This window comes from Gossypium raimondii, chromosome 5 (assembly GCF_025698545.1).
Source record: "Gossypium raimondii isolate GPD5lz chromosome 5, ASM2569854v1, whole genome shotgun sequence".
NCBI lineage: Eukaryota > Viridiplantae > Streptophyta > Magnoliopsida > Malvales > Malvaceae > Gossypium > Gossypium raimondii.
In genome coordinates, this window is record NC_068569.1 from 15,209,033 (window position 1) to 15,280,065 (window position 71,033).

Genomic DNA, 71,033 nt, shown 5'->3' on the forward strand with positions numbered 1-71,033 from the left:
ATAGTATAGACGGATTGACAATTTGAGCTACAATATTATGAATATTAACTACAATACATAATTTGAGCTACATATTACGATAATACATTAATATGTATTATTAGGGCAAAATACCAAAAAAGGAAATTACATAAAGCCTATTTTTTAAAATTTACGAAATAGGCCCGGTATTTTATTATTTACCGGAATGAGACATTTTCCCCAAAATCGCGTCCACGCCAAAGACGATGTCAAGGGGACGACGACAAATCGCGTGGACGTCGGCAAGATTTTGTGATGTGTTAGAAAATCACGCCCTCGTAGGTGCGATTTGTGTCCACGTAAGCAAAGCGAGCTGACGTGGACGCGATTTTGGAGAAAATAGCCAATTCCGGTAAATAATAAATTACCGGGCCCATTTCGGTAAATTTTAAAAAAAATAGGACTTTTTTTTTATATTTTACCCGTCAATATATATATTTTATATAAACTGCTATGGAGAGTGAGAGGGTCGACGTAAAATATACTTTTTACCAAAATACGTGATTCACTGCATGTTTTTAACGTGTAATTCATATTTCATAGTATGAGCCTAAATTTTTGTTGTTGTTGCATTGTATGAACTCTATTTGAGATTATATAGAAAGGACAAAATCATAATAATGGCTTTTTCAAAATTTAGTGCAAATAATATATTAAAATAGAAAAGAAAAAGATTGGTGAGGACAATCATTCCAAGTCGTAAGTGATTAGTGTAGGCGTGCGGTGCCACCGATTTCAGCTTCACGCTTGCGCTGTCCATCATATTCCCCATCCACATACATATATGAATCTGCTTTCCATATTTATCATATGATCATTAGGTGCCGCCAAAAGAGAAACTATAATGAAAAGAAAATCTAACAAGAAACATTTTAATAATTTCATTAGATACTTAATAGCATAAAGACAAAATTTTTGTCAAATACTTTCTACCATCAAAGCTTAAAAATGAATATTTAGTGACCCACCGCGTATAAAGTTGTGCCCCGGCATTTTCCCTAGACCTTTTTTCCCCATGCCATGCGCATTCAGTAGTAGCCCGCAAACCTATCTCCAGTCTTCTTTGCAGGTTTTTTTGACCTTTTTGATTTTGAACTTTGCTGCTGCTACTGGTGTGGTTGGTGAGGGAGAGGGAAGGGACGGGGTAAAAAGGCCTAAAAGATTCTTTTTTCCTGACCAATCGGTATTTGTTTGTTTTTTGTTTTAGCGTCTCATGAAACCCAGTTTTCCTTTGATAATTTCTCTATCCTGTATGTAAGTTGCTGAGGGGAGACTCAAGTGGAGCCATGGGATGGGATATTTGTTTCTCATCATTTTTCAAGCTGAGGTTTTTACAAGTGAACATGTAAACGTGGAGTCTTTGCTTTGTGTTATTCTGGTCCGTGTTGATTGTAAGGCATCATTAAAAGGAACAAGTCTTTTAGAAGACACACCAGTCCGCGTAATGGGTTCCTTTGTTGAAGAGAAGATGAAAACAGGAGTGTTCGGTAATGGATGGGCAGAGGCTACTTTGCTCGAGGAGATGAAGTTACTGAAAGAAATGCAACATCAGTCTGGTTTGTTTTTCTTCATCACAACCTGAACTGATATATATGTGTGTGTGTGTGTGTTTAGTTATTGAATTTTTTTCCTTTGCTCCTGTGCTAAAAGATGAGACAGTTAAACGTCGAGCTTTTAAACCATATGGTCTATACGGGCAACTACTTAGTTTCCTTGTCCATATTATATGTTTTTGTATTCTTTATGAAGGTTCGTTCTGTGGTTTGCGAATAAGTTGAATGAACTTTTGACCTTGCTATCTTCACAATAAAAACAAGGGTGATAATTATTAGTCGGTCTTAATAGAGATCCTTTCAAGTCTTCAACCTTATAATGTCCTCCAATCTGTATCCAAGCATGGTGTCTTATGGGAATTTTCTTTTTCTTGACTAAAGGGAGCAGGAAGGCAATAAATTCGGAGTTATGGCATGCCTGCGCAGGTCCACTTGTTTCGTTGCCTCAGGTGGGGAGTCTAGTTTACTACTTCCCTCAAGGACACAGTGAACAGGTTTGCATTTATTTCTCACATTTGGATATTCGCCTCCTGCAGGAGAAGGCCGCCTCTATTTTCCCCTAGCATTTCTATCTGCGGGCTTCCTTTTGTTACCTTTTTCTTCTTTGTTTATCTTGTAACACTGAAATAGTATAGTAGAAACAGAAAAATGAATAAGTTGACCTGGGGAAAGAAGTCTCTAATATTTGGGTTGTTGAAATAGGATTAACATAATCAACTCCTTTAACCTGGTTTCCAAACTAATAAGCGTTGTTCGATGTGGTAATATTGCTTGAGCTGTGTGTCATGGCTGCCGTAGTCGTCCACTTCAATTGCAACATCCTAATAATAATACTAGAAATGCTACAACATGATGGGATAAAATCATTTAAGTTGATTGACAAAATTCTGTGTGTATGTGTGGAAACTGTACTATAATAACAAAAACGAATGACAGCGTTGTGGTAAATTTTGTCATTTACTTGATCATGAACCACAAGAAAATAACGGCTTTATCATTTGAGCAGGTATCAGTGTCCACAAAAAGAATGATGACCTCTCAAGTTCCCAACTACCCGAATCTTCAATCTCAGTTGATGTGCCAAGTTCACAATGTTACACTACATGTATGCGATTTATTTATTAATTTTTGCATCACAAAGGGTCTCGTATGTCAATTACGCCTGAAAATGCTACTTGCTATGTCTATCTTCATCTTTGTACTCTTTGACAGGCAGACACAGAAACAGATGAAGTTTATGCTCAAATGAGTCTTCAACCAGTGAACTCTGTAAGCTTCTCTATTGTGATATATATATATATATATATCTGAAACTCTTACTAATTTCCTACATGTTTAAATGTTAAAAACATACATATTATAGAACAACTAGCCTTAAATATTTGACACTGTTCTCAACCATAAATTTTCAATTGATTAGGAAAAAGATGTGTTTAATATACCAGACTTCGGAGTGAACCCGAACAAGCATCCAAATGAAATTTTCTGCAAAACTTTGACTGCAAGTGATACAAGTACACACGGTGGCTTTTCAGTGCCACGTAGGGCAGCAGAGAAGCTCTTTCCTCAGCTGGTGAGGTTCTAATAGGTTAATCGATGCATTGTAAGCATTCACGGACGTAAAGGAACATTGAGTGAAATCACATCACTAAGGTTTATCTGCTTTCAGGATTACACAATGCAGCCCCCATCTCAAGAGCTTGTTATGCGAGACATACATGATAATACTTGGACGTTTCGCCACATATACCGCGGTGAGTGCTGTTTTGATTATTTACATTCTGTTTCATCACATATACCGCAGTGAGTGCTGTTTTGACAACTTGAACTTGATTTTGAGTCTCATGCATGTTGTTTTATGCAGGGCAACCAAAGCGACATCTTCTTACAACTGGGTGGAGTTCGTTTGTTGGATCCAAAAGGCTTAGGGCAGGCGATTCCATTCTCTTTATCAGGCATGCTATAGTCACACACTGCATTGCTTTGAGCTGTAGACTTGCATTTGTTTGGTGCAACGCAGTTTTAATGCTAAAATTATGATTGTCTTATTGTTATAAGGGATGAGAAATCACAGTTATTGGTGGGAATTAGGCATGCCAATCGTCATCAAGCAACTTTGCCATCATCAGTTTTATCTGCAGATAGTATGCACATTGGTGTCCTTGCTGCTGCTGCTCAAGCTGCTGCAAATAGAACCCCATTCACAATCTTCTACAATCCAAGGTGCCCCCATAGCACATTTTTTGTTCCCTTCTCTTTCCCTTTCTCCTGTTAAGGTTCCTTTTTTCATTTCTTCATACAGCTCTCTCGTCTGTCTTTTGTAGATCCTGTCCTTCTGAATTTGTCATCCCCATGGCTAAATACTGTAAATCTGTTTACGCAACTCAAGTCTCAGCTGGTATGAGGTTTGGAATGATGTTTGAAACAGAAGAATCCGGAAAACGTAGGTAAGTTTCTATTAGTTTCACCCTCTCACCATATGTTTGCAACCAAAAGTTGTAACTGGAATTTTGGTTATAATGATCATTGTGGCGTCAAGACACTACTGATGATAGACATGCTTGGATTGTTAAAATATTTGCTGCACTTTTTTCACCAAGTGACAGAGATACTACAGGCATGGTTCATATTGTTTCTTGACAATTTATGATGATCTAGTTGTTGTAATATTCTTCACTGTGAAGAATAGTAACAAAATTGTTTGTTGTAATGTATGTTTCAAGCCTAGTATATATATTCAACATATCCAGCTACTGAGATATCTGTTAATGTTTCTCAATTTTCTGTAGATATATGGGTACAATAGTTGGCGTTAGTGACTTGGATCCTCTGAGATGGCCTGGCTCGAAGTGGCGAAACCTTCAGGTTTTTTTTCATTGAACTGAATACTGTTTGTTGCAACAGGATAGTTTTTTGCTTATTCCTTTTAAACAGTAGAGCACTGTCTACTTGTCAGTTTAATAATGGAACATGTATCCTTTCTCTAAACAGGTTGAGTGGGATGAACCTGGATGTCATGATAAACAGAATAGGGTCAGCCCATGGGAAGTTGAAACTCCTGAAAGCCTCTTTATTTTTCCTTCTATAAATTCAGGACTCAAGCGACCATATCCTTGGATTTTGGGTAAGCTGATGGTAGTTATATTGATTGGTTTGCACTTTGCAACCTTTTTTGATACTTGTATATTTCTGTTTTTTGTGCTCACAGGAGCAGAATCTGAATGGGGAAACTTGATCAATAGGCCTCTTCTCCAGTTTCCTGAAAATGGAAGTGGGAATCTTCCTTACCCAATCTCAAACTCATATTCCAAGCAACTGATGAAGATGATGCTGAAGCCTCATCTTGTTAACCATCCTGGAACTTTTTCATCCACTTCACAACAAATCTCTGCTGCAAAGGGATCTCCATTAAAGGAGATGAAGAATGTGCAATATACAAGCAATCAGGAACCTCAGCTTATGCAATCAGAAAATTTGTTGATAGAAAAACCAAATCCTTCCCAGTTAGCCCTTGACCAACCTGATCCCATCAACTCAAATTTGCTGAAAATAAATGCTAACGGGAATCCACATCCCGCAAACGAGTTTGAAGGCCAAACACAAGCCAGGTGTAATAACAAAAAATTAAAGTCGGAACCAGAACATTCAACTGATCAGTTAAGTCAGTTGAACTCGACATTGGAATGCACTGAGGATAAATTGGTGGCAAATACTATAAGTCCAACTATTTGCAACAAACTTTCTTTCCCTAACAACAACCAGACTCCATCCCAATTGCAAAACAATCCATGTCCAATTCAGTCACAGTTTGAACCATCACTCCTCCAAGCTCATCAGATGCAGGTTTCTCAAGCTGATATTAGTAGTTTAAGCAGCTATCTTCCTTTCTTCAACACCGATGAATGGGCAACAATCCTTCCTTCTTGCCAATCTATTGCCGGGGTTTATGGATCACCTGGTCCCATACCGCTAGTCGGGTTACAAGACTCCTCAGCTGCTTTTCCTGAGGCAACTAATCCTACTTTAACTACTAGGAGTGAAGTCACATGGGATAGTCAGCTGTACAATTGTAGGTCTTCATCCCAAGCCAACGAATTATGTTCATTCGCTCAGCAAGACCCATGTTCTTTTAATTCTGGTAGTATAAGAGATTTGTCCGATGACAGCAATAGTAAGAGTGGGATATACAGCTGTTTTAGTAATAATGGTAGTACTGTGATTGATCCTTCTGTTTCCAACGTCATTCTGGAAGAGTTGTGTTCATTGAAGGATGCTAAGTTTCAAAAACCTTCTGATAGCTTGGTTGGAAACTTTAGTTGTAGTCAGGATGTTCAGTCTCAGATTACCTCTGCTAGCCTTGCAGATTCTCGGGTTTTCTCTCGACAAGACATACCAGACAGCTCGGGTGTCACGTCTTCGAGCAATGTTGATTTTGATGAGAATGGCCTTCTGCAGAAGACTTCATGGCAGCAAATCACCCCGCGACTAAGAACATATACAAAGGTATGATATAAATATAGATTTTCAATACGACAATCTTGAGGAATCAACTGCGGTTAAGCGCAGGTTGCATGACACCATTATTTCCATTTCGTGTCTCATGGGACATTTAAACTTCTTTAAGTGGTGACTTTTCTTTATGGACTATTTATAACTCTTATTAGTTATGTCTGACAGGTTCAAAAGGCAGGATCCGTTGGAAGGTCAATTGATGTCACTAGTTATAAGAACTATGATAAATTACTCTCTGCAATTGAATGCATGTTTGGACTTAAGGGGCTGCTTAAGGATCCGAGAGGTTCAGGGTGGAAATTGGTATACGTGGATCATGAGAATGATGTTCTACTTGTTGGGGATGATCCTTGGGAGTAAGTACATAGATATTCATTTCTATTGTTAACTATGATTTTCAACACAAGTATACCTTTTAGAGTGTCAGAATCCAGGTTCTAATGGCTATGATTTGATGTGTATGCAGACAATTTGTTGGGTGTGTCCGCTGCATCAGAATTCTATCCCCTACAGAAGTACAGCAGATGAGTGAGGAAGGGATGATGCTTCTCAACCGTGTCGGTTCCACAGTGCAAGGCCCCATTTCTGAAGTTTGCAATGCTCCACCTAAGAATGAACCGTAGAGATTAGCCGACACCAAGAATGCTCCTTTGTTTATTTGGAGTTGAAAAAAGAGTCTCGGACTGCTGCAACAATATTCTTGGTTGTTCATACGGTTGCCATTAGTATACCGGCTTGTGATGCGGGTGCTCTTTTTCGTTTTCACTTGGGAGAGGTGGAAATATGATATAGGAATTTAAAATACATATTTTAGCAGGAAGTGAACTTGAGCATACAGTATTTTCCAAAATAAGAACTCAATGCATGCTGGTGATTGTTGACATAATATATTTCCAAGATCCATTACATTTGTTTAGGCTTCTAGGGCCAATGTCGATGGTTCAAACAGGAAAAAAAGAAAAAGAAAGAGAAATAGTTATTACGGGAAAGATGGATCAAAGCTCTCCGCTTTACAATGTCATTGTCTCAAACTCCGAATAACATCCCAAAAACATGCCGGGGCAAATCCGAATAAAATCACACCAAACACCATGTAACAAAACGCACGGGCAGACCTCCCAAACGGGAAGCTTAGAAACAAATAAGAGTGATAGTAATATCAATGGTTTGGGTATCAGTAATATACAATAAAATGTTACTCCTTTCTATATAGATCTACTCCCACGACAAACCATAGATGGCATGCATGAATCAACCTAAGTGGTGAAAATGCTGAGGCATAAAACTAGATAGTAAGACCAACAATCAGCCGTTCTCCATCAGAGAGGTTGAAAAGGTTCCATGGCATATTGTTGCTCCGAGTAACCCGTCACCTTTGCCATTTCTCTGAAATAGACAAGACTTGAACAGTTAAGCACAAGTTATTAATAGAAAACCTAGAATCATGGCAGCATGACATTATGTACTTTTAAGCTGGGAACAAATGACTCTGACCATATAGTGGGAAGGTCTGACAATTCAAGATAATGGTATAAGTTTAGAACATACCATGAATAGGATTGGTACTACCATTTTCTTTTGCACCCTGCTGGGCTTTAGCCACTGATCGCGTGATTCTTGGAGAACCCTGCCTCCCATTAGCAGCAGGTAAGGGATGTCTCTTCTTGATGTAAATGTCTCTGTCTTGCACATCTGGACTTGATCTTGGTGAGTTCTTTGCATTAACCTTAGCTCTTGCAGATTCCGTGGCTTGCATGAAATGGGGAAGAGAAGTACTGTTGTCACTATCTCTTGGCTCGTCATCTATGTTCTCAGGTCTTTTTGAACCAAGAGAATTGCGTATTTTTCCATTTTTCTGATCTTTGGGCAATTGTTCAGTGCTAGTTCTTGCTGCACTATCATGAGCTGGAGTTGACGGAGAACTCTTATCAGCAGACAAGGACTTGCGCTTTTGACTGCTCTTGTCCGTTCTTTTCTTTTTAGCTTTCACTGATACCTCACTAGAAGGTGTTCCTTGAGATGCTGGTACAATCATTTGGCTCCCAGGCGATGCTTCTGGGGATAACCCGTATGCTTGATTACCAGTCTCAGAATCAAGTTCTCTCTGCAGATCAGATGTGCCTTCCAGTGGCTCCTGCCCTATTTGAGGGGAGTCTGCAACAATTAAACTCACAGATTCACCTTTAGCATCATCAAGTTTCTTGGGCTGCTCAGCAATAGATAGAGAAGAATCAGGCATTGTGATTGCACTTGCATGGTTTTCTTTAACATCCAAATCATTAATACTGTTAGAACTGCAATTTTCTAGCTCAGAAACTTTGGCTCCATGTTCGTACTCTATGGTTCCAACTTCTGATTTATCAGGTGAATCAAGAGTGGAAGTAATAGAAACTGCAGTCCCACATTCAGAGTCACCATATTGACCCCTCCTATTATTGAGAACTGCATTTTCCGTGATGCTTGGTTCTTTCGACCTGCTCGTATCTGCCCCAGATGACACAGTATCCAAGTTTGATTCAACTCCAACATCTTGGTGGGATGAATCCACTGATCTACTTGAATAGGCTGTTGAACTCAACTCCTCAAATTTTGTTTGTGCAGCAATAAATGCAGGATTACTTCCCTTCCTAGATTTAAATACAAATTTCTTTGCCTCTGTTTCGAGTTGTTCAGACGCAAATCTTTTCGTAGTACGTTTGGGTTGCTCACTCTCTATTTCTGGCTTGCTAGAAAGACAACTGACCTCCGTTTCAGAATGTGCTTCTCTTTGCATCATTTGATCTTGCGAGTTTGTCTCCTGAGAGGTCTGTTTTAGGTCAGATGCACTGTTGTCAATCGGAGGTTGCTCCAAATCATCCATTAATGAAGAGGAAGTTGGCTGGCATGCCTCAAACTTAAAGTCGGCTGCATCGTAGGTAATCAGATTCTCCTCACCCTCTTTTATGTCAGATGTACTGTTGTCAATCTGAGGTTTCTCCAAATGATCCATTAAAGAGGATGTTGGCTGGCATGCCTCGAACTTAAAGTCAGTTGCATAGTAGGTAATCAGATTCTCTTCACCCTCTTTTATGTCAGATGTACTGTTGTCAATCTGAGGTTGCTCCAAATCATCCATTACTGTAGAGGAAGTTGTCTGGCATGCCTCGAACTTAGAGTTGGCTGCATCATGGGCGATCAAATTCTCTTCACTCTCTGATGAAACCAATGTCTCCCTTACATATAACTTTGGCTCATTTGACTCAGGAAACGATTCAGGAACTGTAGTAGTAACTTGAAAGTCACAATTGTCACTTTTCTCTCTTTCTGGTTGTTCTATGGATAACTCTGTTGTCGATGGCCTTTTAGACAATGACACAGACATCCACCTCTCCAACCAGCTCCAAGCAGAGTTTGGTTTTGATGGATCGCACTTGATGCGGATAGGTTTGGTCTTTTGGGTTGAATCCATCAGCTGAAATAAAAGCAATGGTATACATAGTTTGACAGATGCCAGCATATAGTTAAAAGAAAGAAAAATGAAGCTAAAGAATGGTGACTTAATGTACCTTACGAGCAAACCTATTGCTAAGCAGGTTCTCTATGGAAGTGTAAGTCGCATTTTGTTTTATTGCTGACCTTTCCTGCTTCAGGGATAAAAGAAAGAATGATGTGTAAAACTATAAAAAAAATAATAATAATAGCAATTACTGAAAGTAACTCGCATAAAACTTTCCCCATCTAGACTGCCATGCCTTGCTAATCAAAAGGATTTGATTATATACTTATATTGTTCTTTATGTATTTCTAGGTGATTTATGCGGTTATATACAAAGAAATTAATCAAATAAACATTGTGGCAGTTGGAGCATTATCCCATAATTTCTGAATGTCTTGCAAAGCTAGCCGAGAGTAAATAAACTACTACATTATACATCTCTCTGAGCAGTATGATTGTTAAAGTTACAGACAGGACTCACTGTCCACAGCCCTTGTTTAAAATTAGATTTGTATTTGTTCCAGCTGCGCGGATGTGAATATTCCCAGAGGTCTTTAAGGATTAAATTGAATATGCTTGAAAGCAAAACATGCTCTTAGATTAAACACTTGATCATGAGCAGCCATAGACGCAAAGAATACAAGGTAAAATTTTGTAACACTAAAGAAAGGTTGCCTCAAAGTGAAAGCAAGAATGCCACCTATCAATAAAATATGAACCAGAACATACAAGGAAAACAGTCTTGGGAGTTGTGACTCCTAATTATTGATTTAAGCTGAAAGAATTACCAAACTTTGATTCTCGCCGCAGTGCTTGCCATCCTGCTTCTTTTCATCGTAAGGCCCTTCTTGAGAGAGACGAGCACGAACAAGAACTTGCATTTTGACAATGGCTTGAATGCACCGTAAGGTCCCCAGAGCATGCCTTCGGACCAAGTGCCCACGTACGGCAGCTTGCAACTTTACTAAATTCTTAAGCTTTCCTAGCTCTTTATGTGCCTGCCGATGAGAGCATAAGATAAATGGTAAGAAAAGTTACCGATTAGTAAGTTTTAAATTCACATTGGGAAAGAAATTATACCAAAAACCCTCTGATAGCTGTCTGGATGATGACAACAACAGATTCACCCAGGTTGGCATCATCTTCAGCCTCATTTGTTGCGGTGGCAACGGGTTCAGGAACTTTTGAGTCCTCCGGAATCAATAACTGAGATTTTTCTTCAGTGTATCCTTTTGATGCCACACACTTAGATTCTTCTTCAATGTGCTCCTTTGGTGTCAGCGCCTGAGGTTTCTCTTCACTGTATTCAATGGTGGAGGTTTCCTCAGGAATAATGGACGCATCAGGCTGTTGAAAATTAAAACCGGAAGATTCCGGACTTTCCTTATGTCCAGAAGTAGCTTCTTGTATAACAGTGTTGCTAAGCACCCGATGCCGTTCAGATCTCTTTCTAAAACTCCATCCCTTTTTGTCATTTGATTTCTTAATCTGGAATGGAATTTAAAAACAGCCTAATTCAGCCAAAAGGAGAGAGAGAAAATAAACATAGATAAAAAACAATAGCCTGCTCCTGGCTCTAAATTCTATCCTTGAACATACTGCTTTATTGAGACCATATTCAATAGAAATTGGTAGAGGCTACCAACTATGGAGTCCCAACTCCCTACAGGGGCATATCACTGCTACTGAACTGTAATTTGTCCAAGATACAAAACACATTTTAACACTATAAGTTTCCTAAATCGAAATTTGTCACCTATTTCCGATCACCAATGGCATCAGTAATCATATAAGAAGTAAATAAATCTCGTATCATGGCAAATTATGGTCATGCATATGTGAAAAAAGAACAGTTAAAAAGAGAATAGTTAAAAAAAAAAAAAACTTGCTATATTTGAAACCAGAAACTAAAAAACATTTGCATTATATAAGTTGTGAAAGTAATTGGATTTAAAAGGCAGCTTGGACATTGCTGATAAAAATGCGAAGCCGAGAGTAGTCAGATCTTAAAGTAGTGGAGTAAGGCAAGTTTAAACTCCGGTTCCTCAAGTAAATCCATAAATTAAACAATGCACTGACTGTTTCGAACTGAAACCTCAAATGCAAAGTCGGAAGGTGAAATCCTAATCCAACGCAAAACAACAACGAAAAAAAAAACGGCAGCCGTAAAGGCGAAAAGGATATTTATATATATACCTCAGGCTCAGGAACATGAATAACGTCGTTGTTCTCAGCAAAATCGCCGCCGCAAGTGATGATTTTGAAACAGGAAGTGGATTTTCCCATGTTCCTTTACTCTTTATTATTATTATATTTTTTGCTCGACTTTCCTTTTTCTCTCGCTCGTTCTCTTATTAAGACTTGAACTCAAGCCACTATGTGAGAGACTAGACAGTACAGATATTTGACGTGTGGTTCGGTGTTGGAAATTGTAACCAAAGAAAAAGAAAGACACATGGACCTCAAACCTATTCCTTAAATCTAGTGTTGTTCTTTACGTTGGAATCCGCCACTTTATCATCATCAGATCAGGTTAGATCCATTGCTTACCATGTCTCTCTCTTTTCTCTGTTCTTTGTAAGACGTAGAAGTGTAGAACCGAATAAAAATGAAAGCTATCAAATTTTGTTGAGTAAATATTAGAAACATATATTAATATATATCCTGTTTGTCAGTTGTCACGAGACTCTCGGGAGATTGCGGGTATACCTATTCCGCACCAGTGTATACAAATAAATGCCAATGGTTGGTTTTTGCGGAGATTTGGAATTGTAGTTACGAATTTTTATAAGAGATTTCGAAATTATTGTATATTTATTTTTTTATTTTTATGGTTTAAAAAAATTTTGAATCCAAATTTTATTATTTGGTGGGTTAGATTATAATTTTATTAAACAGAATTTATAAATTTTAGATTTACAATTTTAATATAGGTGATGTTTTTAGAGAGAGAGTTAAATTATTGATTGTCGATTCAAACATGAGTAAAATTTGACAACTTACTCCTTTTTGACGGTTTGGTATGCAAAGTAAATTTGCCACTTTCCTTCTTAACATAATTCTGTATAAAGTAGGATGATGGTACACGACTGCAAAGTTGATGTCAACTTCTTAACTATATCCATGTGAATTTACAGCAATTGTTAAGAAAAGAAACAGTTAATTTAACCACACATTTTTATATTTATAAATAATTTGTTTCAATTAAGTACGACCATAATATTTATTAGTATATAGTTGGGAAGATAAAATAGTAAGACGAAGTTTAATTCTGCTCCCAATCCATACGCTCTTGAGAATTTTGAAATTTAGTATTTTATTGTTTTAAAATTTTAATTGATAACATTGTTATAAATCTATGCTAATTTAAGTACGTTAAATTTTAATATTCAATATTTGAATTCAAAATTAAAATATACTTTTAACATAAATAAATTAATAATGTTATAATTTTTAAACTCAGAAGAATCTAGAAATAAGAGAAAATTAGACCACGGACAAATCACGGACTTTTCAAAAACGATATTAAACTAACCAACGTATTTATGTTAATATTTTTCTCAACCAATAACGAACGTTGACAGCTTCTTTTGGTCATTCATGAACAGGTGGTAAATGTGGTTGGATGACACGTATAAGCACATGCTTCCCTGGGCCACCTCCAGGTAATAATATCTGCTTAATGATTACTTAATTAAGTCTTGCAAGCATAATCATTCCTCTTCACTGATGCTTAACTTCAGCCAATATAACTACAAAAAATAAAGGTTTTTTTTTTTTGTTAATTTCCAACCAATCCAATGCCCATCTTTGGAAGCTTATTCTTTGATCTTTTCTAATCCAAGCTGTAATATAATAGTGCATATTCTTAACTTACATATATGCTTTGCATTTGCCCCTTTTAGAATTTCTTTTCCTTTATGGAATGTTTCTCTACATACCACCACTATATACGCCAAACAGAACCAAATCTCAAAGCATTATTTTTATTTAATTTTAATTATAAATATTAAATATCATTTTTCAGAAGAAATAACTATATCTTATTCATTCTGACCCATAAAAAAAATAATTTAACCCCAATCATGCTCCTATCTTGACTAGTTTACTCCAATTACAACTTTACTTAAAATGGGATCATTTAGGTAACATTAACTGTTTCTTACATATTAGTTCACTGCTTGGATTTAGTAACATCTTAATTATTACTAAATTCAGACCAAAAAAGAAAAACAATACTATTATATTAAGCTACATAGAACAGGCAAAATGAAGAGATTTCAAGGTGATTGGACAGTTTATATTTTTGGAAGACTTGGAATCAAAGGTTTTGTAAGAGAGTTGCATGGTCTCCAATCATTGTCAGAATGGATACATAAATTACACCTACCAAATTAACAACAAATTTTTAGTGGTAAAACAACATTTTCTTTCCCTTTCTTTTTCTTGGGTCCATCAAAGTTTTTGGTAGCGTCTGATTAATGGGAGTTGGGGGAGGGCTAATTCAAAAGAAGAAGAAAAAAATTAATTATATATTAAAATGAAAATTTGATTGAGTGGTGATTTAAGAGATTATTGAACAAATTGGTACGAGTTTAAGTCTCACTATATATATTTTTATTAAATTTTTTTAAAATAAAAATATTAAAATACTCTCGAGTATTATAAGTAATTTTTTGATTGAATTAATGATCTAGTTGAGAATGAAATCAACTCAATCACGACTTAATAAGTATAAAAGATAAGTTAGAAAGGTGTATTTTGACCACTGGTTTGAGAATTTTATTCAACTGTGGGGGCATTTTAGGTACAACGGCTCAGTGACTTTTTACCCTTCCCCCCGCTCAGCTTTTGATTTAACGTGGTGGGACTGGGAGCCCAAGCCTAGTTTTTTCAATTTAACCAATAAAAAACGTGACTTTCAACATCCAATTTCTAAGAAGCAATGTACAATTACATCAGGCTTTACGCAAGTCCGTTTGCTTCAAAAATCATTTTGCAATAATGAGGGACAAAACGTCCCAATAATCAATCATAGATTGTCCTAAATCATGTTTGGGCATCTTAATGTAACAAGCACTTAAGAATTATGCAATCGCACATTAAATATAAGGTATACAAAAGTATCGGTTTACATTATAAAAATTTTCAAAATCTCACATATATATTAAATATAAATACTTGAAAAACACTCTTCTTGGTCCATTAAATTTGTAACATTTAAAACTTATTATGAATTAAGGTTAGAAAATTATATATTATAATTTTCTTAATGAACAATTTTTAAATAAATTTTATAAATTTTAATTATTTAAAATAGTTAACATTAGTTGAGGTGAAAATCTAAAAAAATAAACCTAAAAATGGTAACGGCGATATTTTTATTGGATAAATATATATTAATTTTGATCCAATGTATAATGAATTTTGATTTTGTATAATTTTATACAATAAATTTTATTTAATTCAACTATTATTACATTAACATTATTTTATATTGATATATTACATATATAAACAACTATAATAATAATCCCATTATGTGAAAGAGAGAGACTTTTCTAAATGTTTTGGTACATGCCTCTTTCAGCATGTTAAAAGACAAGCTAATGGGGCTAAACACTGATGTTAAGCACAACCTGATGCTATTTGGATAGAAGAATATCCATACTTTCTTCACAAATTTGTAATCTCATATCGTATTTCTGCCTAATGATATTTCGTAAGTTTCTTTCCTAAAGTATATTAATTTATTATGAAAATAAACATATTTATTTATTTCTTTAAATATGTATAATTAAATTAAAATTAAAATTTTATATATTTATATCAACCACAATTTAAATTTTATATGTATTAGTGCAACCAAATTAAAATTCATTCATCAAATTACACATCAAGTTAAAATTCACTTCTTATTTTAAAGAATATTTAAAAGAAAAGCTTTAAAACATAGGAAAATGAATAAATTTGGGTTGCACATATGAAATTGGAGTATTGGACAATTTAGCTCCATCCCAGTACGAAACTTTCATAAATGTCTTGCAAGTGTTACGCCTAAGTAGTGGTGAAGCTACGGATTTGGTTCCTTAAAAATTAATTTTTTTTATTTAAGTTTCTTTATAATTTATAAAATTTTAAATTAGTAATGATAAAATTACATTTTACTTTAAAAGATATAAAAAATTGATTTAATTCTTTAAAAATATAAAGATATAGATTATTACAATGATAAAATTATATTTTTACTATATTTAAATATACAATTTAATCCTGTTCCAAAATTTTTTGGCTTCAACTTGTTGGAGTACATGCGGTTCGAAAATATTTAATATACTAAACATTTAAGCCTATGTATAATTAATAATTTTGGGACAAAAATATTTTGAGATGAAAATATTATTAAACAAGATGCTTTTGTACTTTTCAAAATGCTTTTATAATAAAAAAAACTTTGAAAAACACAAATAAAAATTTTAATTTTGTTCAAAATACTTTTAACCCGAAAATATTTTGCTCAAAAATACTTTTTAGCCCGAAAGCATTTTTGAAAAACAATGATTAAGTGAATAATGCAATAGAAAGCTACAGATGCTGCCTCTTTATCTTTTTTACTTTTTTAAAATTTAGAAGCAAAAATTGATTGAGAAATATGGTCCCTCACTTTTCTTCTTAGGAAAAGGAGATCTCAAGGTCTCAACTAGAGGTGCTAATGGGCCGGGCCGGGCCCAGAAAAAAATTTTAACCCGCGTCGTAGGCTCAGGCCCAACCCGAAATATGGGTCTGAAATTTTGTCCAGGCCCGGCCTAGGAAAAAAATCCTAAGCTCGAGCCCAGCCCATTTAATTTGAACATTGATCACATAAAAGCTATTCTGATGGTATACCCAAAATTTCAAAATTTCATCTTTAATTAATTTTTAGCTTTAAACTTTATGCATTTACTTGGGTTTTTTTATTTCATTCTTTTCTGTATAAAATGTGTTTGTTGCTGGAACAGAAGCAACCGCAGCCACTGTGATATGGGTCATGAGCTTTTCGATGAAATATCCAAAGTGTTTAAAGAAAACTCAAGCAGAAGTGAGGGATTTGATTGGGAAAAAAGGTTTTGTAAATGAAGATGATGTTCAAGGTTTAACTTACCTAAAAGCTGTGATAAAAGAAACATTCAAATTACAACCAACAGCTCCATTATTAGTGCCACGAGAAACATTTGGAAAGTGCAATATAGATGGGTATAATGTACCAGCCAAAACCTTAGTCTTTGTGAATTCATGGGCAATAGGAAAGAACCTTGAAACTTGGGAAAATCCTGAGGTGTTTTCTCCTGAAAGGTTCATTGGTTGCTCTATTGACTACAAAGGACTACACTATGAACTCGTACCATTCGGTGCGGGTAGAAGGATTTGCCTTGGAATGCGAATGGGAGTTGCAACGGTGGAGCTTTCCCTTGCTAATCTTCTTTACAATTTCGATTGGGAAATGCTGATTGGAATGAATAAAGAAGACTTAGACTTCGAAGCCATACCTGGTATCACTGCCTACAAAAAAAAATGCTCTTACCCTTATAGCTAAGAAGAATATTAGTGACTAAATTGTTATAGTAACTTATTTGCTACTAGCTCTAGTTTGTACTTCATAGGCTTTTAACCAAATTCTACGGTGCTTATAATAATGTCTCAATAACACCATGCATGTTTTTATCAATCTACAATTACTGTTTGTTAGTACAAATCTCCGGTAAAGAAAATCTCAAACACACGAATAGAACTCGAACAAAAAAAGAAGAAATAAGATAAGGCTCCAAGGCGTGTATCAAGTCACTATCTTTAAGGTTATATTCGCCCCCCCACCTATTTTCGGCGTGCAAATGAGTTCCAAGCAAATTAACCTCAAGGATACAATGAAACCAATGACTATTTGCGTTTTGCACTGACGAGAATAGCCCACTACATACTGAGCAATGTATGACAAGAAACCCAATTTCTATAAAGGATTTCTGCAGTAATACTTTATAAAATAATTTAATAATATTAGAAAATGAAGGGATGAAAGAAAGAATATTAGAATTTGTTGGTATTTTTTTCCAAATGAAATCTCATTCCTATTTATAGGAATTTTCATGTCTCTTCATAGAGACATCTTTCATCAATAGGTGTCTTTCGAATAATAATATCTTTAAAATAAACACATAATTATTCGTTTAATATTATAACTATTCAAATAATATTATTTAAATAGTTATAATTCATTTTCAAAAATCAAATAATATAACTTTTGATTAATTACACCCATTCATTTATAGTTATTGGAACACTAAAATTTTCCCCATTTTCAAAATATTTTGGATTTTGATATTCTTGGAAATTAATTTACATAAATGAAGGTATCTTACGATTGAACCTTCACTTAGTGAAAACATGTTAAAGTTAATCGAAATTGCATGGTAGACTAAGCTTTGAACCAACTATTCCATTTGATTAACCGAACACATCTCATACAATGATTTTAACATCAGTCAATGCATAGTATCTAGGAACACAATTATGGCCATGTATCTATGTCATCTTTTTTGCTATCAGAGTCAAGCCCTTGAGCTCTTAGAAGCGGCCACTGTAACACCCCTAACCAGTGTTTGTCGCCGAACTAGGGTTACGAAATATTACCAACCAAAACACAACTCCGAATAGTCTTTAATTTTAAAACTTGAATATTAAATAACAGCCCAATCATATACATCACTTTCACAACTATAGATCACTGAACCAATTAAAAACTTATCGTAATTAATATTTTTACGTTATAGCAACTACTGCATATATTTATTTTATTAACAAACTTATGGTCATATTGTTTAAATAAAAATATGTGCATAAGAAAACTAAGTCATAACAATCCATATCTTTAATTAACTATCAAACATAGTATTATATATATATATATATATATATATATATATATATATATATATATATATATATGCACATAACACTCTATAACAAAGCCATTTTTTTAAATTCAAATACCAAATCTTGGCTAACTAAATTCCTTAACTAATTAAATAAAATAATAGCAATTTATTTGTTTTGTTTATTTGCACCTTTGCTTTGTTTAAGTTTTTCACATAATAAGCATACAATATAAAACTTAAGTAACTTCAATACTAACCTACATGCATTATACCTTAGCTACATTAAACAATTTTTTTATCTTTAAAACATACACAAATTTTTTTTAGTACATCAGTTTGCATGTAATTATCATGCCCCAAACACATAAGCATAACAAATTAATTACCCTATATTCGGCCATTAAAAAATAGCCTCAATGATCAAACTCAAACCATCTTAAAACATGTATGTTAATTAGCATTTCAAAATTTGTACCCAAATAACCATAAAATATGCTCATATTTCTATCTTCATAGTTATTATTCATGCCGAATCATGTCATCCTATAACACACCAAACAACCACATATCATACTTCCAATACAAGATACCTATAAAGCCGAAAATACATACAAATCAATTACCACTTCCAAGTCAATTCACTAAACAAATTGTACATAAAAAATAGGTCAATATTAAGTCACATTGAATGCCAATTTCACAATCTAAATCAAAGCCATCACCTATACATAGATCACGAATCAAAGGTATGTCCATCAACGACACAAGTTATAATATGAAATGCATTTCCATAAGAGCTAATCTATTGGCTGATTGTTGATCATACTCATTAGTACTCGTTACCTAATCATAAAACTTAAAGCTTTCAAGCATGAGTATAAGTCATAACCACATATGCACAAACCACAACATTATATTTAAGCCATTTTCGCATGGCTATATATATATACACAAATTCAAAACCAAACCTATTTAATCTAACCTATACATGTCATATGTTCAGAGTTTAAAATTTCAAAAGTACCGAATAACAGTCGATAGTGCGATGATGATTCTTGATGATCCCCGAGCTTGTAAATAATTTCCAAAATCTATAAAACAATGAATGAACAAACACACCGTAAGTTGAAATAACTTAGTAAGTCGTAAGCAAATACTTTTCAAAATACACATATAAATTATGCAAATAAATCGAATCCTACTAATATTGTACATATACATATATACTCATATTTAAGTGGTTCATTCATCTTTCATGTTATATATAATGCTTACCTTTACTATCAAGCTTTGTATAACTCAAACATACCTTAATTTTATTAATTCAATCTCGCACTCGATTTTTGTGTTATATAATTACTTCTTATATCATTCAGATTGGAGAAAGATACTCGAACAGCTCAAAAAGTTCATACAATGTCAACGTCCCAAACGTGGTCTTACATGTAATCAAATAACGATGCCACTGTCCTAGACAGGGTCTTACACGTAATTAAGTAACGATGCCACTGTCCCAGACAGGGTCTTACACGTAAATCTCAAATTGATGCCAACGTCCCAGACATGGTCTTACACGAAATCACATTTCAGCATTATTGTTGTTTGTATGACTTTTGTATGACGTAGTTCAATCAGATTAAACTCGTAAATAATCTTTCTATGAAAAATACAAATCGGCAATGAAGTATATATACACATATTTCTATTCGACTATGTATAAAATAAGTACATTAAATTTAAACTCAATTATTTACTTATGAACTTACATCGGACAAAAACGAACGAAATGGAACGACTACTCAACCACTTTTGATTTCCCTCGTTCCAAATCCGACTTCTTCTTTTCTTGATCTAATTCAATACAAATTTAACTTATTTAACCATATATTCATTAAAATTTACTTAAAAGCTCATAAATGGGAAAATTGCATTTTAGCCCCTAAAATTTAACATTTTATTCAATTTAGTCCCTATTTTCAAAAATCACAAAATACACAAAATTCATCAAAACTATGCCTTAGTAGGATCTTCCTATAGTCCATATCAATCCATATTTTTCATTTATTTCACATTTAAGCCCTTAAATTTTCTAATTTTACAAATAAATCCCTATTTTGGATTTTTATCAAAAATCACTTAATTAAACATAAAAATCAAACATCAAACATTTATTTTTCATCTTCAAACAACAATTCCATCACATTATCAACAATGGAAATTTTTAAAATCATCACCAACTCCAAAAATTAACATATGGGCTAGGTAATATACAAAGCAACGATCTCAAAAACGTAAAAATTATCAAAAACCGAGCAAAACACATACCTAATTTAAACTTCCAAAGTGCCAAACCTAACTTTTTCTTTTCTTTCTTCTTTTCTTTTGAAGTTTCGGCCAAGGATGAACTACGCATGACTATTTTGTTTTTCCTTTACTTTAATTATATGTTATTTTTTTCTATTTACTATTTTAACCTTAATTATAAAACATAATAATTAATTAATATATGTCTATAATGGTCCACTCAAGCTACTAATGATATAATAACATCATAAAGAACTCCTATTTAACAAACCATAACAAATAAACACATTTAACATATAGAATACCTCTTTTACTTTTTATGCTATTTAATCCTTTTTCCAAATCAAGCACTCAAACGGATAAATTAAATTACAAAAATTTCACACATGTCAATTCACATACTATAAGCACAGAAAATAATATTACAATATTTTTTTGACTCGGATTTGTGGTCCCGAAACCACTGTCTGACTAGGGTCTAAACCGGGCTGTTACAACCACACTTCCACTCACATAGGTAGATCCCATCAAAAGTGTTCCCATAATTATAACACTCTAACATATTTATGTTATGGGTCCATTAAGAGTACATTACTCATCATTCCCTTATCATTACGAGTACTTAGCACTTTAATCTTAGGATGGATTTATTTATAATGCTAACAGTCACATGCTAATTATCTACTTTGTCTCATTGAACTCAAGACTTGATGTTATACCAAGCGTTGAGTCAAGTTTCCATCATGGGTGACTCTAATTAATGGGCTTGAGTCTCATCCCATTTGAGGTCCTTTTTACTGCATCTTTAGCAATACTTTTTGTCAAAGGATCCACCAAATTTTCACTTGACCTCACATAGTTAATAGTGATCACTCCATCAGAGATTAATTGTCGGATATAACTATATCTTAATGCAATGTGTCTAGACTTTCCATTATATACTTGGTTATATGCCTTTGCTAGAGTAGCCTCACTATCACAACGGATAGAAATAGGTGAAATTGGCTTAGGCCATAAAGGTACATCATAAAGCAAATTTCTTAACCATTCTGCTTCTTTAGATGCAGCGGCTAGTGTAATAAATTCTGCTGCCATGGTGGAATCAGTAATAAATGTTTGTTTCTTAGAACCCCAAGAAACGGCTCCTCCACCAAGAATAAAGACCCATCCACTAGTAGATGCATGATCTTCAAAACTTGTAATCCAACTAGCATCCAAATACCCTTCTAAAACTGGAGGATATCCATTATAACACAATCCATAGTTAATAGTTTTCTTTAAGTACCTAAGTACTCTATTCAAAGCTTGCCAATGCAAACTACTTGGATTACTTGTGTACTTACTCAAATTTCCAATAGCATATGCAATATCTGGTCTTGTACAAGTCATTATGTACATAAGACAACCAATTAGACTTGCATATTTCAATTGATCAATTCTCCTACCAGCATTAGATACTAATTTTATTTGAGGATACATGGGTGTAGATGCTGGTGTACAATTGAAAAGATCAAAACTTTTTAAGCATATTTTTAATGTAAGGTGATTGTGATAAAGCTATAGTGCTTTTATCTCGGGTTATTTTAATCCCAAGAATAACATATGCTACACCTATATCCTTCATAGCAAAGTTGTTTGACAAGAATTTCTTTGTGTTTTCTATTTGTTCCAAATCCGTGCAAAAAATGAGCATGTCATCTACATATAAGCAAATTATGACACCTTTTCCATTTTCAAAATTGCCATATATGCACTTATCAGATTCATTTATTTTATAGCCATTAGCTAAAACAACCTTGTAAAACTTTTGGTGCCATTGTTTTGGTGCTTGTTTAAGTTCATATAAAGATTTAACAAGCTTATATACCTTATGCTCTTGTCCTGGAACAACAAATCCTTCTGGTTGCTCCATGTACGTTTCCTCTTCCAATTTACCATTTAAAAATGCAATTTTAACATCTATTTGGTGAACAACCAAATTATATATAGAGTTAAGTGATATTAAGAGTCTAATTGTAGCAATTCTTGCTACTGGAACATAGGTATCAAACTAATCAATACCTTGATTTTGTGTAAAACCTTTGGCTACCAACCTTGCTTCAAAATTTATCAATGGTTCTATCAACCTTTATTTTCTTTTTGAAGATCCAATTACAACCTATTGGTTTAGAACCTGGTGGAAGATCAACTAAGATCCAAGTTTGATTTCCCATTATTGAATCCATCTAATAATTTATTGCTTCTTTCCAAAAAGTAGAGTCTTGAGATTTCATTGCCTCTTCAAATGTAATAGGATCAGATTCCGTATTATAACAATAATTTATCTTATTGCATATAATTTCACCTTTTCCTTCTACAAGAAATATAATGAAATCTGGTCCAAAATCTTTGACCTTTTTAATCCTCTTACTTCTTCTCAATTCTTGACAAGATTCATCATTATTGTCAATTTGTTCTAATGGAATCTCATTCTCATTTGAAGAATGAATAAATTATCGTGGCGTAATTGTCTTGATATAGAATTAAAACTATTTTCATCAAAAATAGCATCTCTTGATTCAATAACAGTATTAATTGAAATTGAATCATTTGGTTCAATTACCATGAACCTATATGCCTTGCTATTATATACATAACTTATAAATATGCATTCAATTCCTCTTTCACCTAACTTTTTAGGTTTAGGTGTTAGAACTTTGACAATAGCTCTACAACCCCAAACCTTCAAATAATTAAGGTTTGGTTTCCTTTTCTTCCATTGTTCATAGAGGGTTATTTTAGTTTCCTTGTTAGGAACTCTATTCAATATATGACAAGCTGTTAGAACAACTTCTCCACAAAAACCTTATCCAAGACCTGAATATGATAACATTGGATTTACCATTTCAGTTAAGACTCTATTTTTCCTTTCAGCTACACTATTTTGTTGTGGTGTGTAAGGGGCTGAAACTTGATGGACAATTCCAGTAGATTCAAAATAACTTGGATTATAGTATTCTCCACCTCTATCTGATCTTAAGCACTTGAATAAATATACATAACAATATCTAGAATAATCATCAATAAAAGTAAGAAAATATTTCTTTCCCCCTAATGTAGGAGTATTATGCATGTTACATAAATCACTATGTATCAAATCAAGCAATTTTGTTTTCCTTTTAACCTTAGGGAAAGGGTTTCTTGTAATTTTAGTCAACATACATGTATTGCATTTTCAATATTATTATTAAAAAGCAGAATTAAATCTAACTTATACTTGTTATTCAATTTTCTATAATTCAAATGGCCTAATCTATAATGCCACAAACAAAAGATTTAACAATATAAGAAGAAATAGTATTTTTATTCTTATTAATAATATTGAGTTTGAACATACTCTCATACATATACCATTTCCTCACAAAAATTTCTCCCTTAGACAAAATAAACTTATCTGCCTCAAAAACAAGTTTGAAACCAAACTTATTCAATAGACTTCCAGATACTAAATTCTTCCTAACTTCTGGTACATAATATACATCATTTAAGGTTAAAACTTTTCCAAAAGTGAATTGTAGTTCAACAGATCATTTGCCTTTGATTGCTACGGTGGAAGAATTTCCCATGTACAAGACATTGTCATTTTCACATTGTGTGAACTTTGTAAACATGTTTTTGTCTTTGCACACATGTTTGGTTGCTTCGGTATCAATCCACCATGTATTATCATTTTGTGCCATATTAATTTCAAATATGATTGCAATGAACTTTTCGTTATTATCAGCCTTAGAAGATGATTTCTTCTTTAAAAATTGACATTCGTTCTTGAAATGTTCCGGCTTTCCACAATGATAGCATGAGCCATTTTGTTTCTTTTTGAACTTAGGTGCTCTATCAGTCTGCTTGAACTTTCTCTTGAATGGTTTAGTAGTCTGTACTTCCTCCGTAACATGCACTTTGGCATTTTCAGAATTTAGGTTCTGATCTTGTTTTTTATATTCTTCTTTAATACGAAGATGATTTGCCAAAGCCTCAAGAGATATTTCCTCTTTCTTATGTTTTAGACTTCTTTTAAAGTCTTTCCAAGATGGATGATACAACAATTATTTCATCCATTTTCATATCATATTGCTTGAATTGATTCAACATCTTTTCAATATCACAGAATTGTTCCATAATAGAACGACCATCAACCATTTAATAATTATTGAAACGACTGACAAGAAATTTCTTACTTGTAACATCTTCGGTCATGTATCTTGTCTCCAATTTGTCCCATAATTCTTTAGCGGTGACCTCATTTTGGTAGATGTCGAACAAACCATAAGAAAAACCATTCAATATGTGGCCCATGCACATGTAGTCAGCATTGTCCCATTTTTGTCTTTCTCGGGTTGCATCAACAAATTTGTTTTCATTCTCTTCAGGTCTTGGAGTATCCAAAACATAAGCAATCTTCAAAGTTGATAATAAGAAGTGCATCTTTTTCTGCCATTATCGAAAATTGCCACCATCAAACCGATCAAGTTTGACAAAGTTGGAAGCCAACTCGAACAGAAAAAGAATAAATAAGATAATGCTCCAATGCGTGTATCAAGTCACTATCTTTAAGGTTATATTCGCCCCCACCTATTTCCAGTGTGCAAATGAGTTCCAAGCAAATTAACCTCGAGGATACAATGAAGCCAATAACTATTTGCGTTTTGCATTGACGAGAATAGCCCATTACACACTGAGCAATGTATGACAAGAAACTCAATTTCTATAAAGGATTTTCGCAGTAATACTTTATAAAGTAATCTAATAATATTAGGAAATGAAGGAAGGAAGGAAAGAATATTAGAATTTGTTGGTATTTTTTTTCAAATGAAATCCCATTCCTATTTATAGGAATTTTCATGTCTCTTCATAGATACATATTTCATCAATAAGTGTCTTTCGAATAATAATGTCTTTAAAATAATCACATAATTTTTCATTTAATATTATAACTATTCAAATAGTATTATTTAAATAGTTATAATTCTTTTCAAAAAATCAAATAATATAATCATTGATTAATTACACTCATTCATTTATAGTTATTGAAACACTCATTCATTTTAATTTAGTTGAGACCTTCGATGTATTCCTACAATTAAGTCCATGTTTTCCTTCAATTTTATTGTGGTGCTCTTAGTTTAAGAGTCATCATATTAACATTTAAATTAGACTAAATTACATAGTTGATCACTCGATTATTATAAATTTTCATTTTAAGTATTGAAAATAAAAAATTTACAAAATAAGTACTGAGATTATATAATTTGATTAGAGTTCCTAGGATTAACATTGCTATTAGCTCTAAATAAAGCATCGGCACAACAATTTCTCTCACTGTAGGTATGAGATAGAAGACTACAAGGGCATCGCAATCATGGACAAGAGAATCAAGCAAATCATTCTTATTAGTTGAAAATTTCATGAAATCAATAACAATTATAACAGCCAATTCAACTAGGTGTGTTTAAACGATTGATTTGGTTAATATTTAAACTAGACTACTATTAACTAAAAATTTAAAAATTTTAATTATTAATCGAACTAATTTTTTTAGAAGCCGATAAAAATAACTTTAGTTAATTCGGTGGTTAATCAAATTAATCAAAATTTTTACGTGTTTCTTTCTTTCTTTATTTTATTTTTGTTTTTTAGTTTAATTTAAAATTAATTTTATTTTTCATAATAATTTTTTAGGAAAGTTCTCATAATATTTTTTAATTCCATTATAAGAATATATATAAATATTTTTAAAATTTGAATTTATATAAAGCATTTGACCTATTTAATATTTTGAGTCTATAATATATTATTACTTATAATTTTAATTAATTAGTGTTCATGGCTTGTTGATTAACTCAACTAATTTAATTCAGTCGATTAATTCGATTAATTGTTTTATGGATATTAGAATGAAAAGATATTTTCTTTTATTCTACTCCTACCGAGTTTTGCGGGCCAGTTATTTAGGGCCATGACAAATAAGAAGGTCCAAATCTGATTTCCAAATTCACCCTTTTGTAATACAATTTTCAGACCACCCAAAACGCACCGAGAAACGGCTATAAGTATAAAACATGGTCGAAAGCATCATTGCCCAAACCCTAATTCACATTTGACCGCGTCAGCCGTCTTCGCTCGTCTAAGCCCCTGATCTATTCTTGGTCCTAGGGTTTCATTTAATTATCAAATTTCCTTTTCTTTTCTTGCTATATTTCTTTTTACTTGTTTTTCATCCCTGTTTTTATTCATTTTTTATGCTTTTATTATATGAAAACGAAGGCATTGACGAATGTTCGAATTGCTGAATATTCGAAAATCGAGTATCAGATTGGTTCATTTGAATAGGAAGATCTGGTGCCTCTTTTTTCTTTTTTTAGTTGTCTTTTACTTACTATCTTTTAGCGGCTGCGGATGAAGAGAAATGTGAAATATACAGTTATCCCTGGCTGATCATTAATTTTAAGGTGCTGATATTTCATTGAAATCTGACGCAGAGGGTTTTTGGTGTAATTGTCTTAATCTTATAGACATGGAAGCCAATGATGCAACTATGGAGACTTTTTGAAATGCAGTTCAATTGTTGAAACTCAATGGACCAGGACGTTATAGGGCTTTTTTTTTCAAATATATTTTTATTTTCAGCATTACAGTTCTGTGGATGATGAGAAAATTTTGAAATCAGTTATCCCTGGCTGATTTTTCGTTGTTTATGATGACATCTTGTGATCTGACACAGACTGAAGCATTTAAACTAATTTTTGGTAACGGTCTTTACCTGTCTGGTATTCAATGCAAAACATGTTTCTGTCATTTTGGATGCTGTAGAGGGGAAAATGATATAAAGACAATTGGAACTAGTTTTTCAGATATCAACAATCCAAAGCGAAAATTTCAACAATCCCGTGCTTGGCCCAGTGGTTTGGACAAGTCATAACCTCCAGCTGCCAGCCACGGATTCGGGCATGTTTTTTGTTGGGTTTAGTAGCTTCCCAGCCATTACTGGGCTTTTTTTATTTCTCATCCGAGTTTACTTTCTGCCATCAGAATCAGGGGATGTTATAAAATATAGCTGTTTCATCTCGGCTCTCCTCTTATGGGAAGCTTTTATTTGCATCAGATTACGTCGTTCTTCAGTCTTTTATCAAGTACATAGAGGCAGAGCTAAGTATTGGCCCATGTCGACGCAACGATAGCGTGACCATGTGCCCCTCTACTTTGCACTACTATCACATCTACTTTTTTGATCTAGTTTTAACAGAAAGCGACTACTACATCACTTTGTAGTTTTCAATCACTTTCATACTCCCTACACTCTTCCTCTCATCTACTTTTAATTCAGAAAATTACCATCAATTTCACAATTTTCTATTTATCTTTCTGTAACCACATTCCTATATGTGTTTATTTGATAATTTTCCATCGCTCTCTCTCTATACAAATATACAGAGCCAGCCATTGTGTTTATGGTGGAAACTTCTAACCTTGACACTAACAACAACGTGCAAGTTACGACGTCCTCGAGCACAACTTCCAGTTAAACCATCGATACCCGTTCATGATCATTGACATATATGAAAACCGTTGATCCATTTGAACCTATCCCGAATTCACCAACTCTTCTTTAGTTGATTTTCTATTAAGTAAAAGATAGAAAAGGTATGTAGATAGAAAGATGAAGGTGGGCTTGGTTCGTGCATGGCGTTATGCTTAATGCCAACTCAAGAAACCGACTTGTCTTTTTCATTATTAATTCATCTTGACATACTATATGTACAAGTGACTCGACTCATCATTATTGCACTATTTGTACAACTTATGAAAAAAAAGCTATGCAAAGACCATGTATGACTAAAGTGACCAATTCTGCATTTTTTTTGGCTGTTCTTGGACCTACGAGTGCCTGGAAATAGAATTGCTGTTAATGTAAAACCGTACATTTGATGCCATGATAAATGCTATAGTAAGTATTTAAAAGAAGTAAAAAGAACAGAAAAAACAGCAGTAAATCATATATTGAACGCGAAAAACTAAGCTCGAGGAGGGTTACATAAATAATAAAAAAGGCAAGATGGCTTTACAGGCTTCAACAGCCATTTTCAGGCAATGCAAGGTGGATAAGAACAACTGAACGATTTATAGCCAGAAAGACTTCCTAGGCATGTGCCAGCGTAATATTCCATGGCACTCTTTTATAGCCTCGCTTGCAGCTATGGGTAGGCTGCCTACCAGACAAAGAATGCAGAGTTGGGGGGTATACCTCTTCTCTAGAATGCTTATTGTGTGAGAATAATACCGAAACAATCTAGGGGTCATCTATTTTACGAATGCCAGTTTTCAAAGCAACCGTGGAGGCTTATTCTTAGAGCTACTGCAAGTTCTGAGCAGCATGACTTTTGGCCGGTAGTTTTGAACTGGGCTATTAAGAGAGCCAACGGTAGATGTACTCTTTAAGAGAGAGTTTGTAACCATTGTCAAACTTGGTAGCAAAACTTTGATAAAATCTTACTTATATATAAACTGAACAACTAATTAAAACAAATCCTCTTCATTGATCCATGCAACATAAATTGTAAATACACTTGTCTGGTATCTAGTTCTACTAAGGCGATGGGCAGAGATTGCTGAATTATATATATAAAAACAAAACCATAAGTCACATCTCGAAGAGTAAAAAAATAACAGTAACAAGAAGTATACAAGACAAAGCACAAAACTTTATTTTCGTTTACTTCCAATTCTTCCTTTTTCTTTTTTCTTTACCGCAACTTGACCCAAATGCCTTGACTGGGAATATTTTGATGGACCACAAATAATAGGTAGAAGCCTGGTGGCGCAAGATTATGCGTGCTTGGAGTCGTCACCTCAATGTTGTACGCTGAGTTCCCACAAGTGGTTACTTTGTCATTGCCGAGTACAAGCAACCTTTGATTCATAGAGAATGAATGCGTATTGAAAGCTGGTGCCAACATTGTTGCCGACACCAAGTTTTCAGCTACTTTACCTGTAATGACCACTTGAATGTTTGTTCTTTTGTTGTATCTGATTCCTGACATCGACTTTGGAGTGATGATTTTCGGTCGCAAATCATTGAATTTAGAGTCCAAATATGCTGGAGAGAATGCCTCTAAGCTTAGTTCAGTAGGGAAAAGAACACTTGTAAAATTGTAAAATGCGTGAGGATTGCTTCCGCCAACTAAAACTCTGCCATCGCGAAGTAATGTTGCTGAGGAGTGGTACATGCGGGGAATTGTTGTCGGGTTTTGCGTCTTGAACCGTGAACCTATTTTTTTATCAGGCCGGTACAAGACGGGACTAAGCACCGGGTTCTGACCCAATTCCCAACCTGCTGAACCGGAGCCTGCGCCGTTGATGAGTAAAACTTTGCCGTTTGGAAGCAATATCATGTCACCCATAACTCTAGCTAAAGGCATAGTCTCCATTACCCACTTTGGGTTGGGGTCGGTTATTGTGATCCTGGCACAAGTTTTCAAAGCTCTAATGAAATTACCTCGTAATGCTTGGGCAAAAGAACCCTTAGGAGCACCTCCACAAACCAAAACTTCAGCTTGAAGATCTGCCATTTTCAAGTTCTTCAATGGAAGCAAGACAGCTGAACCAGTGCTTGGATAGCTTCTAGGATCGCCACCTGGAATTGTCGGGTACGTCTTTACCACTTTATTCTTCACATAATCAAGCAAAATAGCTCGATTGTTAGCGAAAATAAACAAGTTTCCATCAACATTGAGGAAGACAAAAGGGTAAAGATTGTTCTGTTCTCCTTTGTCATTGGTTTCTAACAGGAAAGGCAAATTAAATGTGTTGGCGGCAATATTTTTAGGACTGAACTCGTAGTTAAATTGTCTGCGACCACCGACAATAATTAATCTTCCATCTGGCAATATATGATTGGTGGCATACCATCTTCTGGCAGCCAACCCATTTGGTATTTCTTGCCAATCGCAGTCCCTGCTGCTGCATGGGCTAAAAACCCTCACCCTACGTTCACCATCGTTGAAACCACCAGTTTGGACCAATTTACCATCAGGCGTGATAGCGCCTGAAGAGCACCAAACATTGGTTTGGACCATAAGAGCCCTGAACTTATCGGACGAAACATCGTACTCCACTGAATGTGCCGAGCAATCTACTTTTAGAGCTCCCTCAGTCAGGTCATTACGGCATTTCCCATTTGGCAACGACAGATTTGATTTGCCAAAATCAGTTCTGTCGAAAATAACCACACGGTCGTTTCTAAGGAGTTGCATGTGCATGGCTGAGATGCCAATGCTTGTCTGTAAAAGTTGCCAGCGGCCGTCGGCTGCTGAGGTGAGAATAAGGTGACATGGCTGTGAGGCAAAGAGTAGATGCAAGAGGAGGATTAAGAAAATGAATGTTGGGATTGACATAAATGACCTGTGGGGATGTTGTTGATGCTCAAGGCTTGCCTGTTTGGTGATCTTTTATACATGCCTTGTGAAGGAGCCATGAGGTGTGAGGATCCCACATGCACATGCGTCGCGTGGGAGACTCGTTCCTGTTACTGAAAACGATGGTTCTCTCATTTTTGAACTCCGAACGCAGATTTCACAGTAAAAATTCGACTACTAAATTAAAATGATAGACAATAGAAGAAGAGCCCGTGAGTTGCATTGTACCCATTAAGGTATTGCTTGGCATTTTTAGATGAAATGATCTGAATATAGGCAGCCTTTTACTCGTATTAGAGAAATTGATGGATTCAAAATGGAATATAATAATTTGCATACATCCAAATGGCAACAATGTTAAAATATATATGTGATATTATGTTGCACAGACATGATGTGTATGACATGATATTTTTTAGTGTATAAAAAAAACTATAATTTTAACTCAAATCCAAAAAATATAATGCCTTACTACCAATTTTTTATTGTATGCTTGATATTTCCAAACCTAGCCCCTGCCTGGTCTAGGCAAGTTTTTAGCATATGCCACATTGCCACTGCTGAGGAGAATAGACCCAAGTTTATAAATAATTTAATTAACTAGCCTTTTGAGCTTGTATATGACCTAAGATATTAAGGAGAAAAGGAATGATGTGGTTTAAAGAGAAAAATAGTAAACAGAAGATAAATGATATAACAGGCATATACATATATAGAATCCAAAATTCACAAAACTTGAATGGGTGGATTAGTTTTCTGTTTAGATGAAACAAAGATGTTTAAAGCAGGTGGGCTTTTGGGAACAAATTAATTACTTAAGTCTAAGTCTACATCAACCATAAAGTGATCTTTATGTTTTGATATGAAATTTTAACAACATGTACAAACTCTTAATTCAATGATTATTTACCGTTGATATTTTTTTATAAACTATAGATTTGAGTTATATTATATGTAAATGTAATTATAGATTTAAATTATGTTTTTGACATTAGTTTATATTTTGATTAGTAGGAAGAATTTGGTATATTTGGAAGGCACATGGCCAAGGAGTCCGTTTCCCTCCCATTAACATCAATGGAAGGACCGAACTAAAATGAATCCATGTTGAAAAGAACCAACTTTTCTTTTTAACAATTAATGCCTTTTGGCTGTCCCTCTTATCTTGAATAAGACCTTACTAACTGGCATTAGTACTTTTGATGGATCGGCTAGATACCCTAATTTTTGCATGCCAATGTATTTTATGTTTTTCTTTTTATTCATCCTTTTATATCGGTTATATATTATAAATTTAACTACAAATAAGATATATATATCAATTTATTTTATTAATTATATTGTATTCCATATATTATTTTCATATTTATCAAATACATAATTTATAAGGTTTAAAATCATTAAATATAATGCAATCCTCGAAGAATAATGTACTTATTTGCTTAGTTACAAAATTTGTGAGTATTTATGTAAATTAAAGCTACATTTACTAAATCAAATACAAGTTAACAAGTAAGAATTTATCATGATATATTTGAATATGATTATTCTAATATATATATATATATATAATTATATGATACCATATTATAGGTGAAAAGATATATTACGAAAAGTGAAATATATATTTTTGTAATCATGGTTAAAACTTTTTTATTAATACTTTATAGGTGATGTTATTATTTGATATTTTGTATATATGTAGAGTAACAATATACATAATACTTATTAACGATTGATTCGATATATTATGATGACTACCACAACACATGAAAGTGGAACACTAAGGGAGTTGGCTTCCAACTTTGTTAAACTTGATCGTTTTGATGGTGCCAATTTTCGACGATGGCAGAAAAAGATGCACTTTTTGTTATCAACTTTGAAGATTGCTTATGTTTTGGATACTCCAAGACCTGAAGAGAATGGAAACGAATCTGTTGCTGCAACCCGAGAAAGACAAAAATGGGACAATGCTGATTACATGTGCTTAGGCCACATATTGAATTGTTTATCTGATGGTTTGTTCGACACCTACCAAAACGACGTCACCGCTAAAGAATTATGGGACAAATTGGAGGCAAGATACATGATCGAAGATGTTACAAGTAAGAAATTTCTTGTCAGTCGTTTCAATAATTATCAAATGGTTGATGGTCGCTTACATTTATGGAACAATTTCGTGATATTGAAAAGATCTTTGAATCAATTTAAGCAATATGATATGAAAATGGATGAAATGATTGTGGTATCCTCTATAATAGACAAACTTCCTCCATCTTGGAAAGACTTTAAAAGAAGTCTAAAACATAAGAAAGAGGAAATATCTCTTGAGGCTTTGGCAAATCATCTTCGTATTGAAGAAGAGTATCGAAAACAAGATCAGAGCCTAAATTCTGAAAATGCCAAAGTACATGTTACGGAGGAAGTACAGACTACTAAACCATTCAAAAGAAAGTTCAATCAGGCTGATAGAGCACCTAAGTTCAAAAAGAAACAAAAGGGCTCATGCTATCATTGTGGAAAGCCGGGACATTTCAAGAATGAATGTCGATTTTTAAAGAGGAAATCATCTTCTAAGGTTGATAATAACGAAAAGTTCGTTGCAATGATATCTGAAATTAATATGGCAGAAGATGATAATACATGGTGGATTGATACCGGAGCAACCAAACATGTGTGCAAAGACAAAAGCATGTTCACAAAGTTCACACAATGTGAAAATGGCAATGTCTTGTACATGGGAAATTCTTCCACCGCAACAATTAAAGGCAAAGGGTCTGTTGAACTACAATTCACTTCTGGAAAGGTTTTAACCTTAAATGATGTATATTATGTACCAGAAGTTAGGAAAAATTTAGTGTCTGGAAGTCTGTTGAATAAGTTTGGTTTCAAACTTGTTTTTGAGGTAGATAAGTTTATTTTGTCTAAGGGAGGAATTTTTGTGGGAAAAAGGGTATATGTTTGAAAGCATGTTCAAACTTAATATTATTAATAAGAATAAAATACTATTTCGCTTATATGGTTAAATCATTTTGTTTGTGGCATTATAGATTAGGTCATTTGAATTATAGAAAATTGAATGACATGTATAAATTAGATTTAATTCCTATTTTTAATAATAATATTGAAAATGCAATACACGTATGTTGACTAAAATTACAAGAAATCCTTTCCCTAAGGTTAAAAGGAAAACAAAATTGCTTGATTTGATACATAGTGATTTATGTGACTTGCATAATACTCCTACATTAGGTGGAAAGAAATATTTTGTTACTTTTATTGATGATTGTTCTAGATATTGTTATGTATATTTATTGCATTCAAAGATGAAGCGCTTGATAAATTTAAAGTTTATAAATCAAGTTGAACTTCAGTGAATCATTTATCAAGTGCTTAAGATCGGATAGAGGTGGAGAATACTATAATCCAAGTTATTTTGAACTCACTGGAATTGTCCATCAAGTTTCAGCCCCTTACCCACCACAACAAAATGGTGTAGCTGAAAGAAAAAATAGAGTCTTGACTGAAATGGTAAATTCAATGTTATCATATTCAGGTCTTGGACAAGGCTTTTGGGGAGAAGCTGTTCTAACAGCTTGTCACATATTGAATAGAGTTCCTAATAAGGAAACTAAAATAACCCCCTATGAACAATGGAAGAAAAGGAAACCAAACCTTAATTATTTGAAGGTTTGGGGTTGTAGAGCTATTGTAGAAGTTCCAACACCTAAACGTAAAAAGTTAGGTGAAAGAGGAATTGAATGCATATTTATAGGTTATGCACATAATAGCAAGGCATATAGGTTCATGGTAATTGAACCAAATGATTCAATTTCAATTAATACTGTTATTGAATCAAGAGATGCTATTTTTGATGAAAATAGATTTAATTCTATATCAAGACAATTACAACCACAACAATTGATTCATTCTTCAAATGAGAATGAGATTCCATTGAAACAAATTGATAATAATGATGAATCTTGTCAAGAATTAAGAAGAAGTAAGAGGATTAAAAGGTAAAAGATTTTGGACTAGATTTCATTATGTTTCTTGTAGAAGGAAAAGGTGAAAGTATATGCAATAAGATACCTTATTGTTATAATACCGAATCGATCCTATTACATTTGAAGAGGCGTTGAAATCTCAAGACTCTTTTTTGGAAAGAAGCAATAAATGATGAGATGGATTCAATAATGGGAAATCAAACTTGGATCTTAGTTGATCTTCCACGGGTTCCAAACCAATAGGTTGTAAATGGATCTTCAAAAGAAAATGAAGGTCGATGGAACCATTGATAAATTTAAAGCAAGGTTGGTAGCAAAGGTTTTACACAAAGACAATGTATTGATTACTTTGATACCTATGCTCCAGTAGCAAGAATTGCTACAATTAGACTATTAATATCACTTACCTCTATATATAATTTGGTTGTTCACCAAATGGATGTTAAAACTGCATTTTTAAATGGTGAATTGGAAGAGGAAGTGTACATGGAGCAACCGGAAGGATTTGTTGTTCCAGGACAAGAGCATAAGGTATGTAAGCTTGTTAAATCTTTATATGGGCTTAAACAAGCACCAAAACAATGGCACCAAAAGTTTGACAAGGTTGTTTTAGCTAATGGCTATAAAATAAATGAATCCGATAAGTGCATATATAGCAAATTTGATAATGGAAAGGGTGTCATAATTTGCTTATATGTAGATGACATGCTCATTTTTGGCACGGATTTGGAACAAATAGAAAACACAAAGAAATTCTTGTCAAACAACTTTGCTATGAAGGATATGGGTGTAGCAGATGTTATTCTTGGGATTAAAATAACCCGAGATGAAAGCACTATAGCTTTATCACAATCACATTACATTGAAAATGTGCTTAAAAAGTTTGATCTCTTCAATCAGTATACCAAAGATCTACACCCATGGATCCTCAATTAAAATTAGTATCTAATGCTGGTAGGAAAATTGATCAATTGAAATATGCAAGTCTAATTGGTTGTCTTATGTATATAATGACTTGTACAAGACCGAGTATTGCATATGCTGTTGGAAAATTGAGTAGGTACACAAGTAATCCAAGTAGTTTGCATTGGCAAGCTTTGAATAGAGTACTTAGGTACTTAAAGAAAACTATTAACTATGGATTGTGTTATAATGGATATCCTCCAGTTTTAGAAGGGTATTCGGATGCTAGTTGGATTACAAGTTTGGAAGATCATGCATCTACTAGTGGATGGATCTTCATTTTTGGTGGAGGAGTCATTTCTTGGGGTTCCAAGAAACAAACATGTATTACTAATTCCACCATGGCAGCAGAATTTATTGCATTAGCCGCTTCATCTAGAGAAGCAGAATGGTTAAGAAATTTGCTTTATGATGTACCTTTATGGCCTAAGCCAATTTCACCTAGTTCTATCCGTTGTGATAGTGAGGTTACTCTAGCAAAGGCATATAGCCAAGTATATAATGGAAAGTCTAGACACATTGGATTAAGACATAGTTATGTCCGACAATTAATCTCTGATGGAGTGATCACTATTAATTATGTGAGGTCAAGTGAAAATTTGGCAGATCCTTTGACAAAAAGTCTTGCTAGAGATGCAGAAAAGGACCTCAAAGGGATGGGACTCAAGCCTATTAATTAGAGTCACCCATGATGGAAACTCGAATCAACGCTTGGTATAACGTCAAGTCTTGAGTTCAATGAGACAAAGTACATCATTAGTATGTGATTTAGCACTATAAATAAATTCATCCTAAGATTAAAGTGCTAGGTACCGTAATGATAAGGGAAGGATGAGTAATATACTCTTAATGGACCCATAACATAAATATGTTAGAGTGTTATAATTACGGGAACACTTTTGATGGGATCTACCTATGTGAGTGGAAGTGTGGCCGCTTCTAGGAGCTTAAGGGCTTGGCTCTGACAGCACTCATGAAAAGAGGACATAGACACATGGCCATAATAGTGTCCCTAGATACTAAGCATTGACTGATGTTGAAATCATTGTGTGAGATGTGTTCAGTTAATCAAATGGAATAGTTGGTTCAAAGCTTAGTCTACCATGCAATTTCGATTAACTTTAACATGTTTTTCACTAAGTGAAGGTTCAATCGTAAGACACCTTTATTTATGCAAATTGATTTCCAAGAATATCAAAATCTAAATATTTTGAAAAATGAGGGGAGATTGTTGGAACATTTTCAAATATTTATAGTATCCCAATAACTATAAATGAATGGGTGTAATTAATCAAAAGATAAATCTTTTGGTCATTGGTCAAAAGTTATATCATTTGATTTTTAAAAGAATTATAATTATTCAAAAATATTATTTGAATAGTTACAAAATTAAATGAATAATTATTATTATATATTTATTCGTAAAGACACCTATTGAAAGATGTCTCTATGAAGAGACAAGAAAATTCCTATAAATAGGAATGGGTTTTCATTTGGAAATAAATCAACAAATTCTAATATTATTTCTTCTCTTCCTTCATTTTCTAATATTATTAGATTATTCTATAAAGTATTACTGCAGAAATCCTTTGTAGAAATTGAGTTTTTGTTACACATTACTCAGTGCATAGTGGACTATTCCCGTCAGTGCAAAACGCAAATAGTCATTGGCTTCATTGTATCCTCGAGGTTAATTTGCTTGGAACTCATTTGCACACTGAAGATAAGTGGGGACGAAAATAACCTTAAAGATAGTGGCTTGATACACGCCTTGGAGCCTTGTCCTATTTCTTCTTTTTCTTTTCGAGTTCCGATCGTGTGTTCGAGATTTTTCTTACCGTAGTTTAGTAATAACAAATCATCCAGCTACTGAGAGTTCAGAGAAAATAATTAACATGAACCATGAACTAGAACCCAATTGCATGCCCAACTTGAGCAGACATTAGCAGGCTACAATTCAATTTCAAGTTTGAGGAAGATATAGTTCCCATGGTGCATTTGTCGTGTTTCCAAATGCAGGGGCAAGAGTGGGTACTAAAGACGTATTGGGTAACATGGAAGAACTAATTAGCTGCTTATAGTCACACGCCATTAATGCAGTGGCTACTTTTTTTCAGACCGTAATACTATTTGTTACGGTAACATGGAAGAACTAATAGGGGCAAAGCTAGAACAATTTTTTAGGGGTTGAATGAAATTTTAATTTTTTATAATCTATATCTTTATAATTTTTAAATGATTAAATTGAATTTTTATAATTTTAGGGGGTTCAAAGTATAATTTTACCTTTACTAATTTAAAATTTTAAAAAAAAATTAGAATGCCTAAATAATAATTTTTTATTTGAGGGGGTACGGGGCCATGCCAACCCCTTAGAATCACCTCTGAGAACTAATGAGCTGTTTATAATTTGTACCATTAATGCAAGTGAAGAATAGGATATTTATTTCTAAGATGAAAAAGTGAGAGGAGAACTTTTTTTTTCTCAAGTCTTTTGGGTATGTATAGGATATTTATTTCGTGGTTTCATGCAATGACGTCTAATTATGTATAAGGTGATTATAGGGTATAGAAAATGTGATAGATATCAGGCAATAACATGCCAATGCCATGTGAAGTCAGAATTCTAGTGTTTAAGCAAAGAACTCCACCAATCATTAACATATCAAAAGGTTCAACATGATCCAATTTCTCTTGGCCTCTATCATAATGGAGACAGGTTAATGTGAAAGAACAAACATGATCAACAAATTTGTCTCGTGGTAAGCTGTGCAGACCTTTCGCCTGTATTTATATCCCAATCTCAGCCTTAGCGCATTGATACAATATAATCAACAATACGGTATCCAAAATAAGAAGAAAGAACAGTAAAACCGAATCGAGAAATAAATTCAAAGCAACAAATTGACCTCAGAAGATAGCTCTACTGACATAGCCGCATACTCAAGTCCTTCAATATATGTTTACTCTGTTAATCCACCTTGCAAAATGATCCAAATAGGCCATAGAAACGAAATTTTTGCAGAACCAACATATAAATGTGCAGAAAACAAAGTGCAACGAGCACTGGCGAAAAGATTCTTCCTAAATTAATACTTCAACCAGGGTTTTAGTCTTTAGCCCTTGTCTTTCTTCAAAGCACCCCAGCAAAAGATGTTTGAAGCAACATTAAGACCTGATACTAGTGCCACGGTAGAAGATTACTACTATTTTTCATTTTCATAAATAATTGTGAAATTTTGATTACCCCCAACGATATTTCAACATTCTTTTTTATAAATAGTTGGTTTTTTATTATCTAAGATAGCTGCTTGGCTGCTCTAAGTTTACATTCAACCTACCTCAGCTTTGGGATCGTTAGCAAAGGTTAAGGTTTTGGGCCATGTTAAGACACTTGATTTTTAAAAAGTTATAAAATGGTCACTTAAGTTATCACTTTTGTTTTTTTTAGTCCAATTCTGTTAAATCACTAAAAGTTTGATAATGTGACTGTCAAGTGAATGACATGAAATCTTTATCATTAATTTGTTTTACACATAATATCCATGTTGTTTTAGAGGTTATGTAAATCACCAAAATAAACTAATTTGTTTCCAAAATAAAGACCAAAAGAGTTATAGAGCTTATTGCTTGTTCTGTACTATGAATGAATTGAATCTTCCTATTACTTTTAATTAAGTTGATATCAGTAGTTGATTGACTGGCCAAATTTTGGAACTTGTGATGGTATTTCGCACCTACTTTGAAAATGAGAAGAATTACCTAACATAGCATTCTACAACCACATTATTCTTATTCTTATGCTTTTCTTTTCACCTTCACTCTATGTCCTGTTTCTGTTATGGATGTGTGTATAAAAAGATTTGCTATTTTACTCTATAGGCACTTCCATCCACAGAAGCCAACTGCAACAAATTGCTGCAGCTTCCCAAGATTCCTTCTCTTCTCAAATTTGCTAGAAGGGATCAATATGCAGAAATGGAGGAAAGGAAGTGGCCTGCTGGTGTTCTGGGTACACAAGACTGTATATCAGAAATAGACTCTACTGGTCTGTTGATTTCTCTGCTGCTTGTATTAATCTTGACAGTTCCAAAATGTTAATAGATAACCTGTCTCAGAGGAGCAACTCAAATGAGATTGCTAGCCACTTGGAACTTAGAGATCACTCGGAGAAAGTTTGGCCATGGACAGCAGTATATTCACCAAAGCATGGGTTGATACTGCTGGTAGTGGGGGGATTAAGGGTTATCATGCCATCAAGAGATGGCAGTCTCAAGCAGCTGCTGCTGATCCAGATTTCTTCCACCGAACAGTGCACGTCAAGGATGAGGAAGAGTCAAATACTAGTTCAAGGCAACTGACACGGAAGCATGATGAACGAGCAAATGAGAACTCTATCTCCCAAGTTGCAGTAAGCAAGGAGCGATTTAAGAATGATCCTCGTGGAGCTGATCATATTAAACACGCTGTCGTTGTATATGTTGGATCACCGCTAATGCCCCTTTATAAAGCAAGAAAAATTGACAAGGATGGAAACAAATCAATAATGAAAAAAACTGCAACGAAGGTTTTATTTCTTGCCTTTCTCTTGTCTTTCCGCTTGTTAGTTTGCAGCACCTTTTTTGCCTCTACTTCATGTCTGGTTTTACACTTTTAGTTCTTTTACCAGGTAATGGAGATGACATCCAGATCCTTTATTAATTGGTCAAAAGGACAAACTTCAAAGGGTGGTAATCAAGACACAAAATTTACTCTGGGATTCCCACAGATGAGACGTTATTTGTCTTGACTTTTCTTGTTTTTGATGTGTACAGAGCTTACTATTCTTTTAGCGTTGACAAAGCATACAGTCATCTTCTATATGGAAATACCTCAGTATTGACCTGAATTTTTCAATTGAACATCAATTGCAAGCTTCAATTTCGTTCTTCGATTCTCTGTTCAAGAAATGACGTTTTACGTGCATGGAATGACACTTGGTGACTTTTTCTACATGAATTGGGGTTGAATCCCATGGTATATGTAAGGTTGGAGCTTTCTTTCAGCTATTTCCTATGTGACATTTAAACTGGAATGGTAAGGCAAATTGATTGGTCTGATTTTATCTGTTTAGAGAGTTCTGATTTTATCTGTTTCATTTTATACTCTTCTATACGTAGGATGTCAATGGAATAATCCCTTTTCATTTATTGAATAGTATTACCTTGTTGCTAATATCTCTTTCTGGAATTCCAGGTTGGAAAATATTGTGGTTCTAGGCAGTGGCCAAAGAGAGGTTTGCCCTCTAATGCCTCATATATACTGAATTCTTAGTGCCTAGAAGCTATTGTGTGACCATAGGTTGGATGGTAAGGTTGCAATGATTCAAATAAGAAAGCTGAAGCTTGAATTTATATACGCGTTTTGTCTTCGATGTTTAGCATTTTGTTCTCAAATATGATAACGGAGATGAAACTGCTCCTTTCTGTGGGTTCTTGCGTGCCACTGCTTCCCTCATTTTCTTGCGCTAGCATTTTACTAATGACTACTTTTGCATCTTTGAAGATCACGGATCGGATGTTTCGCAGGTATGGGAGCCGCTTAGGTGCCACAGGTTGGTGTAGCGTCGAGGGGGGTAATGAGGCTAGAGCTGGTGATGAAGTCGATAGTCGACCATGGTTGTGGCTGGTGTGCTTGGTATTTATGGCTTAATAATTGATGTAATCATTAGTACCGAAGTTAATCCAAAGGCTAAATCTTATTACCTTTCCGATGGATATGCGCATGTCTTCTGGTCTTGCTAGCGGCCTCGTTGGTTTTTCTGCTGCTAGGAAAGATGTATCTGACACCTACTCCCAAATTCGGTAACAAAAGTCCCGTGTTTGGAAGCTATTATTATTACTATGAAGAACTACCTTGAAACTCTTGGTTTAATTGTGTAATTGGATATTTTCGTAGAGCAGGCAGAGTATTTTGTTGGGATGATCTTCCCTGAGGCTTGATTGTGGGCAGTCAATAGGCGAGTGACTGTCTGCTTGGCTTCGCTGTGTTTCCGCCAACAACCCTTGAATATATTTTTCTTTCTCTCTCTTACTTGGCGGTCGTTGTGGAGCAGCTGATGATAGATTAGAGATATAAACTATTTGTTTCAATAAAGTTTTTCAACATTGATTTACTATTATTCTAAACTTTGTAGAATTGCGGCTTGCGCCTTGCGGTGCACTCAGCGTGCTGTTCAAGACGGTGGCCCCACATAGAGTTCTAGAACCCTGGCCCATCAGAGTTTATTTAAAACCCAACCCAAATAATTTTTCCTTTTTATAAGCAACAAAAGTGGAGATATTCGATCAGTCAAATAACGATTCTGGGAGTCTCTCGAACGTCATCCTCTACGTCATTGCAATCGCCGACTGTTTTAACCGTGTAATTTTGGGCTTTTTTATAAAATTAACCCAAAAATTTAATTAATTACATAAATAACTTATTTTTTTGATTAAACACGTAAATGAGCTAAAATCTACAGTAAAAATTGGTGGAGTCAAAGAGTTTAGCGCCACCAACATACCACGTTAACAACCGGGATAAAAAATTAATTTTTTGATGGAGCCATGTAGAATGATGCTACCTGTATAAATATAAAGAAAATATTACAATTTCTACAAAATGGAGGGACTTTAAAATAAATTTTTTTTTTGGTGGGGCCAAATAAATTGGGGCCACCAGTTTCCAAAGTTTTCCACTCCTTTTTCTTTTTAAAATTTTAAATATATTAAAAAAATTTGTCTTCACCTATTAAAAAATAAATTAAAATTTTAAAATTAGTTATACTTCAAATTTTTATGTTCAAAATTTTAATATATTTTAATATATTAAGTATATTAAAAATTTTAAGTTAGTTATACTCAACATTTTCTTTAACATATTTAAAATATATTAAAATTTTTATTTTTAAAAAAATTTAAATATATTAAAAGATCTTTTCTCTTTACCTATTAAAAATATATTAAAATTTTAAAATATATTTTAAATATATAAATTGAATATATTAAAATTTTAAAATTGGTTATACTTAACATTTTTAATATATTTAATTTTTTAAATTTTCTAAAATTTTAAATATATTAAGAAAATCTTTTTGTCTTTACCTATTAAAATATATATTAAGTATATTAAAATTTTAAATATATTAAACTTTTAAAATTAATTATACTTAACATTCTTTTAATATATTTAAAATTTTAGAAAACTTTAAAAAAATCACATTGGAAACTGGTGGCTCCACCAGAAAATGAAAAATTTTATTAAAGTTCCTCCATTTTTTCAGAAATTATAGTATTTCTTTGATATTTATACATGCTCCACTAAAAAAATAATTTTTTTTATCCTGATTGCATGTTGGTGGCGCCAAACTCTTTTGTTCCACTAACTTTCACTATAGATTTTAAGTGATTTACGTGTTTAATCAAAAAAGTGAGTCATTTATATAATTAAATAAATTTTTTGAGTTAATTTTATAAAAAAAAAAAGCCTGTAATTTTGACATCCTTTAAATCTGGGCTGAGAAGAAGGAGATGAATGAAATGTCCTTAAGTAGCAGTCTTTAATGTTTAAACGCGCTAGTAATTGGTGATAGCGTACTTGCTTTTGTCGATTATATCTTTTCGATTAAGGAAATAATAAAAAAATTCAACGCCACCTTTGAATAATTCCATTCTCCCTAATAAAGTCAAAAATCAAAGCTTCGTTATATAAAAACGAAAAAGAATGTTGTATTGTTAAGCAAAAGATCGAACATCGGATGAACAGATCTGTCTATCGTTGGTCCAGCTTAATTTTAAGAAAAATGGCCGAAGAAATCAATAAATCCGAGATTCGATCATCCCCGTCGATTATAGCGAAATCCAGATCGTTATGGCCCTCCGTTCTCCGTTGGATTCCTACTTCCACTGATCATATCATCGCCTCCGAGAAACGCCTTCTCTCTCTCGTCAAGTAAGTTGACCTTCGATTTCTTGTCATCATCAGCTTTTTTAGGGTTATCTTGTTTTCAGCTTATACGCTTGGAAAAGCGGAAAAGCCGGAACTCCAATTTCAAGTTTCCTGGAACCTCAATTTTCTTTTTTCTTCAATTTGATAATAATTTGGTTTTAATTATATCAAAAAATTGTATTGATTTTGGTGAAAACTTCGATAGGAATTCGATAAATTTGAATGGGTTATTGAAATTTCAGGACTCCATATGTGCAAGAGCTCGTGAATATAGGTTCAGGTCCGCCTGGTTCTAAGGTTAGGTGGTTTCGTTCTTCAAGTAACGAGCCGAGGTTCATAAACACAGTCACCTTTGATAGCAACGAGGGTTCTCCCACCCTTGTTATGGTACACGGATATGCTGCTTCTCAAGGTTTCTTTTTCAAGAATTTTGATTATCTTGCCAATCGTTTCAAGGTTATTGCTATTGATCAGCTTGGGTAAGCTCCTTTTGTCTTAATAGGTTATGGGTTTGGCTTGATTTTCAGTAGGGGGTTGGTTTATAGTTTTACGAATCATGTCCTCCTTTAAACACTTCTTATTCTCATTATGGAAATTGCTGACTGTGTTGGCTTTTTTTTTTTTTTTTGGCTCTTGATATCTACATTATAATAGTTTCTTATTCTTTCTTCATCTTTCTCTCCAGTTGGGGTGGATCAAGTAGGCCTGATTTTACATGCAAAAGCACTGAAGGTCAGTGAACAGAATGCTAATAATCCCTTTGCCCCTTTTAATCGAACATGTAATTCACTTTTGGTGTGTTATGATGCAGAAACTGAGGCATGGTTTATTGATTCTTTGGAGGAGTGGCGCAAAGCAAAAAACCTTAGTAACTTCATATTACTTGGGCATTCTTTTGGAGGATATGTTGCAGCTAAATATGCTCTCAAGGTGATTGCTTTTAAATGTTGAATGTTTGAGTGCAACAAGCAGTTTGATATTGCATCTTTTTATTCTAATGTCCCTTGTGTTAATCCTGTAGCATCCTGAACATGTTCAACACTTAATTTTAGTGGGGACTGCTGGACTTTCATCAGAATCAGACACAACATATGAGTGGGTAACCCGCTTCAGAGCAACATGGAGGGGGGCAATTTTGAGTCATTTGTGGGAGTCTAATTTTACTCCTCAGAAGATTATAAGGTTTGTAATTATCTGGTTCTATTTTCTTAACCTGAATCACAAATCAAGCTTTTCTATTGAGCACTGCTCTGGGCTTGTCTGCCGGAACAGTATTAATTATGCTCTAAAATGTTGCTAGCAAGTTCATTCATTCTAAGGGAAGAAAATAAGGGTCGGCAGTCGATCCTTTCTAACCTATTGCCAATGATCTCCCCATTGGTTCTTATGTAGGTTATTTCTCAATGGTACATGTCTTTTGTAGGTTACTTCTATCTTAAACTGTTATGTTTGTAGGTTCCCTTTGTTCTTATATGTTGCTGTCAAAGTCCTAATACTCCTATTTGTTTAACTTATTTTATATATGTTTCCAGTAATTCTCTTGTCTTCCATTGCATTTCATATCAAGTTGTTTAGTTTATTATTTTTGTGCATTTATTGGATGATTGTGTATGCAGAGGCTTAGGTCCTTGGGGTCCAGATCTTGTACGAAAGTATACAGCTGCTAGGTTTACTAACAGATATTCACCTGAGGGTGTATTTACAGAGGAGGAGTCTAGACTTCTATCTGGTATTGTAAGATTTTTGGATTTTGTGTATGGCTTTTCTATTAACAAATAATAGATATATAATGGCTGCTTTTTCCCGTTCTTCATTGTTGAAGATTATGTGTACCATACCTCAGCTGCCAAAGCAAGTGGAGAGCTCTGCTTAAAATATATATTTGCATTTGGAGCATTTAATCGGGCACTTTTAAACAGGTTTGATACCCTGCTTCATTAAACTCATTTAATGATTCAGCGGAAATGTTTACTGTTTTTTAATTGGGTTCATTAGATGGCCTAATACCTGCCTATTTTTATATTGGTCAAGATTCTGTCTAGAGCTTGGGACTTGTAGTTGTACAATATCTCACTTTGATTTGAAAACATCTTCTAGAAGCAAATTACATATTCTCCTCCTGGTGCTTGGGAATTATTCACATCATTGCACAATACAGGTTTCACTAGAGCTAAGTTGTTGTTGTTATGATGATGATGCAGGAAAAAAGAATGTAATGATCATGTAGCTTCACCCTGGTTTTGAGGGTCATGTAACCCATGCCATTTTATATAATGCTATTCAGGGGCTCATTGGAAGCAGAGATTTATGAAAACTTGCAATTAAAAGCACTTATTCAACCTTGAACACATGCATTTAACATCTAATTGGCTTGTGAACTTCTTCAAACCTAGACCTCACTTTCAAATCCTCGAGGAAAAAAATAGAATAGATGATGAAATGATCATAAACCTCAAGCACTTCCTCAAACCTAGGCACTAGCTAGAGTCTAGATCAGTCTTGTAATCTTCTAACAATGATGATTCCAGGTGTTTGAAGACATTGAATAACTTCTGTTTTTTTTTTTTAATTTTATTCATGAATAGTGCATCTGAGTGGAAAGTGCCAACCACTTTTATATATGGGGCTGAAGATTGGATGAACTACCAAGGAGCCCAAGAAGCTCGCGAGCAAATGAAGGTCCCATGTGAAATTATCAGGGTTCCTCAGGTCTGTTATAAGACATAACTTGGGCGGCAATCTGCCAAAGACATTTTTTCTTTTCATTAGAGCGTTTATTTTAGAACCTTGAATGGACTATTTTAAATCTGAAATGCTATCCTTCCTTTCAGCCTCCTCATCTTTCTTCTCTCTCATCTGCAGGCCGGACATTTTGTGTTTCTTGAAAATAGAGATGGATTCCATTCAGCTGTGTTGTATGCCTGTAGGAGATTTCTTTCACCTAACCCTGATAAAGAACCCTTTCCTGACGATTTGGTATCAGCATAGAAGAAGCAAAGTATTTTTTAATTTCTTTCCACATGTTGTATGACGCATTACACCGAGTTTCATTGGTCAGAAGATTATTTGGGTAAAGAAAAAACATTATTTGCCTGTAGCTTGTATCATAATATTTTTATATACGTATTATGTGTTTGGCAGTACCTTGAATCTGGTTACTGGTTAAAGGGGATGGATATTGAAGAATTGATTTTAAGGGGAGGTAGAAAGAGTTTCCATGTTTAAGATGTTACAGAAGTCCGAGTGGAAGCAATAGGTTGTGGCTTCATCACTTAGGCCTCCTTTTGACAATAAAAGATCAAAGCAGTGTGTGTATCTTTTGCTGCAGACACTTAGCTCGGCTGGCCAGAGCTGCAACCTATACTGAAGGCCGACTTGTATTATGAGAGAAAACTCACAGATAAAATACATTTTAACCGAAGTTAAAATCTGACAAATTTGACAGTGGCAACAAGATGCACAGGGAAACTGATTCGCATTGTTTAGATCATGACCAGATTGAATGTGGGTGGGGAGGTTGGAGTTGTGAACTCTGAACCAACTTTGGATACAGTAACAAGATTCATACGATAACATTAAAGCAGGTAAAAATTTTTGAGGATATATCCAAGGGCCTAACAAAGAATTACAAACACAATTGAACAGGGTGACTCCATCCTGGACTGACACGCTGATTAATTGTTTCATGAAATCCAATGTCCAATGTGGCTAACAAATTTCCAATTCCCAAAGCTTCCAAAAGAGAATCTAATATTGAGGAAAAAAGTTGTTTCTCAGTAGACATTCTCTAACTAAGTATGTGATACTTTTACATCCTTTCAAAAAAAAAAACCCCTTAAATAGCCTTTCAAATTTGGGTTGCTATATTGATTTCAATTAGGTTGCTTCTAGGTTTGATTATGCACCACGTTTCCTCTCGACCGAGTTATTTTTACAATATTCAAAGTTAGATGGCATCATCTATGTTGAGCTAAATGATTCAAAATTCTATATTGTCCCAAGACAATTAAAAGACAGATTGAGGTTTAAATAATTCTCTATGCACATTACTGGCTTGGGTTGATTGCTGTTGTTGTGGTGATACTAACATGACAGTGTTGCTGTTGTTAGGTTTTGTTTGTGCATTAACTTTGATTCACAATTCTTGTTTACATAATACCCTTCTTCACTATCATTTAAATAGACTTCTATCACAGCTGCTGAAATCATTACTTCTTCCTTTCCCTTCTACTCTGAAAGGACATTTGTTGCTTCCTTTCTATTTTTCACAATATATTTTCTTTAGCCAATTATATTATATTAATTGTTATAGTTCCATTTGGCTTAGCTATCTTTACAATCTAATCAATGTAGTTGATTCCGCATCGATTTTGATAGCATCAACTAATGTGCGCTATTCTATAATAAAATGAAGTACTCAACCCTATATTTTGTACCGATAAAATTTTAATTTGTACCAATTATATTAATTCATTTCACTTAATTACGATTGCACCTACTAAAATATTACGCACCAATTAATGCATGAATAATACTAACAAAATATAAAATTACTATTTTTTATAAATGATAATCATAACTCAATTTAATAATGTGATGGAATCTTCACTTATATAATAGTTGTATCATAATCGAATATATATTATAGATAGGCAATACATATTGGGCTTGTATATATAATATATTGTATTATTAATTTTGATTGATTAGTTAATCCGATTAATTATGGGTTTTTGAAGGGGATTATTTGAAAATAAAAGTTTGAGGAAACCTTTTCCCTAATTTTTTGAAGGAATTAATTTGATTGGATTAAGTAAGTTATGCAGCCTCCTAATTGGGAGGGTTTAAACAGGTAACACCCAAATATCCTAACCAAACTAGGAGGGAGTTTTATTATGATTATAACCAAGACTACAACACATTGGTGAGATAATTATCTTAGAAATGCTAAATTTGCTGGAATAATGTTGATTATCTATAGAAGCCTAGCAGCCGAATTCTTTGAACAAGATTTTAGTTCTTTATTTTATATTTTTCCTTTTTTGATCTCACAGAACCCCCAGGATGGAATCTTTGAGGCACATTAGCATCGGGCTGTGCACTCCTACACTTACTCCTTTATTCCACCCTCCTAAACCCTCCAGACTCCACCACCGTTCAACTACCGTCGTCTGCTCCGCCAGTAAATGGGCCGAGCGCCTCCTTGCTGACTTCCAATTTCTCCCTGCCCCCGATAATTCCGTCTCCTCTTCTTCCTCCTCAACCGCCACTCTTTCTCCCCCTTACCCTCCCCTTCTCGCCCCTTCTCCTCCCGAACGCCACGTTTCCATTCCCCTTGATTTCTACAAGGTCAGTCGCACAGTAACTCACTTCCTTTGATTTTTTTTTCGTTTTACTTTTGGGAATTGGAGTTATTTAAAAACTATCATTTTCAAATGCAGGTTTTAGGAGCCGAGACTCATTTCTTAGGTGATGGAATCAGAAGAGCCTATGAAGCAAGGGTTTCGAAACCGCCTCAATATGGGTTCAGTCAAGACACCATAATTAGCCGAAGACAGATTCTTCTAGCTGCCTGTGAAACCCTATCTAACCCTGGCTCTAGACGAAATTACAACCAAGGTCTTGTCGACGATGAGCGTGACACTATCATCACTCAAGTCCCCTGGGACAAGGTAATTGCATTTAATCTTCTTCTTTTCTTTTCTTTTTTTAATTTTTTAATTTGTGTTTGGTTATTGAGAAACTGTGGTAAATGTAGGTTCCTGGAGCATTGTGCGTGTTGCAAGAAGCTGGGGAGACTGAAGTGGTGCTTCAAATTGGGGAGAGTTTGCTGAGAGAGAGGCTGCCCAAGGCATTTAAACAGGATGTCGTTCTGGCAATGGCCCTGGCTTATGTGGACTTGTCGAGGGATGCTATGGCTTTGGATCCTCCAGATTTCATTGGTGGTTGTGAGGTGCTTGAGAGGGCTTTGAAGCTGTTGCAGGTACTTGAATACAACTTTCTACTTCCATTTGTAAATTTTGCTGCTATATTGATGAAATTGTGTGTGACTATGTGGTTGTCTAGATTAATTGTAAATTGGTGGGTTCGCTGTTACTGTGGTGTTCTGAAGTCTGCCTATCACCAAACAATGAGTAACCAAAGAAATGTATAGAATGTTTTTGTATTACTAGTATTTAACTGAGGTAACTTATGCATAGTAAAAGAAGCTTGTAGTGAACCTAGACGCAGACAGAGGTCACGCATAGATCAACTTAGATTTTTTTGGTTTCTAAAGTTGTGTATTACATGATATTTGATAAATCCGTTCTATGGAGCATGCAGGAGGAAGGTGCCAGCAGTCTTGCTCCGGATTTGCAGTCACAGATTGATGAGACATTAGAAGAGATTACCCCACGTTGTGTTCTGGAACTTCTAGCCTTGCCCCTTGATGATGCATATCGGACAAAGAGAGCGGAGGGTCTTTATGGTGTACGCAACATATTATGGGCTGTTGGTGGAGGAGGAGCTGCTGCAATCGCAGGAGGTTTTACCCGTGAAGATTTTATGAATCAGGCCTTCTTGTGTATGACAGCAGCTGAACAGGTATTGTATGCTCACTATTATTCATTTTGCCTTCTAGGCTTTCTGATTGGTCTCTTGGTTTTTCTTTAGTTTTAATTCCTTTCCTACGAGCAGGTTGATCTATTTGCAGCCACTCCAAGCAATATTCCTGCAGAAAGTTTCGAAGTTTATGGTGTAGCACTTGCACTTGTTGCTCAAGCTTTTTTAAACAAGAAACCTCATCTCATAAGAGATGCTGATAACCTCTTCCAGCAGCTTCAGCAGACTAAGGTAACAACTCTTGAGAACAGTGTCTCTCTCTATGCTCCTGTCGGAAACCGTGAGATAGACTTTGCTTTGGAGAGGGGTCTCTGTTCATTGCTCGTGGGGGAGCTTGATGAGTGCCGTTCGTGGTTGGGCTTAGACAGTGATAGCTCCCCTTATAGAAATACATCTATTGTAGAATTTGTCTTGGAAAACTCAAAGGATGACGATGACAGAGATCTTCCCGGGCTTTGCAAACTGCTGGAGGCATGGCTAATGGAGGTGGTTTTTCCTAGATTTAGAGACACCAAAGATATACAATTCAAGCTTGGAGATTATTATGATGATCCTACTGTCCTGAGATATTTAGAAAGGCTTGAGGGAGCAGGTGGTTCACCCTTGGCTGCAGCCGCAGCTATAGTGAGGATAGGTGCAGAGGCTACTGCAGTTCTTGATCATGTAAAGGCTAGTGCAATTCAGGCATTGCAGAAGGTGTTTCCTCTTCGTCGCTCAGAAGAGACTGCCAGACATCAATTAGATGGTGAGATGAACAACTTTCTTCCTGTTGAAAGTGAGGAGACTCTTGGAAAACCTGATCAAGAGGATTCTGCCATCCTAGCTGAGGTTCCTGGAATAAGCAGTTTGGAAGGAATGTATGAAGAAGAAACAATAAGTGACAAAATTAAAGATGCCAGTGTCAAGATCATGTCTGCTGGTGTGGTAATTGGAGTGATGACATTGGTTGGCTTGAAGTTTTTATCTGGTAAATTTAGTTCATCAGTGACCGGTAAAGGCATCAGTCCAGCTATGGCAACTGATGTCATCAATGTAGGTATGACTTGATAATAAATGTGGTAAATAAGTAAAATTTCAGCATAATGCAGCATTATTTCCAATACCTGAATTATTTTCTAGAATGGCTTAGGACGGGATTGCTGTTAAATATTGATCCTTTAGTTTCAGCCTTATTATTTGTATCGCTAATACTGCACCTTTTTTCTATTATATTATTTTAAGTTGGGAGGGGGTAGGATTTTTCTCCCTCTAAACAATATGTCCAAGTTAGTCAAATCCTTCAAAGTCGTCCTGTTTTTCCATAATTAGTGGTGCTCAAAACTTCCTTAAACTTTGCAGGATCAGTAGATGAAAAGTCTTTGCAAGAATTACCTAGAATGGATGCAAGAATTGCAGAAGGCATTGTTCGCAAGTGGCAGAATATTAAATCTGAGGCGTTTGGACCTGATCACCGCCTTGATAAATTGCCAGAGGTAATAATATGCTGTTCATTTTCTATTCTGGAATTCCTGCAAATATAAATCTTGAGAACTGCCCTAAGAACTGGACTCTGTTCATTTTGGGATAGCTGTTTATGTTGAATTTTATGAAGTAGATAGCTTTCGGAGACTTTCTAAGGCTTCATTAGGACTCCTGTGCCTTTTTCATAACACTGAGAAAACTGCCAGGTTCTGGATGGTCAAATGTTGAAGACATGGACAGATCGTGCAGCCGAAATCGCTCAGCTTGGTTGGGTATATGAATATAGTCTACTGAACATGGCCATTGACAGTGTTACCCTTTCACTAGATGGCCAGCGAGCTGTAGTCGAAGCTACTCTGGAAGAATCCACCTGCTTGACTGATGTTCATCATTCGGAGAACAATGCCTCTAATGTAAACTCCTACACCACGAGATATGAGATGTCTTGTTCCAACTCAGGCTGGAAAATCACTGAAGGATCTGTCTACAAATCTTAGCTATGATGTATAAAGCATAAAAAACCTGAAAGCTCCAATATCGTTACCAGCTTTGCCTTTTTACGTAGTTATATTTGTTATATTGTTTGAGAAAACAAGAGTTAGCGTTTTCCCGTCATGCAAGCAGTTCAAATTAAAAGATGCAAGCTAACCTCCTCTCGTTATTGTCTTGTTTGATTATTTAGGTTTCGTGGGTCACATATCTATGCCTCTAATTGGACCTAAAAATTGGGAATTATGCTATTTGGATATAATTTACAAGTCCTTGGAAGAATATTCCTTCATTACATTTATTATGTGTTATATGAAAAACAATGAGCAAAGAAAGAATCAAAATGAATCTGCGACTAAAATCTGATTTAACTTTATATGCCTTTCAATTTACAATAGGGACTTGGGAGCTAGAAATGACAAGATCAAGATGTCAACTAGATAAATTCTCTCTATCCTCAACGTCTTCTAAAACAGGGAAGGAAGTCTAAGACTCCAGCTGTGAGATCTTCGGCTTAGAAATCTGGGCAAGATGCTGAGCCCAACTACCTCCCTGGGGGCTTGACTTGGTTCCACGAATCCTAGCACCTTAGCCACCACAGCAGCACTCTCCCTTACATGCTCCATGTCCTTGGTGTCTGTCCATACAAGGCGTGCCACTTGTAAACTCCTCTGCTTTGTGTTCAAATCAATTCCCCACTTCTTGTACAGTTCTTCTCTTTGCTTTCTTGATAACTTACTTCGTATTTGCTTGCTCAACATTACTCTCTCACGAATCAATTCCTTCTCACTGCCACCGTAAAAAAAGAAGAAAAGTTACTGTTTTGTATTGAATTGAAGATGAATCACATAAAAGTAATTCCCTATGCCTGAGTGTGCAATTGTGCAGTATGCTGTTCAATTAAGATAAGCTTAAATTTACCCTGAAGCTGTTGTGCAAATTGGACTCTCTCTCTGAGAACCATTGTCGTCTGATATTGAGTCCTTTTGAAACTTCAATCTTCTGAGCTCTATCTCCATATACAAACAGTCAGAAGGATCACCCTTGAAAAGCTGGATGAAATAGCTTCTATGGGATAATGATACATTGCATGCATCCCAAAGTTCAATTATCTGTCTCTGCTTCTCCTCAAATTCTGAGGGCCAATTAGACTGTAGTTGCTTGTCATCCTTTATTATCTCATCCATAACCATTCCATGTTAAAGGAAATATGTTAGTTGCCAGTTATCATCAGCGATAAAACATAAAAATGTCAAAAGTCAATACTAGATATCTTCATGCCGAAAGTGCAGGATCAATTTATGCTTCACATAAATCTTACGAATAAACTTACCTAACAAGCAGGAAGATAGTTATCATAATCTCTTATTCCAAGTTCATGCATTTTTACTGATAAGTAAGCTACTATAATATAAGAAATGAACCTACAAACGCTACTATGAAATATTGATTTCATTTGAGAAACAAGAAAAAGAGAGGAAGGAGGTTCATCTTCTTACCGAGTTGTTATCAATTTGCTTTTCTGAGGGCAGTTTCGTTTGACTGCCGCCAGCGGCTAAAACAGTGGAGGTGGAAATTCTTGCCAAAGGATCCTCGCTAATTGACTTCCACGGTCGTGGAGCAAAATTGGTTGCACCAAAAGTGTCTTCAGCATCTAAATCTTTCAGATTTAACGTATCCACAGAGCTGCTACTAACAGAAGTTCGAGAATTTCTTCTGGACATATTTTCGCTTATATTGTCAAATTTCAGTTCAGAAAACTTTTGGTAAAGGTCTCTTGGTCTATCAACGAAGTCCCTTTCTACTCCAGTGAAAAGGGGTGTGCTTCCATTCAGTGCTTCCTTTTCAAAGTAAGGTGAAGATGGCACAGTAGAGACAACTGCCTTGCAGCTTTTGCTTCTGCTCAGGCTCCTCCTGCTACTAGAATTAGATATATCTGAGAAGCTAGGCGACTGGTCTACATGCTGAACATTGACAAGAAAATTGACCGTCCTTTGCAGCTCATGAATTCTTTGGTTCAAACCCTTGTAAGTTTGATCATTATAAGCAGGACTTGATTGCAAATCTTCCTGTCGTGGGGATGATACTACATTCTCATTCGTGGTAATAATCATGCCTAATTTTCCTTGTTTGTCCACAGGATCAGTGGAGAAACCATCACCTTCTTGCTTCTCAACACTTGACTCATTCACGGTTAATTTTCCTTCAATATTTTTAGGATCGGTCACGAAGTCGTCAGCTCCTGTTTTCTTGACAATGGCCTCCTCCATGCCTAATTTTCCTTCATTGTTGTGAAGACTCAAAAAGTGAACTCCAGCTTCTTTATTCATTGTATTTCTTGAGTCTCCAATTTCAACGCATGGAACTTCCCTGTCTTCAAATTCTTGATCCATTTTTTCAAAAATCTCCCAATCCTTGCATGGATCAGGCCCAACAAACTTTGGAGTCATGCCATCGAGTAGAAAATCCTCTTCAGGATTCTCAGCAAGCCCGAGATATTGATTGTTGGCACTAGGTGCAACAGTATCCTTACGCTTGTTGGAACCAACCGTACAGGGAACCTTGGCCACTTTTGATGAATTTGTTGACTGCTTTAGCATTTGAACTTCTCTAACTGACAGTAGCAAATTCTCAACTCGAGATTGAGCAAGATCACGTTGCCAAGTTAAGTCTTCTATCTCTTTGGCCATCTGTAGGTTCTCAAAAGGGGGGGGGGGGGGAACCAGGTTAATAAGAGTAAATCATTTAAACCAGGGCACGTATGAAACAGCTTTCTGAAGTTGGTCTAATCACCTGTCCAATGAGTTTCTCTTTCTCTCGCAGCACACCAGCAGTATCTCCTTTAACTGAAGCTGATCCCAAGCTCCTCATTTCTTTCTCCAGTCTAGCCAGTTCTCTTTGTAATTGCTTTACCAATGCCTTATCTGACATAATTAAATTCACCTGCGCATTCGTTCTTACCTCCCTAGCACATTTAGCAAACAAGAGAGTGTTTCTTGATTGTTCAACATGAATGCGCTCAGGACTCATCGTACAAATGATGGCTGTTCTCGCATTTCCTCCTAAGGCATTCTGGAGTATGCGTGTCAACTTTGAGTCTCTATATGGTACATGGCCAGTTCTTCCCTTGCTGCAAAGTGTCATCCCAGTTAATTGGCCAGAAAGAATATATGTTTTTAACGAGTTAAAAGACCAACATATCTCCTACAATATTTGTTTCTTAATAAAAATGAAAAGAATTGTTCAACCTTAATTTGCGAATCACAGTCCCAAGAGTTAGTAGACTCCGGTTTATATGGCAGCCTTCTTTCAATCTTGTACCAGCAGCTGAGGTCTGAGAAGCTCGTTCACTTCCTGCTAAATCAACAAAATTCTGTACCAAAAAAAAGGGTCAAATTTTCCTTGTTAAAGTTCACGTTACCATTTAGTACTTACAAATTCAATTTCTAATATTGTCTCTATTATTTCAATGATTCCCACTTGAAACAATATAAATGCATTGTCTTTTAATAAGTTAATTGTATCATACCACAGAAGCTGCAAGAATGCTTGAATTTCCAGCTCCAGCATATTCACGGGCTGAACTTTCAATTGTCTGCAAGATTGCACCATTGAACATAGTAGTAAGACTAGGCTCAGTTCTGATAAAAGAAAGTTCACTCAAGTAGGCATGCCTACCAGCCGCAAAATCTGATGTGATCTCGAGCTAGTTTCGTTCAAAGCTGTCTCTCCTATCTGCCTTTGAGCTGAGCAAATCCAATACCAAATTGCATATATAATGTCATCTAGTGAAAAAGAAAAGAAAAAACACCCCAAAGAAACAGTATACAAATACAGTTCCATGAATGTTTGAGAAACACTTTACCTTCACAGATTGTAAGGAGCTCGTGAAGATGGTCCCTGTCTCTTAGAACCACCTCAGTAAGTTTCTCCACAACCGTTCCCCTCTGTTGGAGTGAAATCAGTGTTGTAAAAAGGTTATGCTCATACAATAAGACGACCAGAAAGCATAAAGCAGGGGGGAAATTTGTACCTCTGGATCATCCAGCACTCTAAGTGGGTAACTATCTGGGCTAAGGAGGTCTCTCACGGCTTCATTATATATCTCCATGGCACAGAATTTCACCACAAAATCTCTTTCTTCTTGCTAACATATTGATCAAAAACAAAATGTCATCTACAAAAACCAATACGAGAAAATGTAATCCTAAATTAATATATCATTACCCTCTCTATGCAGTCATATATATCCGATACTGCATATTCAGTGATGCCCCTCATTGTATATGTCTTGCCACTACTTGTTTGCCCATATGCAAATATGCTTGCTGCAGGCCAAAAAGAAAAAAATGTAGAAACATTTTGAATTGACTATATAGTTATAGACTCGAATAACAAGGAACAAAGAACACTTACAATTGATACCCTCGAGTACTGAAAGTGCAATGTGTTTGGCTCCTTCCTCGTACACTTGAATCGTATTGGATTCACTGTCAAATACTCTGTCTATTCACAACGAAATTGGTAAACAAAAAACAGTACTATGATTAGAAGACGATCTGGATTCGCAAAAGGGAAAATTATTTGGCAAAGAAAAAACGTAAGCAAGTGGTTCCGGAAATGTTTACCAAATGTGTAGGCGGCAGGGAACATGGAACGTTCGGGCAAACTATTCTTGAAAACGATGGTGTCATTGTTAGCACATTCCCAATCACATATACGGTTCCTTGCTTTATCTTGCAATGGCCTTAATCTAATAGAAACGAAAATTTTCTCTCCTTGTTCATGGAGTTGCAATTCTTCACTCATTGTCTCTTATCCTAAATTTTTTTCTTCGGGTTTTTTTCACAATCAAATAACAATTTTTATCCTTTTATTTCAAGGTAAAGGCCTGTCTATGATCTGAACCAGGCCCCAAAAAAAATCCTTGAAGCTCTCTGTATTGAAGGAGAGAAATTATGACCTGTTTTTCCCCAGATGTTGCTCCGATACGATTTTAACAAAAATGGTTTATGGTTTTCTCAACGTCGAAGCCTTTTTCTCTGTTTTCCCGCCTCTTAATTTTCAAATCAGAAACGGAATAAATTAACATCTACATAGATATACCAAGGATAAAAGAGAGAAAAATTCAAAATTTTGAACATGAAAAATAAAATAAAAATTGTAATCCAGAAAATCGTCTCACCTTGGAGTTTCAATTCAAGCAAACGGTTGAGCTTTAAATGAAATCAATCAAATGTCCGAAATAAATAAAAAATGCAAATGGAATAAATAGATGAAAAATTTTCCTCTTTCTTCTTAAAAGGAAAAAATGATGGTGAATAAAGAAAATAGAAAAGGTTGGGAAAACAGCTAGACAAGATGCATAAAAATTCCGAGAAAGAGAGAAAACAAAAGCCAACAGCGCTTCTTTTCCTTCTTCTCCGCCTATCTGACTCTACATTGAATTTTGGGAAGAGAAAGAGAGAAGAAGAAGAAGAAGAAATGCGAGTAAAAGACAGCATTGCGAATTGCGATGCAAAATGGAAAAACAAAGGCGATGTCCTAGACCTTTGCCTCCTTACACTTTCTCTTTCTGACTTGGAATACTACCGACCTTTCAAACATAACCGCCACCACTCCCCCCATTAACAAATCGGACATGTAGATTGTGGTCTTACTATTTTTTAACCTTTAATTTTCCAAGTATTGCCGCTCTCGCCACCCTGTCCAAAGACACTACTTTTTACATTTTTTTTAAAGCAACATCTGTATCCAATTTATCTTTTCAACCCCATTTATATCCTTCGAATACCAAAATCAATTTTTTTCAAAACAAAATACCAAAATCAATTAAAAAAAAAACCCAAAATCAATTGCTTTTAAAAAAAAAAAACAAAGTTGTTATTTTGGTCACTCTAAATTTTTTTCCTTCAATTTAGTCTTTCTAAATAAGATAATTGCTCGAACTAGTCACTGCAATTAAAAATTTCATTAATCCACTAGCAAATTACTGACGTAGCACATTAATCAATTGAATGACGACATGCGACTTTTTTTTTCACTTTTGACTAAAGTTTAGGGACTTCTTTATATTTATTCTAATGCACATTTTTTCTCTCTCTCCTCTTCTAAAACCCCGTGTTGTTATCTTACCCCTTTTCTACATTAGCCTGATATGACGCGTTTTCAGTTGAGGTGGTAGCAAGGGCGTTGAATGCATGTCCTATACGACATTTTTCTGTCACCTCAATTGAAAACGCGTCCAATACGACATGTTTTTTATTTCTTGCTCCAAGACTAATCTATTTGCATAAATATGAAAAAAAATGGCCTATTTTGCTAAATATGTTTTAAAATTGGCAATTTTTTTACTAGTTTTCCCCTATCTATATCATGTAAAATTAAATATATAATACTATGTAAATATTAAAAAGTAAGTTAAGATGTTTATTATTAAAATTTTAATAGAAGAAAAAATCTAAAATGTTAAATGTTAAATTAAAGAGATATAAAGCAACACTTAATTCTTAAATTTGACAAAATTTTCAACTTAGTCCCTAAACTTTTTTATATTAGTCATTGAATTTGATAACTTTTCCCGCTTTTTTCAATATGATGACGTAGCACTTTGATATCGTGTCATGTTATCACCTAAAATATATTTTTTCATAAAATTTTTAGTTGATGACATGATATAATCTCAAAGTGTCATGTCATTATATGAACCAAAAAAAATTTAGGAATTAAGTTGAAAAAAAGGGCTATATCCTAAGAGTAAATGTTGGCTTATCCCAATTAAAAACAATATATATATTTTAAATAAATAAATAATATAGATTGACCTAAAACATGCTTGAATTAACTATTTGTAAATATAAATGAGTTTAGATAAAACTTTAGACTTGAGTAGACAAACATAAAATATACTAATATTATACATAGATGCGACCTAAATTTTACCTATCAACACCTCTTCGTACAACACATGGATGTTGGGTGGTGCTTGTGTGTCACTTATGTAACACCCCTAACCCGAGTTTGTGGTTGGAACAGGGTTATGGGGTATTACTAGAGTTTACAGAATAAATAGACAGAAATTTCAAACATTTCACATCACATAATATACATGTCAGAAACCAATCAAAATCAAACATATTGTCTCTTATACGAGCCCTCGAGTCCCAAAATACACATTAGAAACAAATTGGGACTAAGTTGGAAACTCAAAAAAATTTCGAAAACATTTAATATTTTCAACACTGCAGAGTCACAAGGTCAAGAGACATGCCCGTGTCTAAGGTCGTGTAACTCACTGACTTGAATTTTTTTAAAAGATACAGGGGACACACAGCCGTGTCACCTGGCTGTGTGTCACACACGGCTGAGACAGACGCCCGTATCTCTACCCGTGTGGACGAAAATAGGCTATTTTGTAAGTCATTTTTCTCACCCAACAAGGCATGTACCTTCAGTTAACATAGTGCATATAAACAAGTTATATTAGGGCATCCAAAACAAGTAAAATCAATCCCTAAACATGTAGTATATTCACATAAAACCAATATACCCTTAGGCATCTTAAATGACAATTACAAATATGTTTAACCATATAATCCATGTAACCAAGTAATCCACCAACTTTTATGTCTAATCAAATTAATACATAACATGTAAATCATTTACTAAAACTTACCATTTGGTACAAATTGTACTACTTATTTAATAACATTAAATATTGTAACAACCTGATTTTCAGTGGCGTTGGAAACAGTGGTTCAAGACCACCAAATCCGACGAGTAAGCTCGTAAATTTTATTAATTAGTATTTACGAGCCAAATGTGGTTTTAAGAAGATTTTCGAATTAGTAATTTATGTTTTATAAGGATTTATTAGGTTAAGTGGTTTAGAAAATGAGGTATCGAGACCTCGATTCTATAAAATGAGCCGTAAATATTTTTATAAATATTTACGGAGTATTATTAAGGTAGCATAAAAGTTTCATTAGAAAATTTTAACATTTTGATAGTTAATTAATTAAAAAGGACTAAATTGAAAAAGGTACAAAACTTTCTAATTAAGAAATAGTGATTAAATAGTTTAAATAGTAAATAAGGGAGGATTAAAAGGGCAATTAGACACACATGAAATGGCTGGGCAGCATGAGTATAGAAAATAAATAATGAAATAATGTGAATTAAGGGCAAAATTGTAAATTTGTAAGCAATTAAAGGATTTTCTAAACATTTCTTCATCAATCTTCAGCCAAAAACAGCCATAGGAGAGCTCCTAAAGCTGGTTTTCATAGTTTTACTTCAATTGAGTTCAATTCTTGCTTATTTCTTGTAATTTTTATGTTTTTGAGACTTTTACAATTACGTCCAACTATCTATTTCATTAGTTTTTGATTTTATTGAAAACTTTGAAAGTTACCATTGATTAATTCTGGATTTTTGATGAAATAACATGGATTTATAGCTTTAATTTTGTTATGTGATGATTTTATAAAGTAAATTTGATAGATATTGATTTTAGGACTAAATTATGAAAAGACTAAATATTAGGGTTTGGTATTAAATTATGTTTATCAAGGGCTGTATGATGCCCTATAATATTTAGATAAATTGTCAATTGAGAAAAATTATCTCATTTGATAGACTAATTAGTAAAGGACTAAATTGTAAAAATTATAAAAGTTGGGGGTAATTGTGTAATTTCAAAAATTGGGGTATTAATTGTAAATTAAATTGAAACTGAAATATATGCTAATGAATGAATAATTTTATATTTTAGATCAAGAGCCTGTAGACAATCGTGAAAAAGAGAAATTAGCAGAATAGCCCCTGAACTACTACAAAATTTACAATTTAACCCATGTAAGTTCGTATGGTTAAACTTAAATATTTATATTGATATTGATTTGATGTATGATATTATGTATTTACTCATGTCTATTGTAGAAAATAAAATTATTGTTAATAATTATGAAATTAAATTGAATGTTCAAAACGAATGGAACGCGAGATTGAGTACGATCGTTCTGTGGCAAAAGACAGCAAAGGAAGAATTGACGGCAAATTACCCAAGTAAATCGAGGTTCAACATTTGTTGCGAACTTTCGTGTTTAACATTTGTTGCGAACTTTCGTGTTTACTTTCCATTTAGCCCTCATGAGCACCTGTTGAACTCATATGAGTTTCTGTTTAACCCTTATGGGTTTCCGTTCAGCTCCTATGAGCTTCCGTTCAACCCTTATAGGTTTCTGTTTAGCACTTATGTGCTTCTGTGTAGCCTTCGGGCTTTTGAATACAATGCGCTCATATTCGTAAGTCGTTCTCCGGTTTGGTAAGGATTAGTAAGTGAAATTATGAAATTAATATTGGAAATTTATTGTTATTATTAGTATTGATATGAACTATGTAATACCCCGAAAATTTTTATAGTATGATATTATCTTTGATATAGTAAGGAAGTAAAGTGACAAAAAGGAGAATTTTGAGTTATGACAACATTGGGAAGTATATTATGACATATTAATTAAAGAAAGGATTAAATTGCAAAAGTGAGAAAAGTTTTGTTATCAAGAGTAAATACTCAAAAATGGAGGGTTAAAGTGTAAATATGAAAAGTTGAAGGAAAAATAGTGTAAATATTTTAAGGGTGGAATAATCTAGAAACTAAGGAAAATGGATGAATTGGGACCAAATTGAATAGATGAAGAATTATGAGGGACTAAATCGTAATTTTACCAAATTAAGTGATGACTCAAGGATGGAATTTTAAAAGATCTAAAGGAAAAATGGTCAATTAGAAGAAAGAGAAATCTAGAAAATAATGATGATGTTGGAGATATTTTAGATTAAATAAATAAATATTAGTTTATTAATATTTTAATTTGATTTTTAAATGACATTTTATCATTTTATTATTATTTTATTTAATATATATATATATGGGGAAGAAAATATGATAAATCATCTTCCTTTCCCATGCATTTCACGTTAGAAGAGAATGGAAGAAAGAAAGTTTTGCTTTCTTTACAATTTGATCCTTCCACTAAAAATTTACCATTTTCACCTAGAAATCAAAAGAATTTTCATAACTACCAAGAGAGAAAAATGTTAAGGAGACTATGGGGAGCTAGAATATCAAGTTAGATTCGAGAAATAGAAGCTGGAGGAGAGAGAAAATTAAGTTAAAGATTGAAATCAATAGAGCAAGGTAAGAACATCAAGGTTTCAATATATTTTTAAGTTTGATATTATTGAAAAAGTATGAAATTGATGTTAATGTAGGATTTTATTATATAAGGTTCTATATTCTTGATATGTTAGTGAAGGGAAACAAGAGGAATTGATAGAAAGTATTGTAGAGAAAGGAAATGAGGGTGTTATAAATTTGATTATCAACATCTTGCACTAAAACAGTTTTGGACAGCAGCAGTAGGTTAACTTTGAAAAATCACCATAAATCGTGGAAATTGAATTATAGGATGAAAAAATATAGAATTAAATCTTATTGAGTCTAGTTTCTCATAGAAGAAACGGTGTAAGTAATGGAATTGTAAATCATGAGATATAATGAATTTTGTTAGATAAGGTCAGAATGAATTTGGGTTCCCTTGTTCTGACTTGGAAAAATAATTAAAAATTGTACAAAAAAATTATGGATTATAATTTATATATTTAAAATCCTTAATGAGTCTATTTTCAATAGAAACAAACGGGGACATCATCTAAATTCTATACAAAGAGATAATTAATTTTTAGTGAAGAGGGATAGGAACTGTCGAGCGGTGAAACAGGGGAAATTTAAAGAATAAATTGTACTTATTGGCTGAATCAGAAATTCTAAAATTTTATGGTAAAAATATATGTGAGTCTAGTTTCAGGGAAAATTAACGGATCTTAATTTGAATCTCTGTAGCTCGAGATATAAATAAATTAGTGACTCAGACTCAGACAGATAGCTTGAATTTACATACAGTAAAAATAGTGATAGTATGGATAATGTTGTTTAAATGTGTTATACACATTAAGGATGTGGAATGGAGAGGAGGAGGAGGAAAATTGGGAAATATATGAATGATTTGTGTATAATTGGTCATATTCTTGATTATAATTGATAAACGATGAAATAGAAATGATGCTTATATTTGTGCATTATTGGTCATGGTCTAAGCTCATGTGTGAAAATAAAGTTTCATAGAATGTGTGTATGGTATATTCGGTATATGATTTGGCATGAAGTAATGTCATGAATGGTTTATGAATTAACACATGTTGGTAAGTGTGATACATGAATAAATGTTGTGCTCATCCATGCTTATAATGTTTATGCTATATGTGCATTTGGCTAACATATTTGGCGTACATGCTTAGGCTTTGGCCAAGTAGTGGTTGAAATGGTAACATATTTAGTTGTGATCATGTAATCTCTAGTGAAATGGTTTATCAAGTGGTTAGTTCCAAAAAGAGTTATATTTAAATACACTAGCTTGCGACTATGGTTGAATGATATGTTTATACCTTGTGTGATGTGCATAGGAAACGAGTGTGGAAAGATAATGAAATAGTAAGTTCATATGGCTGAAATTTAATGATTACATGTTAATTTCATTAATTATATAATATATGATGAGATATATTTGTTAATGAATTGAGAATAAAATAACAATATGAAAACCGAACAAATGATCAAATTGAGCGGAACGTCGGATTTGAGTACTTCTGATCAATGACAAGTGATAATTAGTAGCTTCAGCTACACTTATCTGATCAATGACAAGTGGCAAGTGATAAGTGATAGCTTCAGCTACACTTATCTGATAAGTGAAAAGTGACAAGTGATAAGTGGTAGCTTTAGCTACACTTATTTGATCAGTGACAAGTGATAAGTGGTAGCTTTAGCTACACTTATCTGATCAGTGACAAGTGGCAAGTGATAAGTGGTAGCTCAGCTACACTTATCTGATCAGGGACAAGTGATAAGTAATCATACGTAAGGCCATAGTTATACTATGGCAAAGTGGAAGTGAAATACTCAATTTTCCATAACCGTTCCCTAATTTGATTAAGGATGATAAGTGACAAATGAGCCCAAAAGAATTATAGTAAATGGATAAGCGGTAGTGAATTTATACCAGGAGGATGAGTTGAATTGATGTTGTTATATAAGCTAAAGTGATATTTTCATTGCAAAAATTGAGAATTTCATAAATGTGTTAATGAATGGTATAATCAATAAACGTTGAGTTAAATGATAAATACGTATTAGTATTGAATTTAATGATTTGAATCGTGAACATGAGAAATTTGGGAATTGAATGAAATGGAAATGAAGCATTGAATTATTAAGACTTGTGAATTGCATGAATATGTATCGGGTCTCGTAGGTCCTATTTATTATGAATATAATATTTTGAGGATATATTATGAAGAATTATAAAATTTGAAAGTTTTAATTTAGATGAAGTTTTATAACTCGGTTAAATACGTTTATAAGTGTATGTGTTCTGATAATGCCTCGTACCCTATTCTAGTGTCGAATACGGGCAAGGGGTGTTACAAACTAAATGTATTCATCGATTGAAGTTGTGATTGACAGAAAATGTACATTGAATGAATGTATTTAAATTGATGTGTTATAGTAGGTTCGGTAAGATTTATATTTAAAGCCATCAAACTTATTAAGCTTCATTAAGCTTACTTGTGTTATTTAATGTCCTTCTAGATTAACGTGAGGTCAGGAGATCAGATCAACACATCAAGCCACACTATACAACTTGTTCCGGTAGTTTTTGAAATGCATATTATGGTTTATATGGCATGTATAGGGGTGTTACAAATATATATACACTTACTATAGCATAGTGCCAAAGCACACCAAGTTAGAAAACGTACCTTATATGTATTTTCAACTACTATTTTACCTTTCATCATTCAACCACAAATAATTTCATACATCAACATTTTAAAGAAAATTATGCATGTAACACCTCTTACCCGAGACCGTTGCCGGAATCGAGTACGAGGCATTACTTAGCTTATCTTACTAATTCGGGGCATAAAAATTCGTTTTAAAAATTAATTTCACTGTTTACAGTAATATGTCCAATGGCGCAGCAGTTACTAAATTGATTATAACTCGAGCTACAGAACTCCAAATTTAATTTCGTAAATTTTTCCTGAAACTAGACTTATATATCTTTCTACCATAAAATTTTCAGAATTCTTGGTTTGACCAATTAGTACAGTTTATTAGTTAAATTCTCCCCTGTTTCTTCACTCGACTGTCCTGACCCCTTGGTACTAAAAATAAATTTTCTCATTATAGGATTTTCATATGATATTACCACTTATTTCTACAGAAAATAGACTCAATAAGGATTCTACACATATAAACTACAACTCATAAATATTTTTATACCATTTTTAGTGATTTTCTAAACTCGGAACAGGGGACTCCAGAAATAGATCTGATCATTTCTCACTAAAATTCACATATCTTAAAATATAAATTTCTTTTTGCTAAACCGTTATTTTTCTATAAAATAGACTCAATAATCTTTCATTTCATATATCATTCACCCTCTAATTCATTTTATACTATCCTAGGTGATTTTTCAAAGTTACATCACTGTTGCTGCCTGAATTCTGTTTCTTTGCAAAATTTACTCTTTCTTGATTTTCATACTTAACCATTTTAAAAGCCAAACATTATCACATACTCACACCTCTTTCTTTAGCAATCTCATAGATACAACATTCAAAATGACTAATCCCTATACATCACTTAGGTTTATACATAACCTAGGTACATGCCACATTATCAACAGAAAGGTACATCACTAAAATGTCTCTGAGGTCGGGATTACTTTGGATGCTGGATCGAACACTGGTTTTTTACTAACTGCATGCATTTAAACAACCGTCTGTTGAGTATGGGTATACTCAATGGTATTACCATAATTCAAATTAATAATATTAATTGATAATTTATATACATTTAATTTATGTCTACAATTATTCATTAATTATCTCATACTTTAACTCAACTTGATCATTAATAACAATAAGCAATATTTCAATTCTTGTATTTAATTGTATTCATACCTTATTTCACTATCTCAATTCTATTGGATTTTTCGACATCTCATTCTAATAATTCATTCCAATTCATACAAATTCAATCAATTTATCAACTCATTCATTATCATTTCTATTTATAATCAATATGTACTTTAAATCTTTTAACACTCAATTTATTCATTAAATCCATAACTAAATTTCAATAACTTGTATTCAGTTAAATTCACATATTATTTCACTCTTTCAAATTATTTTATTTTCACTTCTCACTTCTTAACAATAGCTATTTCAATTCATATTCAAGATCATTCAATAAAATTTATATTATCAAAATTATTCATTTACCCTATTAACTTGACTCGGATCTTGGCGGATACACGGATCCAACCAAAACACACCAATACGGCACATTATGCCTAAAACGGTACATATAAACTTTATAAGACTTACCTTAACACATTAATGATTCACTTTTGTCCACAGCTTATAATCTTAGCCCAAAGTAGATTTTACTGAACACCGGATATCTGAACAAATACAGAGAGCACAAATGTGCTAAACAGAGAGCACTGCCGTGCTAAATATCAGAGAGCACCAACGTGCTAATATCAGAGAGCACCCACGTGCTAATATCAGAGAGCGCGCTAAAGTTCCTTAATAAGTTCCTTAATGGCATGCCACTAATATCCCGGTAGTTCTAAATTCCATCTACTTGGGCATTAAATCAATCTCATTTATTTAAATACTTTACAAAATTATTTCAAAAAGATTTATCATTTCTCCGTCATTACAATTTACTACTTATTCCACCATTCACATATATCACACTTATTCACAATTTAATTCACTTTTATTCCATTCATATATATATTTTAATTCATTTTCCAATCAATTCATGTACAATTCAATATCAATATTCATCTATTTTTTAATACTAAACATATTATTCAAAATTCAACAATTACTATTAATAAATTCAATACCAATACGTATTTATCATTCAATTCAGTCGTGATGCTTACCTCAATTTGCTTATCATGTATATTAATTTAAATTTTAACAATTAATAATTAAATTCGAATTATAGTAATACTAACCGGAATTTCTCTCGAGTCACTCCTTGTCCACTTTCCCTTTCCTTTCTCGGACAATGACTCGTGCACGACATTAGCTACGTAATTAAACAATTAAAAATCATTAATACACAATTTCATTAAAATATTTTCTTTTATACCTAAACTTTACCCAAATTCTAATTTAATCCCTTATCAATACTAATTTTATTTTTCCCAATCTAACTCTATATTCTCTCTTAATTCTTACTATAAACTCATTTTAACTCTTCAATTTCACCATAAATCCCTAATTTCAAAATTCTCTCAATTTAGTCCCTACTATTCAAAACTTACACTTTATTTTACAATTAAATCCTTTACTAACTTCTAACTTGAAATTCAATCAATTTAACCCCTAACACTTCAATTTATTCAACATGAACATCATCTAATAATCTACTAACTTTCAAAATATCAACATAAATCAAGTAGTATTTATCTCTAGGATTCCAAAACTTCAAAATTAAGAGAAAAGGGATTAAATTGACTTACCAAATTAACTCTGAACCTTAAAACCCCAAATTTCTCTTTTCTTTTCTTTCTTTCTTTCCTTCCTTCCTTCTCTGTTTCGTTTTGCTCTCTGTTTCTTTCTTTCTCCTTCTCTGTTTTGTTTTGCTCTCTGTTTCTTTTCTTTCTTTCTTTGTCATATATATATAATAATATAATAATATAATATAATATATTAATAATAATATAATATAAAAACATAATCATTACTATAATATAATAATATTTTTTTAACACATAAAAATATCAGATTTTTATACTTATGCCGCCTCAACTTTGGAAAAAGGCATAATTGCCTATTTGGTCCTTTTAACTCTTCTTTAATCTATAATTAAACTTTTATCTCTATTGCAATTTAATCCTTTTTCATAATTAACCATCGAAACGTTAAAATTTCTTAACGAAACTTTAATACTACCCTATTAACACTTACGGCTCAGTTTATGATATCGAGGTCTCGATACCTCGTTTTTGACCCAATTTACCTAATAATTTCTTTTAAATCACAAAATTCACTGATTCAAAAATATTTCTAACTTTTTCGTCGAATTTAGTGATCTCAAATCATTGTTCTGACACTACTGAAAATTGGGCTGTTACAATGCACGTATCAAAATACCAAAACATAAGCCAAATGAGTGGCTAAACTCAACAAACACATATAGGCCAACATTTAGCCAAAAATAACCTATACATGCCATTATAACCAAAATTAAAACATTCAAAAGTACCGATAGAACTGATGGATAGTGTGATATAACTCTGACAAGCTTCCAACCCAATCGAGCTTCCGATAATCTGAAAAGTAAAGGAAAACAACTACGTAAGCAATGAATGCTTAGTAAGTTCATATAAACTTTAATCATATCAATTCATTTCAAATATGAAATTCATACATATCAGGAATAATCCAATATTGATACCACAATACTCATGAAGTTATATTCAACAACTCATAAGGTGAGTAAATGCATAGCATCACTTATACATATTATTCCTAGCATAGTAGGATTTTAAACAACTTTAACTCTTCCAAATTTCTTTATTTTCATTTGCATTTCTTTACTTTCCACACTCATTCCATATGTAAAACACACCAGTCATAAGCATATCATTCAACCATAGCCACAAGCTAGTGCATTTAAACATAGCCTTTTTTAAATTAATTGCATGATAAGTCATTTTATAAGAAATTGCATAACTTAAACCTTACCACTCTTTCATGAGCACTAGCATATTTTCATTTGAGTGCTTACGGCTTACCCTTTCAATGCATCATATAAATAAACATATTACCATTTAACCAATAGCTTGGCATTTGCCTAAGCATCAAACAACAATACTTGTTAGTGTACTTGCACATATTTCATATAAATTTAACATTGATAAATTTATTTTCTCGTCTGAACTTACATAATTTCCTTGTATCGTCATATAAAAAATATTCATATATGTACATATTGTGATGCATATCATTCTCTTACTGTTTCTTCATAAACATATATAATTCATTTCATTATATCAATATATCATGTAGTATCATTTCCATGTATTTCATATATATATTTTGGTAATAGTTCGTATCGAACTCATATTGTCTCATAACAGAACATTGTTCATTAAACCATTTAGAATATCGTTGGATACATGGGTAGTACACACGAAGTGTACAAAACTATAATCTGTCAATTCATGTACATGTATGCTCATACGAGCATGTAAACGGGAAGCTCTTCCGAGTAATATAACGGGAAGCTCATGTGAGCTATGTAATGAGAAGCTCATAAGAGTCGTAATCAGGAAGCTCATGCAAGCCAATATTGGGAAGCTCTAGAGAGCCAATTATCGGGAAGCTCATATGAGCCATAAACGGAAAGCTCAATAGAGTCATTAATCGGGAAGCTCGTGAGAGCCATACGGGATGCTCATAAGAGCTAAATAATGGGACACCCTTACGAGCTGTAGTGTGTCTGCAACACATGCAAGACCACAACCAATCGGGAACCCTTAATGACAATGTCATTTATATTCATCGAATTTCTTAGGTTCTACGAGACTTCATACTTGTCAGATATATTCGGATATGTGATCAATGCTTATACATAGAAATCATACATTTCACAATCATAACATTAAATTTAAACATATAAGCATACAATTTAGTTACACGAACTTACCTGGCTAAATTGTAGAAATACCAAAGTTCAGGGGTGTTTTGGTAATTTTCTATTTTCCTCGATTTTTTATCCGATCTTAATCTAAATTAATAATTTCATTCAACATATCAATTTAGACAATAAAACAATTCATTTCATGCAAATTTTTCATTTTGACATTTTAAAAATTGCCCTTAAAGTTTTACTTTTATTCAATTTAGTCCCTAAACCCAAAACATGTAAATTAACCATTTTTAATACAAATCCAAGCTAACCGAATATTCATGGCATTTAATACAACCCATTTTTGCAATAATTTCACAACAAATCCTTGTATTTTACTAATTTAACAATTAATCCTTAATCGAAAAATTTATCAAAACCACTTAACAAAATACTTTTAATAACAATTAATATCTTAAATTCATCATTTAATATCAAAATTCACAAGGTTTATCAATGGAAACTTTCA

The 71,033-nt window shown here is 33.9% G+C and overlaps 7 protein-coding genes, 2 non-coding genes and 1 pseudogene across 10 annotated transcripts; 7 read left to right on the forward strand and 3 right to left on the reverse strand.

The window, feature by feature from the left end:
- The first annotated feature begins 1,023 nt into the window (after nt 1-1,023).
- On the forward strand, nt 1,024-6,972 carry LOC105769031 (auxin response factor 5). Its single transcript, XM_012589394.2, has 14 exons — nt 1,024-1,577; nt 1,956-2,068; nt 2,581-2,679; nt 2,787-2,843; nt 2,995-3,147; nt 3,244-3,328; nt 3,439-3,529; nt 3,633-3,797; nt 3,899-4,021; nt 4,364-4,439; nt 4,566-4,698; nt 4,783-6,077; nt 6,252-6,442; nt 6,553-6,972. Exons 1-14 carry the CDS (start codon nt 1,313-1,315, stop codon nt 6,707-6,709), a joined length of 3,003 nt encoding a protein of 1,000 aa, XP_012444848.1. The 5' UTR covers nt 1,024-1,312; the 3' UTR covers nt 6,710-6,972.
- Nucleotides 6,973-7,044: 72 nt separating this feature from the next.
- On the reverse strand, nt 7,045-12,207 carry LOC105769032 (protein IQ-DOMAIN 32). 2 transcript variants are annotated; one of them, XM_012589397.2, is made up of 6 exons: nt 11,758-12,207; nt 10,642-11,049; nt 10,350-10,559; nt 9,632-9,709; nt 7,635-9,537; nt 7,045-7,472 (listed from the first exon to the last, which is right to left on the reverse strand). In XM_012589397.2, the coding sequence occupies exons 1-6, from the start codon at nt 11,845-11,847 to the stop codon at nt 7,456-7,458; spliced, it is 2,706 nt and encodes a 901-aa protein (XP_012444851.1). In that variant the 5' UTR covers nt 11,848-12,207; the 3' UTR covers nt 7,045-7,455. The 2 variants fall into 2 exon arrangements, with proteins under 2 accessions (XP_012444851.1, XP_012444852.1); XM_012589398.2 differs by having other exon boundaries at nt 9,632-9,706; nt 11,758-12,206.
- Nucleotides 12,208-13,830: 1,623 nt separating this feature from the next.
- Nucleotides 13,831-18,249, forward strand: LOC105767504 (desmethyl-deoxy-podophyllotoxin synthase). The gene is made up of 4 exons (XM_012587060.2): nt 13,831-13,893; nt 16,372-16,440; nt 16,538-17,112; nt 18,075-18,249. Exons 1-4 carry the CDS (start codon nt 13,831-13,833, stop codon nt 18,247-18,249), a joined length of 882 nt encoding a protein of 293 aa, XP_012442514.2.
- An 8,949-nt stretch (nt 18,250-27,198) lies between these two features.
- Nucleotides 27,199-27,291, forward strand: LOC128041487 (small nucleolar RNA R38). The gene has a single exon (XR_008196506.1). It is a non-coding gene; the product is annotated as a small nucleolar RNA R38 (small nucleolar RNA).
- A 154-nt stretch (nt 27,292-27,445) lies between these two features.
- LOC128041484 (small nucleolar RNA R38) lies at nt 27,446-27,533 on the forward strand. The gene has a single exon (XR_008196504.1). It is a non-coding gene; the product is annotated as a small nucleolar RNA R38 (small nucleolar RNA).
- A 1,791-nt stretch (nt 27,534-29,324) lies between these two features.
- LOC105765802 (aldehyde oxidase GLOX) lies at nt 29,325-31,440 on the reverse strand. The gene has a single exon (XM_012585051.2). The coding sequence runs from the start codon at nt 31,199-31,201 to the stop codon at nt 29,552-29,554; it is 1,650 nt and encodes a 549-aa protein (XP_012440505.1). The 5' UTR covers nt 31,202-31,440; the 3' UTR covers nt 29,325-29,551.
- Nucleotides 31,441-39,345: 7,905 nt separating this feature from the next.
- Nucleotides 39,346-41,610, forward strand: LOC105769735 (lysine-specific histone demethylase 1 homolog 3-like; annotated as a pseudogene).
- Nucleotides 41,611-43,756: 2,146 nt separating this feature from the next.
- LOC105769734 (1-acylglycerol-3-phosphate O-acyltransferase) lies at nt 43,757-47,303 on the forward strand. Its single transcript, XM_012590566.2, has 9 exons — nt 43,757-44,163; nt 44,403-44,639; nt 44,846-44,892; nt 44,972-45,090; nt 45,182-45,342; nt 45,777-45,889; nt 45,983-46,079; nt 46,746-46,869; nt 47,023-47,303. The coding sequence occupies exons 1-9, from the start codon at nt 43,970-43,972 to the stop codon at nt 47,146-47,148; spliced, it is 1,218 nt and encodes a 405-aa protein (XP_012446020.1). The 5' UTR covers nt 43,757-43,969; the 3' UTR covers nt 47,149-47,303.
- A 1,788-nt stretch (nt 47,304-49,091) lies between these two features.
- On the forward strand, nt 49,092-52,872 carry LOC105769280 (protein ACCUMULATION AND REPLICATION OF CHLOROPLASTS 6, chloroplastic). The gene is made up of 7 exons (XM_012589803.2): nt 49,092-49,509; nt 49,602-49,832; nt 49,919-50,143; nt 50,485-50,745; nt 50,839-51,799; nt 52,102-52,235; nt 52,431-52,872. The coding sequence occupies exons 1-7, from the start codon at nt 49,225-49,227 to the stop codon at nt 52,719-52,721; spliced, it is 2,388 nt and encodes a 795-aa protein (XP_012445257.1). The 5' UTR covers nt 49,092-49,224; the 3' UTR covers nt 52,722-52,872.
- Nucleotides 52,873-52,996: 124 nt separating this feature from the next.
- LOC105769279 (kinesin-like protein KIN-7F) lies at nt 52,997-57,526 on the reverse strand. Its single transcript, XM_012589802.2, has 12 exons — nt 57,342-57,526; nt 57,130-57,219; nt 56,941-57,041; nt 56,747-56,860; nt 56,579-56,660; nt 56,392-56,459; nt 56,243-56,308; nt 55,962-56,086; nt 55,507-55,843; nt 54,213-55,403; nt 53,635-53,882; nt 52,997-53,502 (listed from the first exon to the last, which is right to left on the reverse strand). Exons 1-12 carry the CDS (start codon nt 57,520-57,522, stop codon nt 53,181-53,183), a joined length of 2,925 nt encoding a protein of 974 aa, XP_012445256.1. The 5' UTR covers nt 57,523-57,526; the 3' UTR covers nt 52,997-53,180.
- Nucleotides 57,527-71,033: the final 13,507 nt, after the last annotated feature.

Excerpts from the sequence above, each read along its gene's own strand:
- LOC105765802 (XM_012585051.2), bottom strand. The coding sequence starts at position 31,201 with ATGTCAATCCCAACATTCATTTTCTTAATCCTCCTCTTGCATCTACTC.
- LOC105769279 (XM_012589802.2), bottom strand. The coding sequence starts at position 57,522 with ATGAGTGAAGAATTGCAACTCCATGAACAAGGAGAGAAAATTTTCGTT. Across the intron at positions 57,042-57,129 it reads AGTACTCGAGGGTATCAATT|CAAGCATATTTGCATATGGG; the intron begins GTAAGTGTTCTT and ends TTTGGCCTGCAG. Across the intron at positions 56,661-56,746 it reads GAGTGCTGGATGATCCAGAG|AGGGGAACGGTTGTGGAGAA; the intron begins GTACAAATTTCC and ends TCACTCCAACAG.
- LOC105769031 (XM_012589394.2), top strand. The coding sequence starts at position 1,313 with ATGGGATATTTGTTTCTCATCATTTTTCAAGCTGAGGTTTTTACAAGT. Across the intron at positions 2,069-2,580 it reads CTCAAGGACACAGTGAACAG|GTATCAGTGTCCACAAAAAG; the intron begins GTTTGCATTTAT and ends TCATTTGAGCAG. Across the intron at positions 2,680-2,786 it reads TTCACAATGTTACACTACAT|GCAGACACAGAAACAGATGA; the intron begins GTATGCGATTTA and ends ACTCTTTGACAG.
- LOC105767504 (XM_012587060.2), top strand. The coding sequence starts at position 13,831 with ATGAAGAGATTTCAAGGTGATTGGACAGTTTATATTTTTGGAAGACTT. Across the intron at positions 13,894-16,371 it reads GACTTGGAATCAAAGGTTTT|GAAAAAAATCCTAAGCTCGA; the intron begins GTAAGAGAGTTG and ends GGCCCGGCCTAG. Across the intron at positions 17,113-18,074 it reads ATCACTGCCTACAAAAAAAA|CAGTCAATGCATAGTATCTA; the intron begins ATGCTCTTACCC and ends TGATTTTAACAT.
- LOC105769280 (XM_012589803.2), top strand. The coding sequence starts at position 49,225 with ATGGAATCTTTGAGGCACATTAGCATCGGGCTGTGCACTCCTACACTT. Across the intron at positions 50,144-50,484 it reads GGGCTTTGAAGCTGTTGCAG|GAGGAAGGTGCCAGCAGTCT; the intron begins GTACTTGAATAC and ends TGGAGCATGCAG. Across the intron at positions 52,236-52,430 it reads GCCTTGATAAATTGCCAGAG|GTTCTGGATGGTCAAATGTT; the intron begins GTAATAATATGC and ends GAAAACTGCCAG.
- LOC105769032 (XM_012589397.2), bottom strand. The coding sequence starts at position 11,847 with ATGGGAAAATCCACTTCCTGTTTCAAAATCATCACTTGCGGCGGCGAT. Across the intron at positions 11,050-11,757 it reads TTCATGTTCCTGAGCCTGAG|ATTAAGAAATCAAATGACAA; the intron begins GTATATATATAA and ends ATTCCATTCCAG. Across the intron at positions 9,538-9,631 it reads GCAATAGGTTTGCTCGTAAG|CTGATGGATTCAACCCAAAA; the intron begins GTACATTAAGTC and ends CTTTTATTTCAG.
- LOC105769734 (XM_012590566.2), top strand. The coding sequence starts at position 43,970 with ATGAACAGATCTGTCTATCGTTGGTCCAGCTTAATTTTAAGAAAAATG. Across the intron at positions 44,893-44,971 it reads TACATGCAAAAGCACTGAAG|AAACTGAGGCATGGTTTATT; the intron begins GTCAGTGAACAG and ends GTTATGATGCAG. Across the intron at positions 46,080-46,745 it reads AATCGGGCACTTTTAAACAG|TGCATCTGAGTGGAAAGTGC; the intron begins GTTTGATACCCT and ends ATTCATGAATAG.